The sequence below is a fragment of the Triticum urartu genome, chromosome 4 (genome assembly GCF_003073215.2).
Source record: "Triticum urartu cultivar G1812 chromosome 4, Tu2.1, whole genome shotgun sequence".
NCBI lineage: Eukaryota > Viridiplantae > Streptophyta > Magnoliopsida > Poales > Poaceae > Triticum > Triticum urartu.
In genome coordinates, this window is record NC_053025.1 from 217,628,466 (window position 1) to 217,700,554 (window position 72,089).

General features: G+C 45.2%; 2 protein-coding genes across 2 annotated transcripts; both read right to left on the minus strand.

Annotated features, from left to right (window-relative positions):
* Positions 1-9,973: 9,973 nt before the first annotated feature.
* On the minus strand, positions 9,974-11,100 carry LOC125554694. The gene has a single exon (XM_048718164.1). It carries the CDS (start codon positions 11,098-11,100, stop codon positions 10,132-10,134), a length of 969 nt encoding a protein of 322 aa, XP_048574121.1. The 3' UTR covers positions 9,974-10,131.
* Positions 11,101-14,436: 3,336 nt separating this feature from the next.
* Positions 14,437-41,082, minus strand: LOC125551332 (ankyrin-3-like). Its single transcript, XM_048714523.1, has 10 exons — positions 40,796-41,082; positions 40,523-40,699; positions 40,222-40,353; positions 39,622-39,764; positions 38,444-38,533; positions 38,158-38,280; positions 37,247-37,396; positions 35,954-36,040; positions 15,011-15,181; positions 14,437-14,864 (listed from the first exon to the last, which is right to left on the minus strand). The coding sequence occupies exons 1-10, from the start codon at positions 40,842-40,844 to the stop codon at positions 14,721-14,723; spliced, it is 1,266 nt and encodes a 421-aa protein (XP_048570480.1). The 5' UTR covers positions 40,845-41,082; the 3' UTR covers positions 14,437-14,720.
* Between the last annotated feature and the right edge of the window lie 31,007 nt (positions 41,083-72,089).

Here is a 72,089-nt window from a genome sequence, read left to right on the forward strand (position 1 = left end):
CACCAAATTTTGGCATTTGGTATCCTAAGAGGTCTTCTTTTGATCTTGTTGGCTATTCCGACTCGGATTATGCCGGAGACAAGGTTGATAGAAAGTCCACTTCGGGTACTTGTCAATTTCTTGGTAGATCTCTTGTGTCTTGGTCTTCCAAGAAACAAAACTCGGTATCCTTATCCACCGCCGAAGCGGAATACATTGCCGCTGGTTCATGTTGTGCTCAATTACTTTGGATGACCCAAACTCTTAAAGATTATGGGATTTATGTGAAACATGTTCCACTGCTTTGTGATAATGAAAGTGCTATCAAAATTGGTCATAATCTTGTACAACATTCTCGAACTAAGCATATTGAAGTTCGTCATCATTTCATTCAAGATCATGTTGCTAAGGGTGACATCAATCTTAAGCATGTTCGCACCGATAAGCAATTAGCGGATATATTCACTAAACTACTTGATGAGAAAGTGTTTTGCAGGTTGAGAGGAGAATTGAACATCATTGATGCTTCGAACTTGGAGTAGAAACTCCATTGGATACATGCAAGACATGAGCTTATGACTAATCCATGGTATATCTCTTATGATAACTATCTTATGTCTTGGATATATTTGCACCTTGCATGTTGTCTAACCCATGTAGGTGCTTGGTTGAATCTAATTCCATGATATTGCGACTCACTCACATCTTGAGCAATCTCTACATCACCAAGACTCTACACAATAGTGGTTGAAGACAAGGAAGCACAAAACCATTCAAACATATCCTTTGACAAATTCTATGTTAAGCTTCATGATTGTCATTTTTGGATACACAAGTGCTCTTCCTTGCAAGAACTAACCCATGTAGGTAGATGAACTCAAACTCCAAGTGGTGCTCCCAACTCTTGATGAGCTACATCAACCTTGAGCACCCACACAAGTTCAACTACATGAGCAAGAACCACACCACCACCCAAGGTATGTTATTCCATCTTAGAGAAGCTTTACTCCAAGACATGAGTCAAAGCAACTCAACAAGATGTGAATACATCAAGATGCTTAAACGAAAAATGGTAACCCCATTTTGAGCTTAAACGATGAGTATGACCTATGATCAAGTGTTCTCACTTGACTCCTAAGTCAATATACTCTAACATAGGTGACTATGTCACCGCCCAACTCTAGATGAAGCTCTCTTGTGTTCTTTCTTTGTGTTATTGCATTTGTCTCATGCATGTTTATTTTCTCTCTCCTTTTTCAAAAACAAAAAAAACTTCATCTAGATCTTTCAGTTTCTTCTCTTTTCTCTTTGTTTTTGTTCTGCATTTTCTGCACTTAATTCCTTGCAAATCCTTCAGGAAATTCATTGCAAATCTTTGTGAGATCCTACATGTCTAGTGAGCTGAGGTGACAAGTGTTTTTCTCTGTGTAAACTCGGTTTCACCGACTTGCAATTTTCGGTCCAACCGAATCTTTTCGGTACCACCGAAATGTGCCACTCGGTGCCACCGACTTTGCAATCAGAAAAATAGTTTGCCACTTGTTCTACATTTCTTCTAATCCAGCTCCACTCAATGAATCTTGTCCTCTACAAGCATCACAATTTTATCCTCTGCTTTGTGCTGAATCTCAAGGACCAAACCTATTCGACGGATTCCAGGAAAAACCTTCTTGGAAATTGATGTCAAAGGGGGAGAAAGAGATCACATCAAAGCTCAAGGGGGAGAGAAAGTCTCAAGGATCCCAGATGTTGTTAAGGGGGAGAGAGGGATTTCCCAGATGTTATTAAGGGGGAGAGAGAGATTTCCAGGGAGGGAAAATACTCAAGGATCCCAGATGCTTGATGTTCAAGAGGAGAGATGTCACATGTCTTTTTGGGGGAAAGACATGTATTTGCATTAAGTTCTATCCATTTGTATCTTTCAGCTCTGATTTTCTGTTCCCTATCTTCTCCCAATATCCCATGTAAGATTCAGGGGGAGAGACACCTAAGGGAAAGAAATCAGTCAAATTCATTGCATATCTTTATTCTTGGGGACATGTTGAATTCAATGTGGTACCTTGTACTCACTCTCTACATGTCATCCCAGTCTTGGTATTCTTGTGGTTTCTTTTGTTTGCTCTGGCTAGTGGATGTACCTATGTTATCTAACCTTGTTTGTGCAGGTTCATTCCATCCTAAGCCAACTCAAGACCACAAGGTAAGTATATGCATCAAAATCATGAGTATGAGGAGTTCTTGCTTATGTACATACTGTTTGCAAGAAGGACTCATGAGCATGAAGGTATTTTCCTTGATAATCTTTTGCTCTGATGCATATGGCCAAGATGCATGTAACACATTGCCTACTCTGTCATGGTTATGCTCTCACATGCCTCTATATTTCATATTTACATGAGTGCATACATGTAGGGGGAGCCTATGCTTGTTACATGTCCTTCCAAAGCTTTACTTGCTGTTCTTTATATCTTTATCTAAAGCTTTGATGTATGTTGCCATCAATTACCAAAAAGGGGGAGATTGAAAGCACAAGTGCTCCCTAGATTGAAAGCTTTGATGTATGTTTCTATCTAGCATGTTTCAGATAAGTTCAACAATGGAGTGGCATGGACTAAAGGTTGTGGGAACTCCTTCAAGATGCTAAGGACAAAGGATTGGCTAAAGCTTAAAGCTCAAGACTCTTCATTTTACATTTTAGTGATCCAAGATCACATTGAGTCCATAGGAAAATCCAATACTATAAAGGAGGGATGAGGTGTTGCTTAATGAGCCTCTTGCTTCATGTGCTTAATGATATGCTCCAAAATCCTCAGCTACTTTCCCACTTCCACATATGACCTAAACCCTAAGCCAAACTCGGTCCTGCCGATTCTTCCTATCCGGCGCCACCGAGTTTCACTTGTCATAAGCCACTGCCAAACCCTAATCAGTTCGGTCTCACCGATGGGATCTCGGTCTCACTGAGATGGGCTTGCAAACTCTCTGTTACCCATTGCAATATTCTTGGTCCCACCGAGATATGCAATCGGTCCCACCGAGTTTGCTTGGCCAAATCTCAGTTTCACTTATTACCCAAATCGGTCCCACCGAGTTTGAGTAATCGGTCAAACCGAGTTTTGGATTTACCCTAACCCTAGCACATCGGTCCCACCGAGTTGATACAGTCAGTCCCACCGAAATCTCTAACGGTCACTAGGTTTACCATTTCGGTCCGACCGAGTTTGTTGATTCGGTCCCACCGAGATTGGAAAACTGTGTGTAACGGTTGGATTTTGTGTGGAGGCTATATATACCCCTCCACCTCCTCTTATTCGTAGAGAGAGCCATCAGACTAAGCCTACACTTCCAGCATCCTATTTCTGAGAGAGACTACCTACCCAACCGTTACCCTTTGTGGGTTGAAGTCTCCATCAACCGTGGATGTAGGATAGCACCACCTATCCGAACCACGGGAAAAACATCCGTGTCTCCAATTGCGTTTGAATTCTCCAAACCCTTCCCTTTACATTCTTGCAAGTTGCATGCTTTACATTCCGCTGCTCATATACTCTTTGCATGCTTGCTTGATATGTATTGTGTATGTTGAAATTGTGCCTAAACTCCACTTAAACCGAAAAAGCTTAAAAATTGCAACTTTAGCATTAAGTGTCTAATCACCCCCGTCTAGACACATCTACTTCTAGATCCTACACAAACTGAGAAGACTCTTGAATTGCTTCGGATGGGTGAAAAGAATTCTCACAATCGAAAATAATTATGAGCGGATGGCAACAAGCTAGAATCACGAATCTCTGAGAGAACGGATAAGATATGGAGGTAAAACTCTTCTTCTGTCTTCAAAATCTCAGAGTTACGATGAGAGACACCACCATGAATTATTTAGACACTCCGGAAGAATCAAAAAGCGAAGAGGTTGAGCCAACTATCAAAAGAATTGTGAAAGATCTAGGAGAAGGCATTTGACTGATGACAATTCATTCTTACGTCAAACTTTGAAAGAATTTGAGGATAGCTCCGGAAAAATAAGAAGAGTCAGGTAAGATCCTGGAAAAAGACCCGTGGGTTAGGGCCCACTGAAAAGATACACCGTTGAAATGATTTAAAAGATAGATTGCGCCGGTTGAATTAAATGGCTAGAATGATATAACATCCTCAAAAGACCTTGAACAACTGCAGAGTTGAAACACGAATCTTCTGAGCTATCTTCGGCACTCCGGAACAAATGTAAAGTGGGAGGTGAATGATTAAGAGGTGCACCGGTAAGAGGTGGTATTTGAAACGAGGAAAGAATATAATCAACAAAGCTTGAATTGGTCCACCGGAGAAGAAAAGAGCAAATAATGATGAACTTGAGGCTCCGTTAGGATCATCATGAGAATCACCGGGTAAGAATATTGACGGAAAAGAATGGAGAGACTTCACATGAATAAAAGGATACTTGATTAAGAAATCTGAGTCCTTGAAGAAAAAGGGGTGGGTGGGTGGGAAAACAAAGGCAGCTTGGGACGAATGGAACAAACACCGTTGAGAAGAACTGATAATTGATCTTGCTGATATTGAAATGATCGGATCCACTTGAAGAGAGACACACCAGTTGAAAAGGATTGACATGACAATCTCGATTATCAATAAGGATTAGTATTCACATAGGAACATGAGAACACCGTTTAGAGAAGGTATGGAATCAACATTTGACTTCGAAGCAACTCGAATACCACAACTCAAAACAAAAACAAAAACAAAGGGTTGGCTTGCAGAATAAGCCGGAACAAACATATGATAGAGATTTCGTTCGAAGTTTTCGTGGTGGGGCCTACACGGGCTCGATCGTACAGCACCATCATGTACAAGGCAGTGCACAAGACATACGAAGCGTCCCCAAGTTGGCATAGCCAAGGACTCTTTAAGACACAACGAGACCACTGTAAAACCAACCGTGAATAGGCGGACCACTAGACGTCGAACCCTAATTTCAAATCATACATCTGTCGGAAAGAAATCCTAGGAGCTACTTGAATTCCCACTTATAAACTCCCGAAACTTTCCCAGTTATGCAATCAGGTGTTGGGGATACAGGGGAAGCATAATATCTCACCCAAAACTAGCAAATCCTACATCCAGCTGTATCCATCCTTCAACACATAACCAAGAAACCGTCAGAAATCGTTTACCTCAACCTTCGAAAAGCATCCGTTATACGAGTTATGGCAATACTCCCAACTCCCACCCCAGTACTGGGTGGCGTCGAGGTTATCTCACCAACAACTGCATAAAAGAGATTTTCAATGTCGGCGAAACTAAACTCTGGTATTCCAGAACTGCAACGATAAAATTGTGACGACAACACCTCGGAGCTCAACTCCCCGGGACACTGCCACAACCCCTAAATGTCAAGAGGCACCAAGAACAATGTTCTCGTCACAAATCGATCGGAACGATTCCAAGATACCCGCGTGATCCTAAATTTTTTTTAGTGAAATTTGAGAAGAGAAGAGTCAAAACTCTACGTCAGGATGCCTCACCAGGGCGACGAAGGGATTGAGGAGTAAAAAGAAGTCCTAACTCTCCGATATATATAATTCCTAGAAGACTCAAAACATTTCTAGACTCAATAACGCCAGCGATTCGATCAAGCAGGGGGCTCCTAAGGTCGGGGAAGGCTCTGATTACCAACTTGCGATGCCCTCGATGCGGCTATATCTCCCACGTGTCGAAGCACGACTTAGAGGCATAACCGCATTGAAAGCAATGTCGCGAGTGAGGTAATCTTCGCAAACAACCCATGTAATACAATAAGGGAAAAGATACATAGTTGGCTTACAATCGCCACTTCACACAAATACATGAATAAAGCATTACATCATCCAGATACAATCAAGGTCCGACTACGGAACCAAAATAAAAGAAGACTACCCCAAATGTTACACAGATCCCCGATCGACCCCAACTAGGCCCCACTACTAAACAACAAGAACGAAACAACACAAAGGACACGATCTTCATCGAGGCTCCTCCTTGAGCTTGGTTGCGTCATCTGCACGGTTCAACGGCACCTGCAAACTGGTTTTGGAAGTATCTGTGAGTCACGGGGACTCAGCAATCTCACACCCTCGCGATCAAGACTATTTAAGCTCATGGTAAGGTAAAAGGTGTGAGGTGGAGCTGTAGCAAGCGACTAGCATATATGGTGGCTAACATACGCAAAAGAGAGCGAGAAGAGAAGGCAAATCACGGTCGAGAAACTATGATCAAGAAGTGATCCTAGGACAACCTACGTCAAACATAACTCCAACATCGTGTTCACTTCCCGGACTCCGCCGGAAAGAGACCATCACGGTTACGCACGCGGTTGATGTATTTTAATTAAGATAAACTTCAGGTTTTTTACAACCGGACATTAACAAATTCCCATCTGCCCATAACTGCGGGCACGGCTTTCGAAAGTTCAAATCCCTGTAGGGGTGTCCCAACTTAGCCCATCACAAGCTCTCATGGTCAACGAAGGATATTCCTTCTAGCGGGAAGACCCGATCAGGCTCGGAATCCCCGTTACAAGACATTTCGACATTGGTAAAATAAGACCAGCAACACCGCCCGAATGTGCCGACAAATCCCGATAGGAGCTGCACATATCTCGTTCTCAGGGCACACTCAGATGAGCTCTCCATACAACTAAAACCAAACCTCGAGTTTCCCCGAGGGGGCGCTGCACAGGGCTCTAGTTTGGACCAACACTCAGAGGAGCATTGGCCCGGGGGGGTTAAAATAATGATGACCCTTGAGTCTGCAGAACCCAAGGGAAAGAAAAGGCTAGGTGGCGAATGGTAAAACCAATGTTGGGCATTGCTGGAGGAGTTTTATTCAAGGCGAACTGTCAAGGGGTTCCCATTATAACCCAACCGTGTATGGAACGCAAAATCCAGGAACATAACACCGATATGACGGAAACTAGGGCGGCAAGAGTGGAACAAAACACCAGGCATAAGGCCGAGCCTTCCACCCTTTACCAAGTGTATAGATGCATTAATTAAATAAGACATATTGTGATATCCCAACAAGTAAACAGGTTCCAACAAGGAACAACATCTCCATGTTCCAACAAGGAACAAACTTCAATCTTCACCTGCAACTAACAACGCTATAAGAGGGGCTGAGCAAAGCGGTAACATAGCCAAACAACGGTTTGCTAGGACAAGGTGGGTTAGAGGCTTGGTTCAACAATATAGGAGGCATGATAAGCAAGTGGTAGGTATCGCAGCATAGGCATAGCAAAAGAGCGAGCATCTAGCAAGCAAAGATAGAAGTGATTTCGAGGGTATGGTCATCTTGCCTGAAATCCCGCAAGGAAGAAGAACGAGTCCATGAAGAAGACAACCAGACGTAGTCGAACGGATCCTCACAAACGCGACGTTATCGGAACCAACCCGAAGAAGCAACACCGAAAAGAAGCACACAACATAGTAAATAACCAAAACCTGAACATGGCATGATGCACAACCAAGTATGATGCATGTCCGGTTTAATGAAGCATGGCATGGCAAAGTGCACAAGCAATCCTACAACTTAAGTGGAGCTCGATATGCAACTCCGTTGCATATTGACGAAACACCATGTGACTTATTTAGTTCTCTCCCATTTGTGTACCCAACAATATTAAATGTTGATTAACATGGCAAGAGGGTGAAGCAAAGTAAAACTACCTATCTAGTCAAGTTTAAATGAGGCCGGAAGCAACGAACAACAATTCCGGTAAATCCCCATATGCATATATTAGGTTTGGTACTGTTCTGCCCTAAACCATATTTTATAGTTGTTAAACATGCAAAGTGGTGCCACCATGTTAAACTAGGCATTTTTCTACCCCATTTACATATAAAGTTTGTTACAAACCGAGTTACGGTTAAATAGTTATGAATTAAATCATTTTAGCAAGTTATTTAAGCAAAGTTAAACAAACAGCATTATAAACATTTTGAACATGGATGGAAATGACATATTATGAAACTACACAAAATTCTAAGCAACTTTCATATATAAATCATTTTAATCCGGTGCATAGATGATGAGTTATTATATGCTTGAAACAGGAGGGTTTTTCTGTAAAAACTACTGACTCTGAAAAATAGGAAAAACGTTCTATGTAAAAAAACAGGATACGGGCCGGATCTGGTTGGCCCATCAGGTAATGAAAATGGAGGGCGCTGGGATGTGGGTGGCTCACCCATGGGCCTCGGCCCAGTCAGCGGGCTGCAGCAGACCGGCTGGGGCTGTGGGCCGCTGTCAACGGCGAAGGGGAGGGGACTGGGCCTAGGCGCGTGGCTGGAGAGGAGATCGACTCGCTCGGGCGGGTTGACGATGCGGTCAACGCGCGCGCAGTTGCCTGGCATTGCTCGATGCAGAAGGAAGCAGAGATCGCGGGGATGAATATGGCGAAGCAGGGACGTCGAAGGCTGATGGCGGCGCAGCTGCAGAAACCTGGGACGGTGGACGGCGGGAGGCAGCGAGGTTGGCCGGATCCGAACAGATCCGAGCGGGGCCGATCCATTCCCGGCGGTGGGAGACGACTCCGGTGCGGTGGAGCTCCAGCGGCGCAGCCGCAAAGCTTCAGGCAATCCTGGCATCGTCCCTGTGAGGGAGAGCTGGAGGAGCTCGGGCGTCAGGTGCGGGAGCAGAGGGGCCGAGGCGCCATGGCAGGGAAACGGCAGCAGCGGCGGGGGAGCTTGGCGGCATCCATGGCTGGCGGCGTTGTATGGTTCCTGCAGCGACACGGTAGAGAGAGGGAGCACGCGGTGAGAGAGAGAGGAGAGAAGGACGAGGAAGGAAGAGGCAGGGGCGCAGGTCCTGCTGCAGGTGGTCTCCGACGAGACCGGCCGGCGACAAGGGACTCGAGGAGCTCCTCTCCTTTGGGTTCGAGCGGGGCAGGGAGGAAGAAAACGCATCGGACAGGAGGCGGCGGCTGCGGGATGCCTCGGGCTCCTCTGGTTCGACGCGCAGCAGACGCGGGAGGCGAGACGAGGCTGGATTGGTGGATCAAGGGGAACCAGAGGCTGGCGCTAGTTGGGTGGATCAGATCTGGGAGGATCCCGAGAGGGGATTAGGTGGAGAGTTCGGCGGCGGGTGAAGGGACAAACCTCCTAATTTCTAGGGTTTGACCAAAAAGGACTAGGGGTGGGCGAATATATACACCACGGGTTAGGTTAGGGGCTATCTCGACCCTACGATCGTAATCGGATGATCGCGGATAAAATAGCTAGGGAGTCCAATTAACAAAATGGAGATATTTTGTAGATGTTTGGGGATGATCCGGATCCAACGGTGACGACTGCTCGGGTCGGGTCCGGGACAACTTTCGAACGCGCGCGCGAGGATTGGCCGCGGGCGGACGAGAGAGGTTAGGTAGGGTCTGACGGTGAGTAGTGGACTGTGCAGAAGGTCTCAGGCTGAGAGAAGAGAAGAGAGGCCCGACGACTGTTTCCGAAGACCGAAAACGTCCGACGTTAGACCGACTATATTGCCGCTATAGATTAACGGTTGGGCTATCCAACGAACTCCGAATGCGATGAAACTTGACAGGCGGTCTATCTACACTATAATAAGACCACACGCCAACTTTCAACCCAATCCGAGAACATTTTCCGGCCACTTATAAAATAATAATTCGGACGTGCCGCGGGCGCGTGCAAGTGTGTCTGGGCTCAGAACGGACAACGGATGGAACTGGGGGAACCCGGACGGATGCAAGTTTTGAAAACATAAAGATGCAATGCACATGATGACATGACAAGATGCAACACGCAAGCAAAAGACAAGGCAACAACAGCGAATAACTGAAGGACACCTGGCACATCGGTCTCGGGGCGTTACACGCCGGATCCATGGTGGCGAGGAGTCGTTGGCGATCGACGGCTTGCTTGCGCGTCTCCAGTGTGTGGGAAGAGGGGCGGTATGGCGACTGATACCACGTGTTAGGTACACACTAGTTCTTCTCCTCTCAACTATGGTAATCTGAATCAGGTAGCAGTACAACTGGGGAAGGAGATAAGAAGGGGATCAGGATTACAGAGAGATACACACACGCCGCCGCCGCCGCCGCCTGATCCTAGTCGGGATGCCCGCTCTCTACCTGTTACCTGCCTTATATCCTTCTGCAACCTAGTCTCCTGAGCTGAACATGTAGGAGATCCATTGGGGTCCAGTAAACTTGTGGCAAGGCCTCCTTTCCCTTCTGGGCCGGCTTGGTACCGTGGCTTCTCTCGGTCCAGGTGTAGCTGGGACGCTAACATAGTACTCCTGCCGGACGAGGACAGAGAGCAGGGGAAGGGTGAGGAGAATGAGCAGCGCGGTGGCCGACGCGGCGTAGGCAGCGTGCGAGAAGCCGCTCTGCTTCTGGACGACGATCATCACGAGTATGTAGGAGGCGAGGGCGACGGAAATGTAGAGGAAGCAGAAGAAAGCGCCATCCTCGTTTCGTCTAGGCGGCGGCGGCTTGACGCGAACGACGGGGAGGAAGACGACGGAGACGGCTGCGGGGAGCCATGCGATGAGCAGCAGGATGGACTTGGAGTCGTCCCCGCCGTAGATGGCGAGGTAGAGCTGCGTGAGGATGGCGCCGCTGAGGCCGACGTAGCCCTTGAGCAGGCCCAGCACGACCCCGCGGCCGCTCCCTGGAAAGCTCTTGACGCAGGTGATGAGCGCGCCGGTGCCGGCCAAGGACTGCGAGTTGGCCCCAGCGCAGACGTAGGCGCACATGAGCCAGAGCGGCGGGCGCGTCGTCCGGCCGGCGACGACGAGGTAGACCATGAGGTAGCCGGTGAGGTTCATGGCGGCGCCGACGGCGAGCACGGCCGAGGGTGGCGCGACCTCGTTCAGGAGGCCGGCGACGACGCCGACGTTGCTGCCGAGGTCCTTGAAGAAGGCGAGCGTGTTGAGCGTGCACTGGTCGTAGCCCAGCGACGACTTGAGCGCCGTGGAGTAGATGCCGAAGGCGTAGGTCGCCCCCGACGCGGACAGGATGAGCAGGCACGCGAGCGCCATGAACCACCGCCCTGCCACCACCTGTCGGGCGAACCGCAGTGTCACCACCTCCGACTCCGACACGCCCGCGCCACTGCCGTACACCATAACCATTAATTAATATTGGCGCGCGCCAAGAAGATCCTCCTCCGCACGTACGGTCGCAGTAGAGTTGGTGCGTATGATTCACATGAAATGTGTTGGTTTGGTTATGATGATTCGATGATTGATACTACTGGTAGTTTGTTTGGTTGCCCGCAAAAAAAAAGTAGTTTGTTTGGCCAGATTAATGAAATTTGAAGAGTGTACTGTACTACTAGTATGATAGTGCGATTTTCAAGCGATTTGATTACTATTGTTTTTGCCGACTTGGACAACGGCAATGATCAACTTGTAAGGATTAATCTTCTCTTCGTGGGAGGCCGGCAACAGACTGCACACATGATTTTCTTTTCATGCATAAACCCTTGTACGGATGAGACGAAAGGATGAAAAGTACAGTTCACAATAAAACAGTGTAACTCGAGACTACGACTCGCGGATTACACTGGTAGCACTGGTATCCATACCAAATCCGTTCACATGTCCGGTAATCTTCTAGGAGTATGCATGTAAGAGCATCTCCAACAGACGTCGCGCGCTAAATTTTTTTTACAACGTCAAAATAGTGTTTTAGCGCACCGGATGATCGAGTATTTCCCACAAATGCTCAAAAATATACTGTCTAGCTAGCAACAGTAGCAACTTCAACATGCGCCTAAAATTAACCATGCCCGTCCATACCTAGCTCGCCCCGCCGTGGTCGTGGCCGCGCTCCGCCTCGTCGTGGCCGTGCCGCCTGTGGCCGTGGGCGTGCTCCGCCTCGTCGTGGCCGTGGCCGCGCTCCTCCCAGCCCCGCCACTGCCGTGGACGTGGTCGCGCCCGCGCCCTCCCGCTCATGGCCGTGGCCGCGGCCCACCGCGCCCGCGCCCTCCCGCTCGTGGCCGTGGCCGCGACCCGCCGCACCCGCGTGGTGCCGCTCGCGGCCGTGGCCGCGGCCCGCCGCGCCCGCGCGCTGCCGCTCGTGGCTGTGGCCGTGGCCCGCGCCCCGCCCCGCCGCCATCGCGGCCGCGCCCGCGCCCTGCCGCCGTCGTGGTCGGGCCCATGCCTGCGCTCCTCCCCGTCCCGCCACCGCCGTGGCCGCGCCCGCGCGGTGCTGCTCGTGGCCGTGGCCCACGCCCCGCCCCGCCCCGCCGCCGTCATGGCCGGGCTCGCGTCTGCGCCCCTCCCGGCCCGCCGCCGCCGTGGCCTTAGCCGCGCCTGTGCTCCTCCCTGCCCCGCCGCCGCCGTGGTCGTGGCCGCGGTCCGCCCCGCCCGTGGCCGGCTGGCGAGCTGGCGCGCGCATACGAGGAGGCCAACGGCGGCTCCGGACGCACGGGACACTTTTCACGTGCGTGAGAAGTTCAGCGCGCTGGAGCTCAAGCGCTAAATATACGGCTTGCGATCCAATTTTGTCCGGCGCGCTGAACGCTTTTTTACAGGATGCTCTATTATACAGCGTCCGTTGGAGAGCTATTTTCAACTCCGGGCGGGCTAAACTTGCAATTTTTTGGGCGCTAATATTGGGCGTCTGTTGGAGATGCTCTAAGTAACGAGAGGCAAACACAGTACAAAAAAAGGCCCTCAAAAGGCGATCTGGCGAGGGCTCAGATGATAGATGGTCAGCAAGAACAATCGGAAAAGCTAACAGCATTTAGAGCATCTCCAACAGGCGCCGAACGCGCCGCACGCAAAAAACAGCTTATAGCGCGCGCCCATCGCCTGGTTTGGGCGGCGCGCAGCGCTGGCTCCAGCAGCCGCGCTAAAATGCAGCGCGCGCGCCGTTCCAGCAGCGCGCGCGACACTCGCACAAACAACATATGCATTCGAAAACAGAAGCAAAAAGATCAAAACAAACAAAAATAAATAGTTCAATTTCGTTTATTACAACTCAAACAAACAGTTTATCGTTCAATACAACAAATAGTGCAATTAAACACAACAAATAGTTCAACAATACAATAACGAACGCACAAATCATGATGCTCTTTGTCGTCCATTCCATGCCCACCACTCCTCATTGAGATTCTTCTGAAGATCATTATGCGCTGCGGGACGTCGAATGGCATAATAGGAACAAAACGGGCCACCCTTTCAGCCCTCCGTCGCACTCGCAAGGGATATCCCAAGAGTTCATACTGAGAGTAGTCTACATCTTGGCCACGCTCATTCTCGATGATCATGTTGTGCATGATCACACAAGCATGCATTATGTACCAAAGCATCTTGGCCACGCTCATTCTCGATGATCATGTTGCGACGTCTTCAGCGTTGGGAGATCTCAAATACTCCTCGCCAAACACTTGCACAATTCCGACTGTGAAGCGCTTGACACACATGATGGCTTGGCTCTCACCCATAGCCAAGTGATCATCAACTAGATCAGCCGGTATACCGTATGCCAACATACGCAAAGCGGCTGTCACCTTCTGAAAGATGCTATGCCCGAGCTCTCTGGCGGCATTCCTCCTTTGCTGAAAAAAGCGGTCATGGCTCGCTAGTTTCTCTGCAATGCGCCTGAACAACTCGGTGCTTATCCTAAACCGGCGACGAAAATATGACTCGGGGTATGTGGGATTCTCCGCAAAATAATGCCTGATCAATCTGTTGTGGGCATCGATCCTATCCCTCCAAATTTTCTGCCGACCCATAACCGAACCACCATGCTTTGGTTTCTTATTAATATGCATAGGTAGGATCATTGCAAGATCCTCCTCCTCTTCCATATCAAATTCTTCTTCGGAAGAATCATACGACGAACTCATCTACAATGTTGAATACTATGCTATAAATAAAAAACTACAATCAACATGCACGAAATTCATGGCTTTTGAGCAATACATACCTTCTAGGCGTTTTCTCGAACACCTTGCGGGCGCCGAGCGGCAGCGAGCGCGCGGGCGGGGCGGCCGGACTAGAGGGGGGCGGAGAAAGCGCGCGTGGGGCGGGGATAGGCCGGGGAAGCGCCGGAACGGTCGCCGGGTGGCGTGGTCGGCGGCGGCGGCGCGGCTGGATGGCGAGGTGGGAGGTGCGAGCGAGCGCGCGAGAGTCCAGCGCGCGGGAGCGGGCGCAACAAATAAACGGCGCACGATTGAGTTTCGGCCCGCGCGCTGGACTACGTATGTCGCGCGTGCTGTTTTCGCGCGCCCGCTGAAACAACTATTTCGATTGCGCGCGTTAAAACGAGGAATTTTGCAGCGCGGCACTAGTTTAACGCGTCTGTTGGAGATGCTCTTAGTTCAGTAAAACTGAAGCACTTCTGAGCCCTCTCACGCCCTTATAACAGTTTCGCGTCCCGGCCGGTCGTTTCTCGCAGCTAGCTCATGATGATTAGCAAGAGGACATCTAACAATTAACCTAACAATTCAGCCAAACTAAGACACCTCCGTTTCTTCAGTGAGTGGACCAAATCAAGTGCATGCGTACAAGTTTCTGGTAAGAGTATATATCTGGCATCTACTTCTATTTGCAGTAATCGCGGGTGCTGGTCCAGCTAGGCCAGCTAACCCCTTTTCTTTTTGCCACATATCTTCATGGACTCCAAGGCCTCCCTGCATATTTCAGTTCAGTTCCAACTCTAAGTAAGTTAAGTATGGTGTCTACGGGGCAGGCTGTTCTAACTGAAAGATCACCGCAACAAGGAAGAAACATCATTGACCATCCATGGTTATCACAGTAAGTATAAAATGTAGCCAACAGGAACAAAGAGGATACCGTAACCCGTCTTCCATCTCGACGTTCCCAGGCTCCAACTTAAGACCATCAAGAAATGCACCACATGCCTTTTCATAGTCCTGAAGACAAGGAGTTTGAATTGTACATACTACATCAAATACGATTCTGTTGCCACAGAAAATAACACAACTTGTGTACTTGTATCGAAACGGTTTTCCCACACAAACAAGACACACGACTCATCTAATAAAACATCGCATCTCACCTTCAGTAGCATCAGAGCAGTTCCTTCGCGGTGGCAGCCCTTGGCCCAGCCAGGTCGCATCATCCTGCAAGCTTGAGCGTCCTTCAGGGCCTGCGTCCCATAACCGAAGCGAATCCAGCATAGGCTACTGTTTGAGCGCAAGGTCGCATTAAAAGGGTCGAGCTCCATTGCCTGCAACAGCACACAACAAGCATCAGCACAGTTCTGCACAATGTTTAAGATTTGCCAGCAAGAAATCTGCCGTGCTGGATGAACCACTAAAACAATTTGAATTTTAATAATATATACGCATGCAGTAAATACAAGTCATCAATGACATGATTAGCTTCCATAAGCATGTGACAGGATATCTGCTCGATGGAAATGGCCCAGTAAGTGAAAACAACTTTACCAGCTCGGTCCCTTCAGCTGGTCGTAATGGGAGTATCATAGGTAGTATCATGCATACCAACTAGGCAAATTTGATGAGGTGGCATAGAATTAAATGAAGAAAGAGGGGGTTGAGTATCATATCATGATACCGTATCATATTAAATGTTGTGCTACTATGTGTCATGCATGGCAATAAATAAAATCATCTATGATACTAACATATGATACTATGCATTACGGATGTAATATCATACACTAGTATCATATGCATGATACTAGTCTATGATACTTGTCATTACGACCAGCCTTCGACACCAGCTCCGCTCTGCTCCGCCTGTGGCCACCTCGGCCACGGCACCTGAGCTCTGTCCCCTGGTCCGCCGCCGGCCTGGCTGCCACTATGGCGCTCGCCGCCCCGCCTTCGCCCTCCTCTCCAGGTTCCCCGCGCAGCCACGGATCCCCTAGCTCTGAGGCACGCATCTGCCTCTCGGACAGCGGATCTGAGGATGAGGGCTCGCCCTCCGTCCAGCGGTCATACGCGGAGGTCGCTGCACGAAGCCCCACGACTGCGGGCACCACGGCGGTCCATGCCTCCGAGTCTCCGGCTGCGGCAGCGCCTAAGGTTATTACCTCCGGACCACCGGTTGCGCCTACCCCTGTGGTCATTACCCCTGGACAACCTGGGCCGGCCTTCAATGCCGACGAGGCTGGGCATGGGTGGCAGCTGGTCTCCAGGAGACGGGCTCAGGTGGAGCCTCCACCTCGCACCACTTCCACTACTCCTTTAAGGGAGACCTCAGGGGCCGTTGCTTCCGGTGCCTTGAAACAGTTCACCACTCTGGTAGTTGCCACAACCGTTTGCGTTGCATCCATTGCGCCCGGGCTGGTCACCGCCGCAAGGACTTCCATTTCAAGCACCTACCGCGCAACCCCCTCCCGCCACTTCCTGGCGCGCGCCGCACCGCCGCCACGCCTACGCACCACGCTCCGCCACCCCTCCGCTTCTCAGGCCGCCCGTCCGCGACCGCCTAGTCTTCCCAGGGCCCAACCCCACTCCAACCGCCGCCCTCCCCTCCATGGCCTCCGCATCCGGTGTGAACCCCGCGTCGCGGCCTGGCGATGCAGACCGCCGCCCGCTCAGCGCCACGGTGCTACTCGACTTCACCCAGGAGATGGCAGACCGAGAGATCCAGCTCCGGGCCACGGCGCTCATCATCTCTGTGGCTGCGGAGGGAATGTACCTGGCCAAGGTCAAGGAGGGCGTCCTGGTAGAGTTCCCGGACATGCCGCCCGCAGGGATCTCCGTCTCCTTCTTCTTTGACTCCTTCATCGCCCGATTCGCCGACCCGCGGTGGCGCGACATCGTCTTTGACTGTGGCGTCTTCCACGACAACCAAGGTTCGCCGTACCTGGTCAAGGACTGGTCCCGTCGCACCCGCTCCGAGCTCAAGACGTTGCGCTACCGGGCACGACTCTTCCTCGAGGGCGTGCCGCTGCAGTCCTGGTCGCTGCAGCACGTCGCCAAGATGCTCCCCATGGTGCGGATCGACGCCACGCCATCGAGGTAGAGTCTCTCCACGAAATCGAGACCTCATTCTACGTCCTCTATGCCTGGGTGGAAACGCCGGACAAGCTTCCCCGGTGGGTGGAGCTGGGCACCCACGAGCCCCGCCACAACATCGACCCGCTGGACCACCTCGCCCTCCCATCGGGCTTCGTCCAGACGTCCGACGCCTCCTCGCCGCTCCCGCTATGCCCACGCGTTCAGGCCGGCCTCGTCCTCGAGCACCTCGATGAGCTGGAGGAGTTCGCCGTCATCGGAGGGCCGCAGGGACCTGGCACGAGAAGGGAGGGGGACCGCATCGACATTCGGCCGCTGCCCTGGGCACGAACTACATCGACGGCTCCCGCTCGGCGTCGGTGCCATCAGGCCGCCCCTCAGTGTTCCACCGCATGTCCAGCCAAGTTGCGCCATACCATGGCGACGTGTCGCCCTCATCAACGACAACCAGGTCTGTGGCTTCCTCCAGGGCGTGGAGCGCATGCCGTCCTTGCCGGCGTCGGCCGGAGCCGAGCCACCGAACCCTAACGCTGATGTGTGCATCAGATCCACGGATGCCAATCATGCCGCGGAACCCGACGTGCATGTGCATGCGGCAGCGGGCCAGTCGCTGGTGGACGCGCTCACGGGCACTGTCGCAACCGCGGCACTGGGCCCTCCCTCAATCGTTCGGGGCAATGCAGAAGCGCCTTCCGTTGGGGCGCAGGGAGAAACATCCCCTCCTCGTGCTTCGCCTGGGGGGACGCAAACCAGGGCTGCCACAGGATAGACGGACCTGGCCAGCGAGGAGATGGCCATCGCAGAGATGGAGCCAGAGCCGGTGTTGGTGACTAGGACCACCCTGCCGCCCATTGCTTTGGGTGAGTTGACCCATGTAGCTGCTGTTGGGGAACGTAGTAATTTCAAAAAAATTCCTACGCACACGCAAGATCATGGTGATGCATAGCAACGAGAGGGGAGAGTGTGATCTACGTACCCTCGTAGACCGACAGCGGAAGCGTTATGACAACGCGGTTGATGTAGTCGTACGTCTTCACGGCCCGACCGATCAAGCACCGAAACTACGACACCTCCGAGTTCTAGCACACGTTCAGCTCGATGACGGTCCCCGAACTCCGATCCAGCAAAGTGTCGGGGAAGAGTTCCGTCAGCACGACGGCGTGGTGACGATCTTGATGCTTAACTGTCGCAGGGCTTCGCCTAAGCACCACTACAATATTATCAAGGATTATGGTGGAAGGGGGCACCGCACACGGCTAAGAAAATGATCACGTGGATCAACTTGTGTGTCTAGGGGTGCCCCCTGCCCCCGTATATAAAGGAGCAAGGGGAGGAGGCCGGCCGGCCCTATGGCGCGCCAAGGAGGAGTCCTCCTCCTAGTAGGAGTAGGACTCCTACTAGGAGGGGGAAGGAAGTGGGGAGGGAGAAGGAAAGGGGGGCGCCGCCCCCCTCTCCTAGTCCAATTCGGACCAGGGGGAGGAGGCACGCGGCCCACCCTGGCTGCCCTTCTCTCTCTCCACTAAGGCCCATATGGCCCATTACTTCTCCCGGGGGGGGGGGGTTCCGGTAACCCTCCGGCTCTCCGGTTTTCTCCGAAATCACCTGGAACACTTCCGGTGTCTGAATATAGCCGTCTAATATATCAATCTTTATGTCTCGACCATTTCGAGACTCCTCGTCATGTCCGTGATCGCATCCGGGACTCCGAACTAACTTCAGTACATCAAAAACCATAAACTCATAATATAACTTTCATCGAAACCTTAAGCGTGCGGACCCTACGGGTTCAAGAACAATGTAGACATGACCGAGACACGTCTCCGGTCAATAACCAATAGCGGAACCTGGATGCTCATATATGACTCCTACATATTCTACGAAGATCTTTATCGGTCAGACCGCATAACAACATACGCTGTTCCCTTTGTCATCGGTATATTACTTGCTCGAGATTCGATCGTCGGTATCTCAATACCTAGTTCAATCTCGTTACCGGCAAGTCTCTTTACTCGTTTCGTAATACATCATCTCGCAACTAACTCATTAGTTGCAATGCTTGCAAGGCTTATGTGATGTGCATTACCGAGAGGGCCCAGAGATACCTCTCCGACAAACGGAGTGACAAATCCTAATCTCGAAATACGCCAACCCAACATGTACCTTTGGAGACACCTGTAGAGCACCTTTATAATCACCCAGTTACGTTGTGACGTTTGGTAGCACACAAAGTGTTCCTCCGGCAAACAGGAGTTGCATAATCTCATAGTTATAGGAACATGTATAAGTCATGAAGAAAGCAATAGCAACATACTAAACGATCGGGTGCTAAGCTAATGGAATGGGTCATGTCAATCACATCATTCTTCTAATGATGTGATCCCGTTAATCAAATAACAACTCTTTTGTTCATGGTTAGGAAACATAACCATCTTCGATTAACGAGCTAGTCAAGTAGAGGCATACTAGTGACACTCTATTTGTCTATGTATTCACACATTTATTATGTTTCCGGTTAATACAATTCTAGCATGAGTAATAAACATTTATCATGATATAAGGAAATAAATAATAACTTTATTATTGCCTCTAGGCATATTTCCTTCAGTCTCCCACTTGCACTAGAGTCAATAATCTAGTTCACACTGCCATGTGATTCAACACTAATAGTTCACATCAACATGTGATTAACACCCATAGTTCACATTGTCATGTGACCTATACCCAAAGGGTTTACTAGAGTCAGTAATCTAGTTCACATCGTTTATGTGATTAACACCCAAAGAGTACTAAGGTGTGATCATGTTTTGCTTGTGAGATAATTTTAGTCAACAGGTCTGTCACATATAGATCCGTAAGTATTTTGCGAATTCTATGTTTACAATGCTCTGCACGGAGCTACTCTAGCTAATTACTCCCACTTTCAATATGTATCTAGATCGAGATTTAGAGTCATCCAGATCTGTGTCAAAACTTGCATCGACGTAACTTTTTACGACGAACCTTTTTGTCACCTTCATAATTAAGAAATATTTCCTTATTCCACTAAGGATAATTTTGACCGCTGTCCAGTGATCTACTCTTAGATCACTATTATACTCCCTTGCTTAACACAGTGTAGGGTATACAATAGATCTGGTACACAGCATGGCATACTTTATAGAACCTACGGCTGAGGCATAGGGAATGACTTTCATTCTCTTTCTATCTTCTGCCGTGGTCGGGCTTTGAGTCTTACTCAATTTCACACCTTGTAACACAGCCAAGAACTCTTTCTTTGACCGTTCCAATTTTTGAACTACTTCAAAATATTGTCAAGGTATGTGCTCATTGAAAAAAACTTATCAAGCGTCTTGATCTATCTCTATAGATCTTGATGCTTAATATGTAAGCAGCTTCACCGAGGTCTTTCTTTAAAAAAAATTCTTTCAAAACACTCCTTTATGCTTTGCAGAATAATTCTACATTATTTCCGATCAACAATATGTCATTCACATATACTTATCAGAAATGTTGTAGTGCTCCCACTCACTTTCTTGTAAATACAGGCTTCACTGCAAGTCTGTATAAAGCTATATGCTTTGATCATCTCATCAAAGCGTATATTCCAACTCCGAGATGCTTGCACCAGTCCATAGATGGATCGCTGGAGCTTGCACATTTTGTTAGCACCTTTAGGATTGACAAAACCTTCTGGTTGTATCATATACAACTCTTCTTTAATAAATCCATTAAGGAATGCAGTTTTGTTTATCCATTTGCCAGATTTCATAAAATGCGGCAATTGCTAACATGATTCGGACAGACTTAAGCATAGATACGAGTGAGAAACTCTCATCGTAGTCAACACCTTGAACTTGTCGAAAACCTTCTGCGACAATTCTAGCTTTGTAGATTGTAACACTACTATCAGCGTCCATCTTCCTCTTGAAAATCCATTTAATCTCAATGGCTTGCCGGACAACGGGCAAGTCAACCAAAGTCCATACTTTGTTATCATACATGGATCCTATCTCAGATTTCATGGCCTCAAGCCATTTTGTGGAATCTGGGCTCATCATCGCTTCCTCATAGTTCGTAGGTTCGTCATGGTCAAGTAGAATGACCTCCAGAACAGGATTACCGTACCACTCTAGTGCGGATCTCACTCTGGTTTACCTACGAGATTCGGTAGTAACTTGATCTGAAGTTACATGATATCATCATTAGCTTCCTCACTAATTGGTGTAGTAGTCACAGAACAGATTTCTGTGATGAACTACTTTCCAATAAGGGAGCAGGTACAGTTACCTCATCAAGTTCTACTTTCCTCCCACTCACTTCTTTCGAGAGAAACTCCTTCTCTAGAAAGTTTCCGAATTTAGCAAAAAAAGTCTTGCCTTCGGATCTGTGATAGAAGGTGTATCCAATAGTTTCCTTTGGATATCCTATGAAGACACATTTCTCCGATTTGGGTTCGAGCTTATCAGGTTGAAGCTTTTTCACATAAGCATCGCAACCCCAAACTTTCAGAAATGACAACTTTGGTTTCTTGCCAAACCATAGTTCATAAGGCGTCGTCTCAACGGATTTTGTGGTGCCCTATTTAACGTGAATGCGGCCGTCTCTGAGCATAACCCCAAAACGATAGCGGTAAATCAGTAAGAGACATCATAGATCGCACCATATCTAATAAAGTACAGTTATGACGTTCGGACACACCATTACATGTGTTCCAGGTGGCGTGCATAGTGAAACTATTTCACATTGTTTTAACTGAAGACCAAACTTGTAACTCAAATATTTTACCTCTGCGATCATATCGTAGAAACTTTTATTTTCTTGTGACAATGATTTTCCACTTCACTCTGAAATTCTTTGAACTGTTCAAATGTTTCAGACTTATGTTTCATCAAGTAGATATCCCCATATCTGCTCAAATTATCTGTGAAGATCAGAAAAAATGATACTTGTCGCGAGCCTTCAATATTATCGGACCACATACATCAGTATTGTATGATTTCCACAAATCTGTTGCTCGCTCCATTGTTCCAGAGAACGGAGTTTTAGTCATCTTGCCCATAAGGCATGGTTCGCAAGCATCAAGTGATTCATAATCAAGTGATTCCAAAATCCCATCAGCATGGAGTTTCTTTATGCGCTTTACACCAATATGACCTAAACGGCAGTGCCACAAATAAGTTGCACTATCATTATTAACTTTGCATCTTTTGGTTTCAATATTATGATTATGTGTATCACTACGATCGAGATCCAACGAACTATTTTCATTGGGTGTGTAACCATATAAGGTTTTATTCATGTAAACAGAACAACAATTTATTCTCTTACTTAAATGAATAACCGTATTACAATAAACATGATCAAATCATATTCATGCTCAACGCAAACACCAAATAACACTTATTTAGGTTCAACACTAATCCCGAAAGTATAGGGAGTGTGCGATGATGATCATATCAATCTTGGAACCACTTCCAACACACATCGTCACTTCACCCTTAACTAGTCTCTGTTTATTCTGCAACTCCCGTTTCGAGTTACTAATCTTAGCAACTGAACTAGTATCAAATACTGAGGGGTTGCTATAAACACTAGTAAAGTACACATCAATAACATGTATATCAAATATACTTATGTTCACTTTGCCATCCTTCTTATCGCCAATCACTTGGGGTAGTTCCGCTTCCAGTGACCAGTCCCTTTGCAGTAGAAGCACTTAGTCTCAGGCTTAGGACCAGACTTGGGCTTCTTCACTTGAGCAGCAACTTGCTTGCTGTTCTTCTTGAAGTTCCCTTCTTCTCTGCCCTTTTCTTGAAACTAGTGGTCTTGTCTACCATCAACACTTGATGCTCTTTCTTGATTTCTACCTTCATCGATTTCATCATCATGAAAAGCTCGGGAATCATTTTATCATCCCTTGCATACTATAGTTCATCACGAAGTTCTACTAACTTGGTGATGGTGACTAGAGAATTCTGTCAATCACTATCTTATCTGGAAGATTAACTCCCACTTGATTCAAGAGATTGTCGTATCCAGACAATCTGAACACATGCTCACTGTTTGAGCTATTCTCCTCCATCTTTTAGCTATAGAACTTGTTGGAGACTTCATATCTCTCAACTCGGGTATTTGCTTGAAATATTAACTTCAACTCCTGAAACATCTCATATGTTCCATGACGTTCAAAATGTCTTTGAAGTCCCGATTCTAAGCTGTTAAGTATGGTGCACTAAACTATCAAGTAGTCATCATATTGAGCTAGCCAAACGTTCATAACGTCTGCATCTGCTCCTGCAATAGGTCTGTCACCTAGCGGTGCATCAAGGACATAATTCTTCTGTGCAGCAATGAGGATAAACCTCAGATCACGGATCCAATCCGCATCATTGCTACTAACAATCTTTCAACACAATTTTCTCTAGGAACATATCAAAATAAACATAGGGAAGCAACAACGCGAGCTATTGATCTACAACATGATTTGCCAAATACTACCAGGACTAAGTTCATGATAAATTAAAGTTCAATTAATCATATTACTTAAGAACTCCCACTTAGAAAGACATCCCTCTAATCTTCTAAGTGATCACGTGATCCAAATCAACTAAACCATGTCCGATCATCACGTGAGATGGAGTAGTTTCAATGGTAAACATCACTATGTTGATCATATCTACTATATGATTCACGCTTCGACCTTTCGGTCTCCGTGTTCCGAGGCCATATCTGTATATGCTTGGCTCGTCAAGTATAACCTGAGTATTTCGCATGTGCAACTGTTTTGCACCCGTTGTATTTGAACGTAGAGCCTATCACACCCGATCATCCACGGTGTCTCAGCACGAAGAACTTTCGCAACGGTGCATACTCAGGGAGAACACTTCTTGATAATTAGTGAGAGATCATCTTAAAATGCTACCGTCAATCAAAGCAAGATAAGATGCATAAAAGATAAACATCACATGCAATCAATATAAGTGATATGATATGGCCATTATCATCTTGTGCTTGTGATCTCCATCTTCGAAGCACCGTCGTGATCACCATGTCACCGGCGCGACACCTTGATCACCATCGTAGCATGTTGTCGTCTCGCCAATCTTATGCTTCCACGACTATCGCTACCGCTTAGTGATAAAGTAAAGCATTACAGCGCAATTGCATTGCATACAATAAAGCGACAACCATATGGCTACTGCCAGTTGCCGATAACTTGGTTACAAAACATGATCATCTCATACAGTAAAATTTAGCATCATGTCTTGACCATATCACATCACAACATGCTCTGCAAAAACAAGTTAGACGTCCTCTACTTTGTTGTTGCAAGTTTTACGTGGCTGCTACGGGCTTAAGTAAGAACCAATCTTACCTACGCATCAAAACCACAACGATAGTTTGTCAAGTTGGTGCTGTTTTAACCTTCGCAAGGACCGGGCGTAGCCACACTCGGTTCAACTAAAGTTGAAGAAACTGTCACCCGCTAGCCACCTTTGTGCAAAGCACGTCGGGAGAACCGGTCTCGCGTAAGCGTACGCGTAATGTCGGTCCGGGCCACTTCGTCCAACAATACCGCCGAACCAAAGTATGACATGCTGGTAAGCAGTATGACTTATATCGCCCACAACTCACTTGTGTTCTACTCGTGCATATAACATCAACACATAAAACCTAGGCTCTGATACCACTGTTGGGGAACGTAGTAATTTAAAAAAATTTCCTACGCACACGCAAGATCATGGTGATGCATAGCAACGAGAGGGGAGAGTGTGATCTACGTACCCTTGTAGACCGACAGCGGAAGCGTTATGACAACACGGTTGATGTAGTCGTACGTCTTCACGGCCCGACGATCAAGCACCGAAACTACGGCACCTCCGAGTTCTAGCACACGTTCAGCTCGATGACGTCCCCGGACTCCGATCCAGCAAAGTGTCGGGGAAGAGTTCCGTCAGCACGACGGTGTGGTGACGATCTTGATGCTTAACTGTCGCAGGGCTTTCGCCTAAGCACCACTACAATATTATCGAGGATTATGGTGGAAGGGGGCACCGTACACGGCTAAGAAACGATCACGTGGATCAACTTGTGTATCTAGGGGTGCCCCCTGCCCCCGTATATAAAGGAGCAAGGGAGGAGGCCGGCCGGCCCTATGGCGCGCCAAGGAGGAGTCCTCCTAGTGGAGCTGGGCACCCACAAGCCCCGCCACAACATCGACCCGCTGGACCACCTCGCCCTCCCATCGGGCTTCGTCCAGACGTCCGACGCCTCCTCGCCGCTCCCGCTATGCCCACGCGTTCAGGCCGGCCTCGTCCTCGAGCACCTCGATGAGCTGGAGGAGTTCGCCGTCACCGGAGGGCCGCAGGGACCTGGCACGAGAAGGGAGGGGGACCGCATCGACATTCGGCCGCTGTCCTGGGCACGAACTACATCGACGGCTCCCGCTCGGCGTCGGTGCCATCAGGCCGCCCCTCAGTGTTCCACCGCATGTCCAGCCAAGTTGCGCCATACCATGGCGACGTGTCGCCCTCATCAACGACAACCAGGTCTGTGGCTTCCTCCAGGGCGTGGAGCGCATGCCGTCCTTGCCGGCGTCGGCCGGAGCCGAGCCACCGAACCCTAACGCTGATGTGTGCATCAGATCCACGGATGCCAATCATGCCGCGGAACCCGACGTGCATGTGCATGCGGCAGCGGGCCAGTCGCTGGTGGACGCGCTCACGGGCACTGTCGCAACCGCGGCACTGGGCCCTCCCTCAATCGTTCGGGGCAATGCAGAAGCGCCTTCCGTTGGGGCGCAGGGAGAAACATCCCCTCCTCGTGCTTCGCCTGGGGGGACGCAAACCAGGGCTGCCACAGGATAGACGGACCTGGCCAGCGAGGAGATGGCCATCGCAGAGATGGAGCCAGAGCCGGTGTTGGTGACTAGGACCACCCTGCCGCCCATTGCTTTGGGTGAGTTGACCCATGTAGCTGCTGTTGGGGAACGTAGTATTTTCAAAAATTCCTACGCACACGCAAGATCATGGTGATGCATAGCAACGAGAGGGGAGAGTGTGATCTTACCCTTGTAGACCCAGCAGCGTTAAACGCGGTTTGTTCGTACGTCTTCACGGCCCGACCGATCGCACCGAAACTACGGCACCTCCGAATTTTAGCACACGTTCAGCTCGATGACGATCCCCGGACTCCGATCCAGCAAAGTGTCGGGGAAGAGTTCCGTCAGCACGACGGTGTGGTGACGATCTTGATGCTCTACAGCAGCAGGGCTTCGCCTAAACACCGCTACAATATTATCGAGGACTATGGTGGAAGGGGGCACCGCACGCGGCTAAGAATATGATCACGTGGATCAACTTGTGTTTCTCTGGGGTGTCCCTGCCTCCGTATATAAAGGCTCAAGGGGAGGAGGCGGCCGGCCCCTATGGCGCGCCAGGAGGAGTCCTCCTCCTAGTAGGAGTAGGACTCCTACTAGGAGGTGGAATAGGATTCACGGAGGGGGGAAAAGAGAGAGGGGGGCCGGCCCCCTCTCCTTGTCCTATTCGGACCAAGGGAGGGGAGGGGCGCGTGGCCCATCTTGGGCTGCCCCTTCTCTTTTCCACTAAGGCCCACTTAGGCCCATATAGCTCCCGGGGGGGTTCCGGTAACCTCCTGGTACTCCGGTAAAATCCCGATTTCACCAGGAACACTTCCAATATCCAAACATAGGCTTCCAATATATCAATCTTTATGTCTCGACCATTTCGAGACTCCTCGTCATGTCCGTGATCACATCCGGGACTCCGAACAACCTTCGGTACATCAAAATGTATAAACTCATAATATAACTGTCATCGAACCTTAAGCGTGCGGACCCTACGGGTTCGAGAACAATGTAGACATGACCGAGACACGTCTCCGGTCAATAACCAATAGCGGAACCTGGATGCTCATATTGGCTCCCTACATATTCTACGAAGATCTTTATCGGTCAGACCGCATAACAACATACGTTGTCCCTTTGTCATCGGTATGTTACTTGCTCGAGATTCGATCGTCGGTATCTCATACCTAGTTCAATCTCGTTACCGGCAAGTCTCTTTACTCGTTTCCGTAATACATCATCTCGCAACTAACTCATTAGTTGCAATGCTTGCAAGGCTTATGTGATGTGCATTACCGAGAGGGCCAGAGATACCTCTCCGACAATCGGAGTGACAAATCCTAATCTCGAAATACGCCAACCCAACATTTACCTTTGGAGACACCTGTAGAGCTCCTTTATAATCACCCAGTTACGTTGTGACGTTTGGTAGCACACAAAGTGTTCCTCCGGCAAACGGGAGTTGCATAATCTCATAGTCATAGGAACATGTATAAGTCATGAAGAAAGCAATAGCAACATACTAAACGATCGGGTGCTAATCTAATGGAATGGTCATGTCAATCACATCATTCTTCTAATGATGTGATCCCGTTAATCAAATGACAACTCTTTTGTTCATGGTTAGGAAACATAACCATCTTCGATTAACGAGCTAGTCAAGTAGAGGCATACTAGTGACACTCTGTTTGTCTATGTATTCACACATGTATATGTTTCCGGTTAATACAATTCTAGCATGAATAATAAACATTTATCATGATATAAGAAATAAATAATAACTTTATTATTGCCTCTAGGGCATATTTTCCTTCGCTGCTTCCAAGGCCCATCGGTGGGCCAATGAGGATCCCCCTCCAAGCCCCCAGCCTGCCCTCCCCTCTGGCGATGGGCCAGCCACGACAGACCAACGCCTCGCCTCCAAGACCTGAGCTAGTGGGGCCATTGACCGTGGTGGATCAGCTCATCGCGGACGTCACGGCTGACGCTACCCCTGCCATCCTTCCAAGGCCGCTAGCAAGCACGGCCAGGGCCCCCCGCCGACGTCGCTCCCCTGTCGCGAACCCGCGTCGTAGCGGCCGGCTCGCCTCCAAGACGATGTCAACCCTCGACGCTGTAGCTCGGGCCCAACAGCTGATCCTGCAGAAGCTTGGGATCGACCACAATGGCCGGGAGGCCATTCTGCGCTACGAGATCGCATTCGAGAGGCCTCTCACTCAGATGCAGGTTGAGGCGCTGTCAGCACTTGAAGCTGCTCCCGGGATCAAGACCACGGCACTGCACGGCAGTGGGACCGCGCGCGGCTCCGCCTAGGCGCTGGATTGTGTATTGCCGCATCGACAGATTAGTTTCCCATGGATAGCTGCCCAATGTTGATTTGGAATGTACGAGGACTGAATTCGGCTATGAGAAGAGGAGTAGTTAGGAGACTAGTGCAACAATTCAATGTATCTTTCATTTGCTTGCAAGAATCGAAGCTCTCTGTTGTCACTAGTGCAATCGTCATGGAGTGTTGTGGTGACGCCTTCACAAATTTCTGTTTTCAACCTGCTGACGGCACGTGGGGGAATAATAATGGCCTGGAAGGATGGGGAGATTCAGGTCACATCAACGACCTGCAGCACCAACTTCGTGACCGCCCGATGCACACACACAAAGACGGGGAAGAGCTGGCAGATCATTGGGGTCTAGGGACTGCAGGCGGACGAGGAGAAGATGAATTTCCTCACAGACTTGCACACTTGCATCTCGAGCAACCAGTGTCCGCTGATATGTGCAGGTGACTTCAATCTTATCTGCTCGGCGGTAGACAAATCAAACAACAGGATTAACAAAAGACTAATGAACGCCTTCCGGAGTTTCATCTCGGACATGGAACTCAAAGACCTGTACCTCCACCGCCGCACCTATACTTGGACAAATGAGCAGCAAAGGGCAACGCTAGTTAAATTGGATAGGGTGCTGTTCAATGACACGTGGCACGATCTTTTCCCCTCCTGCTTGCTACAAGGGATGTCATCCGCCGTCAGTGACCATTGCCCGCTACTGCTCACTTGCGCCACCGATTTCAAGCATTGCAGACGATTCAGATTTGAAAACTTCTGGACGCGGATGGACGGGTTTGAGGAAGTGGTGGCCACAGCTTGGCAGTAGCCAGTTGCATCGCCCGATGCGTTTGTTGTCCTGCACACAAAACTGAGCAGAGTGGCCGGAGCCCTAAAGAGCTGGCATGATCGGTCTACAGACCAGATGAACCGCGCAATGGATGTTGCCAACGAGATCATTTTTCGATTGGACAAGGCGAGAGATTCAAGAGAACTAACACCACTAGAGCACATGTTGCGGAACAATCTGAAGATGAGACTGCTGGGACACAGTGCTCTGCAGCGATCAATTTGGAGACAGAGATCCACTGTCAGAGGAATGAAAGAAGGAGACGCCTGCACAAATTTTTTTCAGATGAAGGCCACAACAAGAAGGAGGAAAAATGCCATCCCCTCAATTCAGCATCACGCCCAGTTCTTCTCGGGACAGGAAGATAAGATGGATATTGCTTGGGAGTTCTTCTCGAAACTGCTCGGACAGCCGGCTCCTACTAGGAAGCAACTGAACTTTGAGGCACTAGGATACACCCCGGACACGCAGCTGCTTGCACAACTGGATGATCCGTTCTCTGAAGAAGAGGTACTCGCAGCGATCGATGACACAAAAACTGACAGAGCCCCAGGACCTGACGGCTTCACGGGGCTTTTTTTCCAAAGTTGCTGGCAAGTAATCAAAGATGACCTGATGCGGGCACTTAACAAATTTTGGAATCAGAACATGTCAAATCTACAGGCATTAAACACGGCGGTCATGATCTTGATCCCGAAGAAGGAGGGGGCCACTAGCCTAACTGATTTTAGACCAATAAGCTTGATCCACAGCATCGCAAAACTAATTGCAAAAATTCTGTCTCGCAGGCAGCAACCGGTGATGAATCAGCTTGTCTCGCCTTGCCAAAGTGCTTTCATCCGGAAGAGATCGATACTTGACAATTTTATGTATGTTCATGCAATGATTAGAACCCTGAAGGCTAGAAGAACTCTTGCACTGCTTCTGAAGATTGACATCGCAAAAGCCTTCGACAGCCTCTCTTGGGAATTTCTCTTCGAGCTACTTTCTGCTAGGGGTTTTGGCATCAGATGGACGAACTGGATTTCAGGGTTGCTCGCAACATCATCCACCAGGCTGAACATTAGTGGCGATCTATCGGAGATGATCAAACACCGCTGCGGGCTTCGACAGGGAGACCCCCTCTCCCCGCTACTCTTCGTGATCGCAATGGATACTCTGGAATCCCTCTTTAAGACCGCTTGCAGATACAGAGTGTTTGCCAGCATTGGTCGGATAAACATGCCTTTCCGAGTGTCGATCTATGCCGACGACGTCATTGCCTTCATCAACCCATCTAACTCTGAGATGCACGCGACAGTACGCCTCCTCGAAGCGTTTCAAGAGGTCTCGGGCCTGAAGGCGAATTGGGACAAGAGCGCGGCCACGCCCATTCGCTGCGAGGCGATCGCCGTGGAGGCCGCCATCGAAGGTACCAACTGCTCCTCCAAGGTGTTCCCAATTATCTACCTTGGGCTGCCCCTCTCGGACGGTCGCCTACGAAGAGAAGACCTGCAGCCAGTCCTGGACAGTCTGGCCAAGCGACTCAAAGGATGGAAGGCCAAGCTTATCGCGTTGCCGGGCCGGATCGAGCTTGTCCGAACTACACTCACCGCCATGGCCATCTACAGGTTGATGGCGATTGCACCACCGGCTCGGTTCATAAGATTGGTAGACCGGCTGCGGCGCGGATTCCTCTGGGCAGCAGATGAGATGGCACCGGCAGGCAGGTGCTTAGTGCGGTGGAAGGAGGTTTGCCGGCCATGGGAGTTTGGGGCCTCGGGGTCCACGACCTCAAGATGCAAGGTGCTGCACTGAGGGCAAGATGGCAATGGAGCAAATGGACTGACGACACGCGCCCCTTGCAGGATTTGATCATGGCCAGTGACCCACCGGCGGAGGGCGTCTTCCGGGCTGCCACGGAGATCACAATCGGAGACGGGCGCAAGACAAATTTCTGGAGATCACACTGGGCTCAGGGCTGCCGGCCAGCAGACAGATGGCCAAACCTCTTTGGACACTGCAATGGCCGCCGTCTTTCACTCAGAGACGCAATCAGCAACGGCAAGTGGCTAAATTATGTCAAGGCCAACCCACCTCCGGTGGTGCTGCACAAGCTCTGTGAGCTGTGGGAAGTGACAAGGAACATAAATTTCACTGACGGCCTGCCAGACAACATTAGATGGAAGTGGACGACCTCGGGAGAGTACTCGGCGGCGTCTGCGTACAGGATGCAGTTCCAGGGATCAATCCCAACCAATGACAAGTCGCTGATCTGGAGCGCAAAGGCTGGCCCAAGAGCAAAGGCGTTTTCTTGGCTCCTCCTGAGAGGGAAGTGCCTCACGGCAGATAACCTGGCGAAGAGACAGATTCCACACGACCCGCTATGCCCACTCTGCCATAACGAGCCGGAAACAGCACGGCACCTGATCTCGGGCTGCACCTTCTCGAAGCAGGTTTGGGCATCAACGGCAGCCTTGCTTGGCCCTCCTTTTGCTGCAATTGACATGAACACGAATGTACGCCTCAGAGACAGGTTCAGGAGACAGATCAGCTCCCTCCCGAGACGCAACAGACCAACATGGCATGCCACTTGCCTCCTCGTCTCCTGGTGCCTCTGGAAAGAGCGCAACGCACGAGTCTTCGAAGGGAAAGCCTGCGATGTGAACCAACTGGTTAACAGGATATCTGACGAGGCGAGGTGTTGGCTGTTCGCTGGACTGACGCCGATGAGCAAATTTTTCGAGCCGCCATGAATTGCCTCACCAGCCGGTTGTAACTAGACATGGTGGCCGGCGCCATGCACTGGCAGTACGTGTGAACTAGGTGTAGAGCTTACGTCTGTAACCATCTGTATGGGTTTTCAACCTCTTTCTTCATCAAGTGGAGTCATAAGAAGTTTGGAAATGTGAGTAAAGAGATTGAAAAATCAAGGTCCAGGCTTGAGGAGCTTATGCATATGAATGCAGACCGCGGCGAGATACGCAAGGAGTCTGATCATCTAGAGGAATTGTTGTACAGAGAGGAGATGTTATGGAGACAGAGATCTCGCATTGATTGGCTTAAAGAGGGAGACAGCAATACCCAATTTTTTCATAGGCGAGCTGTGTGGAGAGCTAGAAAAAATAAAACAAAAAGGCTTGTGGATAGCTCCGGGGTGGTGCATACAGATCAGAATGTTATGGAAGGTATGGCCCTGGACTATTTTCAAAACCTCTTTACAGCTGATGCCTCTCTAAATGCAGATAATGTGGTGCCCTTGTTTGCTCGAGCTATCACTGATGAGATGAATGAACGACTTTGCTCTACCTTCACTGATAAGGAGATAGGTGATGCTATGTTTCAGATTGGGCCTCTAAAGGCACCGGGTCCGGACGGTTTTCCAGCTCGATTTTTCCAGAAACACTGGGCTATTATGAAGGAGGATGTTATCTCAGTTGTGCGGTTATTTTTTGAGTCGGGACACATGCCAGAGGGGGTGAATATGACAACCATAGTGCTGATTCCAAAGATTGATGAACCAAGTAAGTTGTCAGATTTCCGTCCCATAAGCCTATGCAACGTGATTTATAAGGTGATTGCAAAGTGTCTGGTCAACAGGTTGAGGCCCCTGCTTGGTGAGCTAATTTCACCAGAGCAGAGTGCGTTTGTCCCGGGTAGACTCATTATAGATAATGCGTTCATTACTTTCGAGTGTACTCATTTTATTCGGCATGAGAAAAACCCGGACAAATTTTTTTGTGCCTATAAGCTGGACTTGTCCAAGGCGTATGACCGGGTGGATTGGATTTTCCTGGAGCGAGTGATGCAACAGTTGGGTTTCGATCATCGATGGGTGAAATGGATAATGTCATGTGTCACCTCGGTGAGATACACTATCAAAATTAATGGAGCCTGCTCGGATTCATTTGCACCGTCGCGAGGGCTACGGCAGGGAGATACTTTATCACCATTCTTATTTTTGTTTATTGCGGACGGCCTAGCAGCACTGCTTAAGGAGAAGGCGAGGGAGTCTCATATTACGCCTCTGAAAGTGTGCCCGCGGGCACCAGGGATTTCCCATCTCCTTTTTGCGGACGATACTCTCCTATTTTTTCGTGCTACAGAACGAAAAGCATTGCAGGTTAAAGGGGTTCTGGATATGTTTGCTAGTGCAACAGGGCAACTTATTAATCCACAGAAGTGCTCAATTTTGTTTGGGGAACACTGCCGACATGGAGATAAAGAAGATGTGATCCGTGTCCTTGATGTTCAGAATGTTAGCTTCGAGGAGAAATATTTAGGCCTCCCCACACTTATGGGGCGCATGTCCAAGGGACGGTTCCAGAACATCCAACAGAAGTTTACTAAGAGATTTGTTACATGGTGCGAGTCAATGGCGCAGAGTGGAAAAGAAGTTCTTATCAAATCCATTGCTCAAGCCCTGCCAACTTATTTGATGAGTGTATTCAGGCTTCCAGTATCAACATGCGATGACCTCATGCGGATGGTTCGGAATTTTTGGTGGGGAGCAGAAAAGGGAAGACGGAAAACGCACTGGCGAGCATGGGAGAAATTGATTCAACCCAAGTCACACGGTGGAATGGGATTCAGGGAGTTCCGTCTGTTCAATCAAGCTTTGCTAGCACGTCAGGCATGGCGTATTCTGAATTTCCCGGACAGTCTATGCTCTCAAGTATTGAAGGCCAAGTACTTTCCATCAGGTAATCTTGAGGACACGGTGTTCCCTAGTAGTACTTCACCAACGTGGCAATCGATAGTGCATGGACTGAAACTTATAAAGTGTGGTGTCATCTGGAGAGTTGGCAACGGACAGTCCATACGTATATGGAGAGATCGATGGATACCAATTTATGGTAAACCAATCACGAAACAGGGACGCTGCAGGTTGAGGCGAGTTTCTGAGCTTCTGGATGAGAGAGGTGGTTGGCACCTTGACCTCCTCCATCAATATTTTTTACCTGCGGATATTAATCAGATAATCAAAATTCACACTTCGCCTCGGCTTGGTGCGGATGTCCTGGCATGGGAACCCGAACGGAATGGTATTTTCTCTGTCCGGAGCGCGTATCGGTTGGCTCTCGATGATCGTCTTCGTCAATCTTCAGTTGCGGCGAGCAAGGCACCGGACGGGCGACGAGCCGTCTGGGCTTTATTATGGAGGTGCCCTGCTTCTCCGAAGGTGCGTGTGTTTGCTTGGCATGTGGCTACTGATTGTTTACCCACTTGGACTAATAAGCACCGTCGTAAACTTGAAGTCTCTAATCTGTGCCCATTGTGTGCTACCGAACCGGAGGACATATTTCATGCCTATGTAGGTGCCCACTAGCAGTCGAGCTGTGGCGAGCAATGGCAAAACAATGGGATATTCCAGACGTCCGGAGGCTAGTGAACACAGGGACGGATTGGCTCCTCCAGGTGTTGGCGGAGCTGTCAGAGGAAGGGCGCTTGTGTACGCTGATGACACTATGGAGATGCTGGCATGTGCGCAACGAGATCGTCCACAACAAACGTCCGCCACCCATCAAGGTGTCGATCCGGTTTCTCTCCAGTTATATTACCTCACTGCTAGTCGTACAAGCCAGCCCTCATGCTGATCATGTCAAAGGTAAAATGGGAGCCGGTCAACTAAGTAAGAACAGCCCGTTATTACATGTGCGCTGGGAGCGGAAGAAGCTTGCGTGGGAGCCTCCGCCAGCGGGCTGGGTGGCGTTGAGCATTGATGGTTCTTTTTCGGAAGTGGACAACACAACAGGAGCTGGCATGGTGCTTAGAGATGAACGTGGTGCAATTATATACTCCTCCTGCCATGAGTTACAACACTGTGCAATGCCGTTGCAATCTGAATTAGCAGCTTGTGTGGAAGGCGTCTCCTTAGCCATCCAGTGGTCATCTTTGCCAATCGTTATCCAATCAGATTGCTCAGAGCTTATTAAGATGACCACTGATCAGAGAGACAACAGATCAACATATATGATGATGGTCCAGGAGATTAAATCGTTACTTCGTCAGGATAATAGGGAGTTCATATTCAAGCATGTTAGGCGGGAACAAAATGTTGTTAGCCACTTTTTAGCAAACTATGGTAGAATACAGAAGTGCACTGCAGTGTGGCTTCGGTCAGGACCGGACGAGGTACCTAACCTATGTAATGCAGACTTGGCCGTCGTTTGATGAATGAATTCTCTTTTTCCTTGCAAAAAAAAACCTCTTTCTTCATCAATGAGAATCAGCATCTAGCTGTTTTCCGTCAAAAAGGATATCCGCTCACCCATGCCATGCATACGTTAGGTATACTCCCTCCGTTCGTAAATATAAGTCTTTTTAAACATTTCAAATGGACAACAACATACGGATGTATGTAGACATATTTTAGAGTGTAGATTCATTCATTTTGCTCCGTATGTAGTCACTTGTTGGAATCTCTAGAAAGACTTATATTTGGGAACGGAGGGAGTATTATATATCTCCTCTCCCTATCAGATCGGTCTTTTGGGATAGTTGGTTGATAGGTATATATCTTAACATAAACCAACTCCGAAACAATTCTATTATTCTTCCTGGACTTCATTGTGGTATCAACTTCTTCCTTCATGCCCAGCCGCTAGTATTGGTCTCATGTGTCCAGTGTCAAATTCTATTTCCCCTACACGTATGTGCTGCTGTGTGGCCTATGTCCACAATGATGAATTGAATTTACATGCAATGTATGATCTGTTCTACCACTGATCCAACTGCGTCATCAATAAAAAAAATGCATCCTAAGAGATTACAAAAATAACAACGTGACAGGAAGGGCTTAGAGGAGCAATCTCTAACTAGTTCACAGCATTAGCACATCTGCAAAGCGCACAGAGAGCATAGTTTCCATCACACATGCCATTCCATGGAAGGAACAGAAAAACAAAACTAAAATGCACTATAGTCTTTCAACTTGTCCTAAGCAGTCAATGAGTCCATAAACTAGAACAAGCAAGATGCAAGAATGTACCTCTCCATAAATTCTTGCTGCAATAAGATGTTTCCCATTCTTGAATGCCTCATGTGCTTTAGATTTTGCACTAGCAAGCATAGTTTTCTGAAACATTGAGAGCAGTCAAATGAAATAAAGATTCAGTATCACATGTAATCCCTTCCCACATGCTCAGTAGAAAAAAAAATCTCCTGAATATACTCAATAGTTCTATCACTTGCGAAATGGCCATGAATATTTTTACTCGAATGCAGTATCACATGTAATCCCTTCCCACATGCTCAGTAGAAAAAATAATAATCTCCTCATACTCAATAGTTCTATCTCTTGCGAAATGGCCATGAATATTTTTACTCAAATGTTGAACCTCCTGTCTCCCAGATAAAATAATATTAAAAGTCAGTGTCAGCAGTTGAAGAATTGTTTGATTCATTTCATTTCCACATGTTTCTACTGGCCTAACTATCAATATCACTGATAGAACTCGGTAGTCTCTTTTGTTTCAGATATACATATCACTGATTGTGGTCTTTGGAGTGAGGTATTAAACAACATTACTGATTACCGCATCTTCCATCCACTACAGAATCCACAACAAAAACAATGAAGCCTTTACTCCAAAGCAAGTTGGGATATGCTAAGGCTACCGCTACAGAAATCCCACAAGACCACAATCTCATCATTAAAAACTAATATTTTCACTTGGCCAATTCCCTGTACTTTATTATAATTTAGAATCTTAAATGCACATCTCGACCCAAATTGGGCCAAAATCAACACTGGGGTTAATCCTGGCTAGGTTCATACTTACAAAAATTTAAACTTCACAAGAGTTCAAAACACCTAGGCATGATAATAAACCACAATCCATGTTGCATGCCACAGAATTAACACGTAAAAGATTAAAGTGTGATGTGCCATCAAAAAGTCACATGATAAGGAATATCGAGTTGACCAGTTTAACAGAACAGGTAAGTTAAATACATTTAGAATCATTTCAACTAAATCTTATTGCTCCGAAATGAGTTGGCATGCAATACATGTGACACATTTTTGCTTACCGGCTCATAGCTAACCCATTGCAGCAAGACAACTGGCATACTTGAAATTCACGATCAATCTAATTCTCAGCCACTAATCATAATTCATTACATACAGAAGGGCCAGTCAAGTGCACGGTTTCAAGCTGTTTTTTCAAGTTAAGACAATGAATTGAAGAAACCCCAAATTCAGGAAATCTCACAGCCAGCAATCAAGCATGCACACTCAAACCATTAATATAAATATGGTAGTGATGTTTTATAATTATACCTTTGATGAGGGCACTGATTTTACATTACCAATGATTCCATCAACACTCCAGTCACGTACTTTAGGAATACGAGAAGTGACGGGAAATAGAATTTTGACATGTTCACGCATACCAGAACGTGCAGCAATTTCTATAGGAGTGTGCCCATACTGCCAAGACAACAAGCAAGATTAACTTCACTTGATATTTGACAAAATAAACTGCCGAAGCGGCCGAGAGCATGCAAGGTATGTAGACAACCATTGAGCAGACATGGTATAAACTTAAATACATTCTAGAGATTAGGATAAATCTGGCGCTTAGTTAACATGATCTGTCAAGAACAACATTTATACTAATACCAAATTGTTACATTATATACTATCCCAAGTTCCCAACAATTTCCAGGATGAATAAGATAAGAAGTAACTCCTGCTGATTTTGCAATCGCACCTTCATTTTTTTCTCAAACTGATGACGGTAACTTATATATTTCATCCAACAATCCAATGTTCTTTGTAAGTTCGAAATTGGTCAAAGTTGGAACTCCAAGGTAAGTTCTTCCTACTTACTCCCTCCGTCCCATAATGTAAGAAGCTTTTTGACGCTAGTGTAGTGTTGAAAAACATCTTACATTATGGGACGGAGGGAGTAGTAGATAGCCTAGAGCCATTACATGCTTCTCCAAATAATCAAACAGAATAAAGTCTTGAATTTAAAATGTAGCTTCGCTGTTATGGTAAATCTAAATGGACCAAAAATGCACAAAATAGAATTCATCAAGACATTTGTTTTAAAGTTTACAAACTGAAGATGAAAAACCAGTAATATGTTTAGCAATGACCTGCTAAACGAACCGTGTATTAGAATATGTCCTGCTAAGTTTGGACGAGAGCATCCATGTAGCAGTAAGGTAAAAAAAAGAGCTTACACTGTCAATATCATTAGCATCTGCACCAGCCAGAACTAAGCACTTAATGATGTCAGTCGAGCCAGCAAGGGCAGCAATTATTAAGGGTGTATCTTTACCAATACCATCCACATCAGCACCAGCCTAACAAAAGATGACAGGTTATATACTTCACAAGAACAAACATACAAATTGCAATTCATCATTGTCATAACCATTTTAGGAAAATTACAGAAACTAAGTAATATAACCCTTTCTTTTCACATTAGCACAGTAACCTGTAAGTTGATGTGAGAAGATGACATACCTCAAGCAGGAGCTTCACACATTTTAGTGAGCACGCGGCAGTAGCAATAACAAGAGCTGTAGAATCAGTACCACTCAAAGCTATCTTATGCTGTTGGGAGATGCAGAAATTAGAAATTCCATATAACTACAGTCAGCATAAAATTTAAATAAGGGCTGAAGAACTACAGCTGAATCTGTATATATATTAAAAAAATGTCATTGTGAGTAAATTAACATAATTAGCATGTACAAACATCGCAAATTAAATGAATTAGCCTCTCATGTTATCTATTTTTTGAGGAAAATGGAAGTTGTATTGCCGATGCATTTCAGAAGAGAAGCAAGTATAGTTGAGTTACAGAGAAAGGGATCATGGCTCCCAGTGGCCCTCAAAACAAACTTAAAATTACAGCTAATCAGACTCTGGATCAGGCTCGTTTTCCCCAAATGTGCTCCAGGAGATACGCGAGTGAGCCAACAGCATGTCCTGCTTGATTACTCCAAGCACATGATCCTCAGAGGAGACAATATTCTAAGTTATTTATGAAAAGGTGATATTAATCCTATTAATCCGTCTGGGAGAAGTACCTCTGACCATTCCCCAAAAATTCAAACGAAAGAAAGGAAGATCAAAAGAATGAGTCTCCAGCTCAGTAAAGTCAATGGCCAGACAAACGACAAAGGTCGAACTTAAAAGTCAAGCATGTTAAACTTCAACTTGCCAGGCTATGTCAAGCAAGAACAGTAGAAACTAAAAGCACTGTGTACATTTTATAGTTGGATTATGTGTATGCTGGAGAAACAGAGAGCATGTTACACTCAAGTCTCTGGACTCCACCTGGACACTGGTGGGACCATTGCAATAAAACAAGACAATTCAGCACTGAAAAGGAGACTACAGGTCGATGTGTATATTCGAGAAACTGAATTGGACAAAGAGCAGCAATTTCACTCATGTTACCAAGACAAGATACTATATATTGAGACTATGTTTGAAAACTGGAGCAGGTGAGATTAAATTAGAAGGAATGAAAACTGAAAAATACAGGTGTAACACACAAGAGCCAGTGACATGAAATAAATACAGATAGGAAAAAGTTGCTGGATAGGGCAACAAATGAAATAACTATTACTGTGGACTTAACCATTCTAAGGAAACTAGTTTGTAAAAAAGGAAAATATGAGAGTGGCGCTTACATCTGCATGGTGATCCAACAAAACCTTCACAATAATATCATCATGCCCATTATTAGCAGCAACATGCAGTGCTGTCCCACCATGACTTAGTCCATCAGGGTTAGCTCCTTTTGAGAGTAAGAGCTCTACTATGTCAACGTATCCTGGATACAAAGTAGAAAAATGCAAGATATTGTATATCACTATTCAACTATAGATACTTTGTTGTAACTCCTTGGTTGTAATTTAGAAGGCATAAATCAAGGCCACGAAATACATAGTCAATAGCTGGAATTGATGGAGTGCACAGAATTCAGACGCAACTGCAAGTTTAAACTTTTGAGACTTGGCTAAACTAAATTGACAATAGCATTGAAACATAAAAGGCCAGCTAGTTCTGTTCTGCATAATGTGATGTGTATAGGGGGGAAAGGAAGGACTTTTTACATATAGTGTATACCTATACGCCCTTCAACTATAAAGAATACCCAATCAGAAAAAATTACTGGATGTCTCACTGATATATGGCTCCTCACACAAACGCAGTACACATGGAGATGAAGAAGAGTTAGGAAAGATGAGTATGTGTAGTAGATACTTATGCGTAGAGATCCATGCTACCTTGATTGGTGGCAAAATGGAGAGGCGTATAGCCCTCGCTGTTGAGCTTCTCTGTATCAGCACCATGGTCGAGAAAGTAACACACCAAGTACGCATTCTGACGGCTAATCGCACAGGTCAAAGGTGTTTCGCCTGTCAGGGACAACAGAGCAGAGAAGCTTAGCAGAAACAAAATCAGCCCATCCAAGGAAACACCTACCTGGATGAACGAGAGCTACTCTCTAATCGACGAAAGCTACTCCCTACTTATTACGGAAAGGAAAGGAAAGGAAAGGAAAGGGCTTGAAGGAAGGCGACGCACCCATCGGGCCTACATCATCGACATCCAGCCGGATGTCCTCGACCAGGTAGCGGCACACGGGCAGGCTCCCGCCTAGGGCCGCCATGTGCAGTAAGCCTATGCATATGCCGTCCCTCACTGCCCCCAGCTTCTCGGCGAGGCGACGGCCTTCCGCCCCCCTCCCAGCACCCTCGCCGCCTACGTAGTAAAACGGATCGGCGCCAAAATCAGCACGGAAACAGACAAGAACCGGAAAATGGAGAAAAAGAATCGCCGGCGTATGGAGGTGCCTACTCTTGACGAGGCGGAGGTCGCCGTCGAAGGCTGCCTTGAGGAAGCCCATGTCGAAGGTAGGGTCGGCGGAGAATGGGTTGGGTTTCCAGAAGGAAGGCCGTCGCCGTCCAAGGCGGCAGGGGGTATGATAGGCGTCTGCGGCGCCATGGCGACTGGGTTGGTGGTAGGTAGGGTTTTAGCTAGACCGGAGCTGGAAACGGGGGAAGAGAGGAGGAAGACGGCGTGGGCGGGAAAGGAGGGAGTGGAGTGGAGGCCGGGAGGACGACGCGTGCGACCAAGAGGGTAGAAAACTAGAAATGGAAGGCGAGCGAATTCCCCTGTAGCAGCACCGGTAGAAAACTAGAAATGGAAGCCAAATAACTAGTGTTGTCTTTTCTTTTCTTTTTTTTTTCTTTTTTAGACAAATCTGCTTCTATTAAGTCGTCACAATGTTTACAAAGATGAAGAGAAAATCACCGGGTTGACCTAACCAAATATAATGGTCAACCCTTAAATGTAAAGCATGTGTCGCTGGATTGTGAGCCTCGAAATTCAAGCTCCTAAGCTCGTGAACAAAATTACACATGATAAAAACCCTAGAGTGCTCATGTATAATAGCTCCATAATTGGCTGAGCTTTGTTGCTTGATATCATCAATCACCATCTTGTAGCCGGATGCAATATGAATCTTTTGTAAATTTAGGTCTTTGACGAGAGCTAAGGCCTCTGGAATGGCCAACACTTCTAGTGTTCCAGGATGCTTAATGCCCATAAAAATAATCACCACAGCTCCCAAAGTAGCCACCATTATGGTCACGTCACACCGCTGCAACAACACCAAAATCCGAACTTCTCGCTACATATGCATCAGGCGAAGAGAGCCATTGTGTCGGTCTTGAGGATGGCATACATGTGATGATCACCCTCGAAGTGTCGAGAATCTGAAGATTTGTTTGAAAAGCTACTATAAAATAATGTGTCCAGAGGAGGCTATGAAAAATGTCCCTATAGATGGCTTTCCTCCTTGCTCCCCGGACTGCCCATAGAGTAAGCACCATGCGAATAAAATCGTTGTGGGACAATGTTTCATGCATAGTAAAAACCAAGCTCTTTATATTAGCAGCCTGGTTTTGGCATATTTGTTCTACCAGCCCGTTCTCAAATAAATTCCAAACGCTTCTTGCCATTGAGCAATCCATCAAAGCATGTCTCTAAGAATCCTCTGCTCTGCATAAAACGTAGGTGACCTAGGTGGACATATTTCTGTGTTAAACAAGATCCGTCGTTTTGCAAGACTCCACAAAAAGATACCCGCCCCTTCGCTGCTCCTCCACGCCACCAAAGACCAAGGCCATCTCGGTCCCCTACCACGACAAAGCACGCTGCTGGTGGTGATAGCCCACAAGTATAAGAGATCGCAATAGTTTTCGAGGGTAGAGTATTCAACCCTAATTTATTGATTCGACACAAGGGAAGCCAAATAATATTTGCAAGTAGTAGCAGTTGAGTTGTCAATTCAACTACACCTGGAAAACTAAATATCTACAACAGAGTGATCAGTAGCACAATAATATGATAGTTTTATAGCAGTGATAACAGTAGCAATAGCAACGGTAGCAATAACGGTAGCCGTTTTATAGTGATTGTAACAGCAGCAACAGCGAATGTAACTTAACAAAGATCAATATGCGAAAGTGTACGCATTGGATCAGTGATGGATAATTATGTTGGATGACATTCATCATGTAACAGTCATAACCTAGGGCGACACATAACTAGCTCCAATTCATCAATGTAATATAGACATGTATTTCGTATATAGTCATACGTGCTTATAATAAGAACTTGCACAACATTTTTTGTCCTACCCTCCCATGGCAGCGGGGCTCATAAGGAAATATAAGGGATATTAAGGCCTCCTTTTAATAAAGAATCCGAACAAAGTATTAGCACATAGTGAATACATGAACTCCTCGAATTACGGTAATCACCGTAAAGAATCCTAATTATTGTCACTTTGGGACATGCGGACCATAACACGTAATAGGTGCATACAACTTGCAAGATAGGATCAAGAACACAAATATATTCGTGAAAATATAAAGGGTTCAGATATAAAATCATGACACTCGGGCCCTAGTGACAAGCATTAAGCATAGCAAAGTCATAGAAACATCAATCTCAGAACATAGTGGATACTAGGGATCAAGCCCTAACAAAACTAACTCGATTAAATGATAAATCTCATCCAACAATCACCATCTAGCAAGGTGATGAGCATCATGAAATTGGTGATGGAGGATGATGGATGATGACGACGGGTGTCGAATCCCCCTCTTCGCAGTCCCGAACGGACTCCAGATTAGCCCTCCCGATGAAGAACAGGAGGTGGCGGCAGCTCCGTATCGTAAAACATGATGATTCCTTCTCTCTAATATTTTTCTGGACGAATAGGTACTTATGGAGTTGGAGTTAGGGTTGCGGGAGCTGCCAGGGGCCCACAAGCATGCTAGGCGTGCCATAGGGGTGGGCTCGCCCCTGGGCTTGTAGCGCCCTGGTGGCCCCCCTCTGGTATTTCTCTTCACCAGTATTTTTTATATATTCTGAGAATATTCTCCATAAATTTTCAGCTCAATCCGAGAACTTTTATTTCTGCACAAAAACAACACCATGGCAATTCTGTTAAAAACAGCATTAGTCCAGGTTAGTTCCATTCAAATCATGCAAATTAAAGTCCAAAACAAGAGCAAAAGTGTTTGGAATAGTAGATACGTTTGGAACACATCAACTCCCTCAAGCTTAACTCATTGCTTGTCCTCAAGCAATTCAGTTGACAAACTGAAAGTGATAAAGAAAAATGTTTACAAACACTTTTTGTTCTTGTTGTTGTGAGCATGCCTAACTAATGTTCAAATTTTCAGCAAGGATTATGAACCAACCATGTTCATGATAACATTTAGGTCTCACATTTACTCATACCAATGACACAACCAACTAGCGAGCAATAATAAGATATCTCAGATGCCAACAATTTGTCAAAAAATCATGATATAATATGATAACATGGTATCTCGCTGGCCCTTTCTAAGACCGCAAAACATAAATGCAGAGCACCTTTGAAGTTCAAGAAACGACAAAACATTGTAATTCATGGTAAAAGAGATCCAGTCATGTCACACTCAACATTAACTATACTCAATGGATAAGAATGACAATAGTGCTCTCTAACTGGTGCTTAAATGCGACGGTGATGACTCAAAAATATTCGTAAAATAACATAAACGTAAATGGATAGGCCCTTCGCAGAGGGAAGCAGAGATTTGCAGAGGTGCCAGAACTCAAAGCTTAAAACAGAGATGGATATAATTTTGGGAGGTATGCCTTTCCTATCAAGGTCACGATCGAGAGTTCTCAATATCTTCCATGCTAAACACATTAGCAGCGGTTCCCAAGTACAAATGTAAAGTTTACTCCCCCTCAGCCAACAAACACAAGCCATGACTAGCCGAATCCTTGGGTTCCCTCCATACCAACAACTTTCTCGGGGAGTTTGTTTCATTATTTTGCGATTTGTTCATGGGACTGGGCATCCCGAATACCAGCCCCTCTCGTGTAAGGACAAGTGAATAAACACTTATCGTGAGAATAATCCGCTTAGCATGGAAGATAGTGACCACCCCTGTCGCTCCATGAGCGGTACGGGCACACAAAACAAATGCTTATTTGAATGTTTGGTGGCACATGCAAATTTACTTGGAACGGCAGGGTAATACTACATATAGGTATATATAGTGGACTCGTCTGGAACAACTTTGGGTTTAAGGATTTGGATGCACAAGCAGTGTTCCCGCTTAGTACAGGCGAATGCTAGCAAATAGATTGAGAAGCGACCAACCAGAGAGCGAATACGGTCATAAGCATGCATTCAGAATAAGTAACATCGAATACGGGCGTGAGTAGGATATCAAACACGATGAACATAAATATCGTGGAGGCTACGTTGGTTCTGAATCAACTACATGCGTGAACATGTGCCAAGTCAAGCCACTCGAATCATTCAGAGGGAGATACCATACTATCATACTACATCATAATCATTTTAATGCATGTTGACACTCAAGATAAATCATTTTCCACTCCTAGCTATTTAAGCATGACGTGAGCAACTATAATCTCTAATTATCATCACAAACATGTTTACTCATAATAATCTGAATCAATAACGATGAGCCAAACATATTTACAAAAACAAAAGCAAGAGGAGTTCATACCAGCTTTCCTTCACCTCAGCCACTTCATCAAATCATCGTCATTATTGTCTTTCACTTGCACAACCGAATGATATGAAAATAATAATAGTGCAAGTGTGTCGTGGACTAAGTTGGAATCTGCAAACATTTTATTAAAGGAGAAGACAAGGTAATATGGACTCTTTGTTAGATCAACCATAATGCATATGAGAGCCACTCAACAATTTCATCGTGGTCTTCTCCTTACGACAACTCAAAACAAAAAAAAATTCAGAGAAACACACTGAAATGTTTTTGGTGTTTTTTTAAGAAAGCAAATTAACAAGGGAAGAAAACGAAAATGGGAATAACTACTTACACGGGAAAGCTCCCAACAAATAAAAAAAGAATGAGAAATCTTTTGGGGTTTTATTTTCAATACTACAAACTACTAAACAAGAAAGAAAAACCGAAAAGAAATGAGAAATGTTTTTGGATTTTCAAAGTTTTTCAAACACACAAGAAGAGAGCGGAAATAAAACTAACATGGAAATACAATGAAAAAGGATGAACACCAACAACTGGAATGAATGTGTGGCACATGAATGTAATGTCGGTGAGAAATACGCACTCCCCAAGCTTAGGCTTTTGTCCTAAGTTGGTCTATGGCCCTTGATAGCCTAGGTAATGCCCATAATCGTAGTTAGGGTTGTACTAAAGTGCAGCTGCCACAGCTTGGCGAGTTTCCTCGTTAAGGCGAGCGGTCTCCTTCGCTCCCTCGTAACTCCTTTGCATCCTCCTCAAGTATGTAATGTCTACGTTTTTCTTGCAAGTTGAAGAAGGCAGAAGCAGGCAAAGTAATATGGAATACACGACGCTTGTTAAAGATTAGTTGGTACCGAAATGATGGGTCATTCCTCTCAATAAACTGGTGATGCTCCATAGCCTCATAATGAAGGAAACTAGGTGATAGCAATATATCATTTTATCTGATGGGTACGCCAAGGTGAGCAGCTAAATAAGTGGCGTAAACTCCACCAAAGAAACCACCAACTGAGGCATTATTATGTAAACTATTGGGGAGCACAGTATTTCAAAAAAATTACCTACGATCACGCAAGATCTATCTAGGAGATGCATAGCAATGAGAGGGGAGAGTGTTGATTTCTCCCTGACTATAACGCCAGAAAACTCCTGTCTGCTAGGACTATGTCGGTATTTCCCCAAAGAGGAAGGGATGATGTACACAGCGAAGGTAGGTATTTCCCCCAATGATGAAACCAAGGTTATCGAACTAGTAGAAGAACCAAGCAACGCAACGTAAACAACACCTGCACACAAATAACAACACCTCGCAACCCGACGTGTTAAAGGGGTTGTCAATCCCTTTCAGGTAACGATGCCAGAAATTGGTAGCAGATTAAAATAAAAGGTCGTAAATAAAATAAAGTGCAGCAAAGTATTTTTGTACTTTTGGTTTAATAGATCTGAATAAAAATGCAAAGGAAAAGTAGATCGCAAGCAAATATATGAGAAAGAAGACCTGTTGGCCGTAGGTTTCACTAGTGGCTTCTCTAGAAAGATAGCAAACGGTGGGTAAACAAATTACTATTGGGCAATTGATAGAACTTCAAATACTCATGACGATATCCAGGCAATGATCATTACATAGGCATCACGTCCAAGATTAGTAGACCGACTCCTGCCTGCATCTACTACTATTACTCCACACATCGACCGCTATCCAGCATGCATCTAGTGTATTAAGTTCATGGAGAAACAGAGTAATGCAATAAGAACGATGACACGATGTAGACAAGATCTATCTATGTAGAGATAGACCACATCGTTTTATCCTTAGTAGCAACGATACATACGTGTTGGTTCCCCTTCTGTCATTGGGATCAAGCACCTTAAGATCGAACCCACTACCGGGCACATCTTCCCATTGCAAGATAAATAGATCAAGTTGGCCAAACAAAACCCAAATATCAGAGAAGAAATACGAGGCTATAAGAGATCATGCATAAAAGAGATCAAAGAAACTCAAATACTTTCATGGATATAAAAAGATAGATCTGATCATAAACTCAAAGTTCATCGATCCCAACAAACACACCGCAAAAGAGTTACATCATATGGATCTCCAAGAGACCATTGTATTGAGGATCAAGAGAGAGAGAGATGAAGCCATCTAGCTACTAACTACGGACCCGAAGGTCTACAAAGAACTACTCCCGCATCATTGGAGAGGCACCAATGGAGGTGGTGAACCCCATCCGAGATGGTGTCTAGATTGGATCTGGTGGTTTTGGACTCTGCGGCGTCTGGATGAATACTTCATCGATGCCTCTAGGGTTTCTGGAATATTGGGGTATTTATAGAGCAAAGAGGCGGTCCGGGGGGCACCCGAGGTGGGCACAACCCACCAGGGCGCGCCTGGGCCTCCTAGCGCGCCCTGGTGGGTTGTCCCCTCCTCGGGACTCCCCCCAGGTGCAACCAGGGCCCAACATGTTCCTTCTGGTCCATACAAAATCTCCATAAAGTTTCGTGGCATTTGGACTCCGTCTGGTATTGATTTTCTGCGATGTAAAAAACACGGAAAAAACAAGAACTGGCACTTGGCACTATGTCAATAGGTTAGTACCCAAAATGATATAAAATGACTATAAAATGATTATAAAACATCCAAGATTGATAAAATAACAACATGGAACAATAAAAAATTATACTCCATCCATTCCTTAATATTTGTCTTTTTAGAGGTTTCAAATGGACTACCACATACAAATGTATATAGAGATATTTTAGAGTGTAGATTCACTCATTTTGCTACGTATGTAGTCACTTGTTGAAATCTCTAGAAAGACAAATATTTAGGAACGGAGGGATTAGATACGTTGGAGACGTATCAGCATCCCCAAGCTTAACTCCTACTCGTCCTCGAGTAGGTAAGTGATAAAAATAGAATTTTTGATGTGGAGTGCTGTTTAACATGTCATATCATATTGTTTTATTTATATCATGGACATTTGGACTTTTTATGTGATTCAAAGCAATTGTCTAGTTTTGACATAATAATTTAGATACTCAAGCATATCAACAAGCAACCATGTCTTTAAAAATATCAACGCTAAGATAAGTTATCCCTAGCCCATCATGCTCAAACATTGATCCATTCATGAAACACACTCGAATATTAGCTACACCCAATACTTAAGTATGATCATATTGCCTCCTAGTTGGTGCTTTTTATAAGAGAAGATGGAGAATAAAAATAAAAATTGCATAAAGTAAAAGAAGGGCCCTTCGCAGAGGGAAGTAGGGATTTGTAGATGTGCGAGAGCTCAAAGCGAAAAACATAGAGATAAAAACATTTTGAGAGGTGTATCCATCCGACCAACGAAAACGACTTAGAGTTCCCAATACTTTCCATGCATAGATATATCATAGGTGGTTCCCAAACAGAAAAAAAGTTTATTCCTTTTCCCACCATAACTTTCACTTTCCATGGCTAACCGTATCCACGGGTGCCCTCCATACCAACACTTTCCAAGGAATTTATTATTTGAGAACATAAATTAAATTCATTTTTTGGCATTTCGGGACTGGGCATCCCTAAGACCTTTTCCTTAATCTCGTGCAATGACAAGTGAATAAACACTCATCTTGAGAATAACACATCTAGCATGGAAAATATTAGCCGCCCCACCCCTCAACGCTCCGCGAGCGAAACAAACACACCAAAGAGAAGTTTATTTTGCGATTTGATCATGGGACTGGGCATCCCGAATACCAACCCCTCTTGTGTAAGGACAAGTGAATAAACACTTATCGTGAGAATAATCCGCTTAGCATGGAAGATAGTGACTGCCCCTATTGCTCCATGAGCGGTACGTGCACACAAAACAAATGCTTATTTGAATGTTTGGTGGCATATGCAAATTTACTTGGAACGGCAGGGTAATACTGCATATAGGTATATATAGTGGACTCGTCTGGAACAACTTTGGGTTTAAGGATTTGGATGCACAAGCAGTGTTCCCGCTTAGTACCGGCGAATGCTAGCAAATAGATTGAGAAGCGACCAACCAGAGAGCGAATACGGTCATAAGCATGCATTGAGAATAAGTAACATCGAATACAAGCATGAGTAGGATATCATACACCATGAACATAAATATCATGGAGGCTATGTTGGCTCGGAATCAACTACATGCGTGAACATGTGCCAAGTCAAGCCACTCGAATCATTCAGAGGGAGATACCACACTATCATACTACATCATAACCATTTTAATACATGTTGACACTCAAGATAAATCATTTTCCACTCCTAGCTATTTAAGCACGACGTGAGCAACTATAATCTCTAATTATCATCACAAACATGTTTACTCATAATAATCTGAATCAATAACGATGAGCCAAACATATTTACAAAAACAAACGCAAGAGGAGTTCATACCATCTTTCCTTCATCTCAACCACTTCGTCAAATCATCGTCATTATTGCCTTTCACTTGCACAACCGAATGATATGAAAATAATAATAGTGCAAGTGTGTTGTGGACTAAGTTGGAATCTGCAAACATTTTATTCAAAGGAGAAGATAAGGTAATATGGGCTCTTTGTTAGATCAACCATAATGCATATGAGAGCCACTCAACAATTTCATCATGGTCTTCTCCTTACAACAACTCAAAACAAAAAAAGAATTTTAGAGAAACACACTGAAATGTTTTTGGAGTTTTTTTAAGAAAGAAAATTAACAAGGGAAGAAAACGAAAATGAGAATAACTACTTACATGGGAAAGCTCCCAACAAATAAAAGAAGAACTAGAAATATTTTGGGGTTTTATTTTCAATACTACAAACTACTAAACAAGAAATAAAAACCGAAAAGAAACGAGAAATATTTTTGGATTTTCAAAGTTTTTCAAACACACAAGAAGAGAGCGGAAATAAAACTAACATGGAAATACAATGAAAAAGGATGAACACCGACAACTGGAATGAATGTGTGGTACATGAATGTAATGTCGGTGAGAAATACACACTCCCCAAGCTTAGGCTTTTGTCCTAAGTTGGTCTATGGCCCTTGATAGCCTAGGTAATGCCCATAATCGTAGTTAGGGTTGTACTAAAGTGCAGCTGCCACAGCTTGGCGAGCTGCCTCGTTAAGGCAAGCGGTATCCTTCGCTCCCTTGTACTCCTCTGCATCCTCCTCAAGTATGTAATGTCTACGTTTTTCTTGCAAGTTGAAGAAGGCAGAAGCAGGCAATGTAATATGGAATACACGATGCTTGTTAAAGATTAGTTGGTACCGAACTGATGGGTCATTCCTCTCAATAAACTTGTGATGCTCCATAGCCTCGTAATCAAGGAAACTAGGAGATAGCAATATATCATTTTATCTGATGGGTATGCTACCACTTAAGCACTTCGTTGGTTTTCCCTTGAAGAGGAAATGGTGATGCATCAAAGTAGCGTAAGTATTTCCCTCTATTTTGAGAACCAAGGTATCAATCTAGTAGGAGACTACACGCAAGTCACCTCGCACCTACACAAACAAATAAGAACCTTGCAACCAACGCGACAAAGCGGTTGTCAATCCCTTCACGGCCTCTTGCAAAAGTGAGATCTGATAGAGATAATAAGATAAATATTTTTGGTATTTTTATGATGTAGATTGAAAGTAAAGATTGCAAAGTAAAATAGATTGGAAACTTATATGATGAGAAAATAGACCCGGTGGCCATAGGTTTAACTAGTGGCTTCTCTCAAGATAGCATAAGTATTACGGTGGGTAAACAAATTACTGTCGAGCAATTGATAGAAAAGTGCATAATTATGAGAATATCTAGGCATGATCATGCATATAGGCATCACGTCCGTGACAAGTAGACTGAAACAATTCTGCATCTACTACTATTACTCCACACATCGACCGCTATCCAGCATGCATCTAGAGTATTAAGTTCATAAGAACAGAGTAACGCATTAGGCAAGATGACATGATGTAGAGGGATAAACTCAAGCAATATGATATAAACCCCATCTTTTTATCCTCGATGGCAACAATACAATATGTGCCTTGCTTCCCCTGCTGTCACCGAGAAAGGACACCGCAAGATTGAACCCAAAGCTAAGCACTTCTCCCATTGCAAGAAAGATCAATCTAGTAGGCCAAACCAAACTGATAATTCGAAGAGACTTGCAAAGATAACAAATCATACATAAAAGATTTCAGAGAAGAATCAAATATTGGTCATAGATAATCTTGATCATAAACCCACAATTCATCGGATCTCGAAAAACACACCGCAAAAAGAACTACATCGAATAGATCTCCAAGAAGATCGAGGAGAACTTTGTATTGAGATCCAAAGAGAGAGAAAAAGCCATATAACTAATAACGATGGACCCAAAGGTCTGTGGTAAACTACTCACACATCATCGGAGAGGCTATGGTGTTGATGTAGAAGCCCTCCGTGATCGATTCCCCCTTCGGCGGAGCTCCGGAAAAGGCCCCAAGATGGGATCTCTTGGGTACAGAAGGTTGCGGCGGTGGAAATAGGGTTTCGTGGTGCTCCTGGATGTTTCCGGGGTATATGGGTATATATATAGGAGGAAGAAGTGCGTTGGTGGAGCTGCGAGGGGCCCATGAGTGTGGGGGGTGCGCCCCCCTGCCTCGTGGCCTCCTTGCTTCTTTCTTGACGGCCACTCCAAGTCTCCTGGATTACGTTTGTTCCAAAAATAACTCTCCCGAAGGTTTCATTCCGTTTTGATTGCGTTTGATATTCCTTTTCTGCGGAACACTGAAATAGGCAAAAAATAGCAATTTGCACTGAGCCTTTGGTTAGTAGGTTAGTCCCAAAAATAATATAAAAAGGTAAATTAAAGCCCATTAAACATCCAAAACAGATAATATAATAGCATGGAACAATCAAAAATTATATATATATTGGAGACGTATCAAGCATCCCCAAGCTTAATTCCTGCTCATCCTCGAGTAGGTAAATGATAAAAACAGAATTTTTGATGTGGAATGCTACCTAGCATAATTCTCACTGTAATTTTCTTTATTGTGGCATGAATGTTCAGATCCGAAAGATTCAAGACAAAAGTTTAATATTGACATAAAAATAATAATACTTCAAGCATACTAATAAAGCAATCATGTCTTCTCGAAATAACATGGCCAAAGAAAGTTATCCCTGCAAAACCATATAGTCTGGGTGTGCTCTATCTTCACCACACAAAATATTTAAATCATGGACAACCCCGATGACAAGCCAAGCAATTGTTTCAAACTTTTGATGTTCTCAAACTTTTTCAATCTTCACGCAATACATGAGTGTGAGCCATGGATATAGCACTATAGGTGGAATAGAATTGTGGTTGTGGAGAAGACAAAAAGGAGAAGATAGTCTCACATCAACTAGGCGTATCAACGGGCTATGGAGATGCCCATCATTGGAATATACAAGCCAAGTTCTATAATGTAAAATTCCCACTAGTATATGAAAGTGACAACATAGGAGACTCTCTATCATGAAGATCATGGTGCTACTTTGAAGCACAAGTGTGGTAAAAAGGATAGTAGCATTGTCCCTTCTCTCTTTTTCTCTCATTTTTTTTGTTTTTTGGGCCTTCTCCTTTTTTATGGCCTCTTTTTTTCGTCCGGAGTCTCATCCCGACTTGTGGGGGAATCATAGTCTCCATCATCCTTTCCTCACATGGGACAATGCTCTAATGATGATCATCACACTTTTATTTACCTACAACTCAAGAATTACAACTCGATACTTAGAACAAAATATGACTCTATGTGAATGCCTCCGGTAGTGTACCGAGATGTGCAATGACTCATGAGTGACATGTATGAAAGAATTATGAAGGTGGCTTTGCCACAAATACGATGTCAACTACATGATCATGCAAAGCAATATTACAATGATGAAGCGTTTCATAATAAACGGAACGGTGGTAAGTTGCATGGCAATATATCTCGGAATGGCTATGGAAATGCCATAATAGGTAGGTATGGTGGCTGTTTTGAGAAAAGTATATGGTGGGTTTATGGTACCGACGAAATTTGTGTGGTACTAGAGATGCTAGCAATGGTGGAAGGGTGAGAGTGCGTATAATCCATGGACTCAACATTAGTCATGAAGAACTCACATACTTATTGCAAAAATCTATTAGTTATCGAAACAAAGTACTACACGCATGCTCCTAGGGGGATAGATTGGTAGGAAAAGACCAACGCTCGTCCCCAACCGCCACTCATAAGGAAGACAATCAATGAATAAATCATACTCCGACTTCATCACATAACGGTTCACCATACGTGCATGCTACGGGAATCACAAACTTTAACACAAGTATTTCTCAAATTCACAACTACTCAACTAGCATGACTCTAATATCACCATCTTCATATCTCAAAACAATCATTAAGTATCAAACTTCTCATAGTATTCAATGCACTTTTTATGATAGTTTTTATTATACCCATCTTGGATGCCTATCATATTAGGACTAATTTTATAGCCAAAGCAAATTATAAAGGAAATATGCCCTAGAGGCAATAATAAAGTTATTATTTATTTCCTTATATCATGATAAAAGTTTATTATTCATGCTAGACTTGTATTAACCGGAAACATAATACATGTGTGAATACACAGACAAATAGAGTGTCACTAGTATGTCTCTACTAGACTAGCTTGTTAATCAAAGATGGTTATGTTTCCTAACCATGGACAAAGAGTTGTCATTTGATTAACAGGATCACATCATTAGTTGAATGATCTGATTGACATGACCCATTCCATTAGCTTAGCACCCGATCGTTTAGTATGTTGCTATTGCTTTCTTCATGACTTATACATGTTCCTATGACTATGAGATTATGCAACTCCCATTTACCAGAGGAACACTTTGTGTGCTACCAAACGTCACAACGTAACTGGGTGATTATAAAGGAGCTCTACAGGTGTCTCCAAAGGTACATGTTGGGTTGGCGTATTTCGAGATTAGGATTTGTCACTCCGATTGTCGGAGAGGTATCTCTGGGCCCTCTCGGTAATGCACATCACTTAAGCCTTGCAAGCATTGCAACTAATGAGTTAGTTGCGGGATGATGTATTACAGAACGAGTAAAGTGACTTGCCGGTAACGAGATTGAACTAGGTATGGGATACCGACGATCGAATCTCGGGCAAGTAACATACCGATGACAAAGGGAACAACGTATGTTGTTATGCGGTCTGACCGATAAAAGATCTTCGTAGAATATGTAGGAGCCAATATGAGCATCCAGGTTCCGCTATTGGTTATTGACCGGAGACATGTCTCGGTCATGTCTACATTGTTCTTGAACCCGTAGGGTCCGCACGCTTAAGGTTACGATGACAGTTATATTATGAGTTTATACATTTTGATGTACCGAAGGTTGTTCGGAGTCCCGGATGTGATCACGGACATGACGAGGAGTCTCGAAATGGTCGAGACATAAAGATTGATATATTGGAAGCCTATGTTTGGATATCGGAAGTGTTCCGGGTGAAATCGGGATTTTACCGAAGTACCGGGAGGTTACCGGAACCCCCCCGGGAGCTATATGGGCCTAAGTGGGCCTTAGTGGAAAAGAGAAGGGGCAGCCCAAGATGGGCCGCGCGCCCCTCCCCTCCATTGGTCCGAATAGGACAAGGAGAGGGAGAGAGGGCCGCCCCCCCTCTCTCTTTTCCCCCCTCCGCGAATCCTATTCCAACTAGGATTGGGGGGGAATCCTACTCCCAGAGGGAGTAGGACTCCTCCTGGCGCCCTCTCCTAGGCCGGCCGCACCCCCCCTTGAGCCTTTATATACGGAGGCAGGGGCACCCCAGAGAACACAAGTTGATCCACGTGATCAATTCTTAGCCGTGTGCGGTGCCCCCTTCCACCATAGTCCTCGATAATATTGTAGCGGTGCTTAGGCGAAGCCCTGCGACGGTAGTACATCAAGATCGTCACCACGCCGTCGTGCTGACGGAACTCTTCCCCGACACTTTGCTGGATCGGAGTCCGGGGATCGTCATCGAGCTGAACGTGTGCTAGAACTCGGAGGTGCCGTAGTTTCGGTGCTTGATCGGTCGGGCCGTGGAGACGTACGACTACATCAACCAAACGCTTCCGTTGTCGATCTACAAGGGTACGTAGATCACACTCTCCCCTCTCTCATACTCTCCCCTCTCGTTGCTATGCATCATCATGATCTTGCGTGAGCGTAGGAATTTTTTTGAAATTACTACGAAACCCATCAGTGGCATCCGAGCCTAGGTTTTATATGTTGATGTTATATGCATGAGTAGAACACAAGTGAGTTGTGGGCGATATAAGTCATACTGCTTACCAGCATGTCATACTTTGGTTCGGCGGTATTGTTGGACGAAGCGGCCCCGACCGACATTACACGTACGCTTACGCGAGACCGGTTCTCCCGACGTGCTTTGCCCATAGGTGGCTTGCGGGTGACAGTTTCTCCAACTTTAGTTGAACTGAGTGTGGCTACGCCCGGTCCTTGCGAAGGTTAAAACAGCACCAACTTGACAAACTATCGTTGTGGTTTTTGATGCGTAGGTAAGATTGGTTCTTGCTTAAAGCCCGTAGCCGCCACGTAAAACATGCAACAACAAAGTAGAGGACGTCTAACTTGTTTTTGCAGGGCATGTTGTGATGTGATATGGTCAAGACATGATGCTAAATTTTATTGTATGAGATGATCATGTTTTGTAACCGAGTTATCGGCAACTGGCAGGAGCCATATGGTTGTCGCTTTATTGTATGCAATGCAATCGCGCTGTAATGCTTTACTTTATCACTAAGCGGTAGCGATAGTCGTGGAAGCATAAGATTGGCGAGACGACAACGATGCTACGATGGAGATCAAGGTGTCGCGCCGGTGACGATGGTGATCATGACGGTGCTTCGGAGATGGAGATCACAAGCACAAGATGATGATGGCCATATCATATCACTTATATTGATTGCATGTGATGTTTATCTTTTATGCATCTTATCTTGCTTTGATTGACGGTAGCATTATAAGATGATCTCTCACTAAATTATCAAGAAGTGTTCTCCCTGAGTATGCACCGTTGCGAAAGTTCTTCGTGCTGAGACACCACGTGATGATCGGGTGTGATAGGCTCTATGTTCAAATACAACGGGTGCAAAACAGTTGCACATGCGGAATACTCAGGTTATACTTGACGAGCCAAGCATATACAGATATGGCCTCGGAACACGGAGACCGAAAGGTCGAGCGTGAATCATATAGTAGATATGATCAACATAGTGATGTTCACCAATGAAACTACTCCATCTCACGTGATGATCGGACATGGTTTAGTTGATTTGGATCATGTAATCACTTAGAGGATTAGAGGGATATCTATCTAAGTGGGAGTTCTTTAAGCTATATGATTAATTGAACCTAAATTTATCATGAAATTAGTACCTGATAGTATCTTGCTTGTTTATGTATGATTGTAGATAAATGGCCCGTGATGTTGTTCCGTTGAATTTTAATGCGTTCCTTGAGAAAGCAAAGTTGAAAGATGATGGTAGCAATTACACGGACTGGGTCCGTAACTTGAGGATTATCCTCATTGCTGCACAGAAGAATTACGTCCTGGAAGCACCGCTGGGTGCCAGGCCTGCTGCTGGAGCAACACCAGATGTTGTGAACGTCTGGCAGAGCAAAGCTGATGACTACTCAATAGTTCAGTGTGCCATGCTTTACGGCTTAGAACTGGGAGTTCAACGACGTTTTGAACGTCATGGAGAATATGAGATGTTCCAGGAGTTGAAGTTAATATTTCAAGCAAATGCCCGGATTGAGAGATATGAAGTCTCCAATAAGTTCTATAGCTGCAAGATGGAGGAGAACAGTTCTGTCAGTGAGCATATACTCAAAATGTCTGGGTATAATAATCACTTGATTCAAATGGGAGTTAATCTTCCAGATGATTGCGTCATTGACAGAATTCTCCAATCACTGCCACCAAGCTACAAGAGCTTCATGATGAACTATAATATGCAAGGGATGAATAAGACTATTCCCGAGCTCTTCGCAATGCTGAAAGCTGCGGAGGTAGAAATCAAAAAGGAGCATCAAGTGTTGATGGTCAACAAGACCACTAGTTTCAAGAAAAAAGGGCAAAGGGAAGAAGAAGGGGAACTTCAAGAAGAACAGCAAGCAAGTTGCTACTCAAGAGAAGAAACCCCAAGTCTGGACCTAAGCCTGAAACTGAGTGCTTCTACTGCAAGCAGACTGGTCACTGGAAGCGGAACTGCCCCAAGTATTTGGCGGATAAGAAGGATGGCAAGGTGAACAAAGGTATATGTGATATACATGTTATTGATGTGTACCTTACTAATGCTCGCAGTAGTACCTGGGTATTTGATACTGGTTCTGTTGCTAATATTTGCAACTCGAAATAGGTACTACGGATTAAGCGGAGATTGGCTAAGGACGAGGTGACGATGCGCGTGGGAAATGGTTCCAATGTCGATGTGATCGTCGTAGGCACGCTACCTCTACATCTACCTTCGGGATTAATATTAGACCTAAATAATTGTTATTTGGTGCCAGCGTTAAGCATGAACATTATATCTGGATCTTGTTTGATGCGAGACGGTTATTCATTTAAATCAGAGGATAATGGTTGTTCTATTTATATGAGTAATATCTTTTATGGTCATGCACCCTTGAAGAGTGGTCTATTCTTATTGAATCTCGATAGTAGTAACACACATATTGATAATGTTGAAACCAAAAGATGCAGAGTTGATAATGATAGTGCAACTTATTTGTGGCACCGCCGTTTAGGTCATATCGGTGTAAAGCGCATGAAGAAACTCCATACTGATGGACTTTTGGAACCACTTGATTATGAATCACTTGGTACTTGCGAACCGTGCCTCATGGGCAAGATGACTAAAACACCGTTCTCCGGTACTATGGAGAGAGCATTTGTTGGAAATCATACATACAGATGTATGTGGTCCGATGAATATTGAGGCTCGTGGCGGATATCGTTATTTTCTCACCTTCACAGATGACTTAAGCAGATATGGGTATATCTACTTAATGAAACATAAGTCTGAGACATTTGAAAAGTTCAAAGAATTTCAGAGTGAAGTTGAAAATCATCGTAACAAGAAAATAAAGTTTCTACGATCTGATCGTGGAGGAGAATATTTGAGTTATGAGTTTGGTGTACATTTGAAACAATGTGGAATAGTTTCGCAACTCACGCCACCCGGAACACCATAGCGTAATGGTGTGTTCGAACGTCGTAATCATACTTTACTAGATATGGTGTGATCTATGATGTCTCTTACTGATTTACCGCTATCGTTTTGGGGTTATGCTTTGGAGACGGCCGCATTCACATTAAATAGGGCACCATCAAAATCCGTTGAGACGACGCCTTATGAACTATGGTTTGGCAAGAAACCAAAGTTGTCGTTTCTGAAAGTTTGGGGCTGCGATGCTTATGTGAAAAAGCTTCAAGCTGATAAGCTCGAACCCAAATCGGAGAAATGTGTCTTCATAGGATATCCAAAGGAGACTATTGGATACACCTTCTATCACAGATCCGAAGGCAAGACTTTTGTTGCTAAGTTCGGAAACTTTCTAGAGAAGGAGTTTCTCTCAAAAGAAGTGAGTGGGAGGAAAGTAGAACTTGACGAGGTAACTGTACCTGCTCCCTTATTGGAAAGTAGTGCATCACAGAAAACTGTTTCTGTGACACCTACACCAATTAGTGGGGAAGCTAATGATGATGATCATGAAACTTCAGAACAAGATACTACTGAACCTCGTAGATCAACCAGAGTAAGATCCGCACCAGAGTGGTACGGTAATCCTGTTCTGGAAGTCATGCTACTAGATCATGATGAACCTATGAACTATGAAGAAGCGATGGTGAGCCCAGATTCCGCAAAATGGCTTGAAGCCATGAAATCTGAGATGGGATCCATGTATGAGAACAAAGTATGGACTTTGGTTGACTTGCCCAATGATCGGCAAGCAATTGAGAATAAATGGATCTTCAAGAAGAAGACTGACGCCGACGGTAATATTACTGTCTACAAAGCTCGACTTGTCGCAAAAGGGTTTCGGCAAGTTCAAGGGATTGACTACGATGAGACCTTCTCACCCGTAGCGATGCTTAAGTCTGTCCGAATCATGTTAGCAATTGCCGCATTTTATGATTATGAAATTTGGCAAATGGATGTCAAAACTGCATTCCTGAATGGATTTCTGGAAGAAGAGTTGTATATGATGCAACCGGAAGGTTTTGTCGATCCAAATGGAGCTAACAAAGTGTGCAAGCTCCAGCGATCCATTTATGGACTGGTGCAAGCCTCTCGGAGTTGGAATAAACGCTTTGATAGTGTGATTAAATCATTTGGTTTTATACAGACTTTTAGAGAAGCCTGTATTTACAAGAAAGTGAGTGGGAGCTCTGTAGCATTTCTGATATTATATGTGGATGACATATTACTGATCGGAAATGATATAGAATTTCTGGATAGCATAAAGGGATACTTGAATAAGAGATTTTCAATGAAAGACCTCGGTGAAGCTGCTTACATATTAGGCATAAAGATCTATAGAGATAGATCAAGACGTTTAATTGGACTTTCACAAAGCACATACCTTGACAAGATTTTGAAGAAGTTCAAAATGGATCAAGCAAAGAAAGGATTCTTGCCTGTGTTACAAGGTGTGAAGTTGAGTCGGACTCAATGCCCGACCACTGCAGAAGATAGAGAGAAGATGAAAGATGTTCCCTATGCTTCAGCCATAGGCTCTATCATGTATGCAATGCTGTGTACCAGACCTGATGTGTGCCTTGCTGTAAGTCTAGCAGGGAGGTACCAAAGTAATCCAGGAGTGGATCACTGGACAGCGGTCAAGAACATCCTGAAGTACCTGAAAAGGACTAAGGATATGTTTCTCGTATATGGAGGTGACAAAGAGCTCATCGTAAACGGTTACGTTGATGCAAGCTTTGACACTGATCCGGACGATTCTAAATCGCAAACCGGATATGTGTTTACATTAAACAGTGGAGCTGTCAGTTGGTGCAGTTCTAAACAAAGCGTCGTGGCGGGATCTACGTGTGAAGCGAAATACATAGCTGCTTCGGAAGCAGCAAATGAAGGAGTCTGGATGAAGGAGTTCATATCCGATCTAGGTGTCGTACCTAGTGCATCGGGTTCAATGAAAATCTTTTGTGACAATACTGGTGCAATTGCCTTGGCGAAGGAATCCAGATTTCACAAGAGAACCAAGCACATCAAGAGACGCTTCAATTCCATCCGGGATCTAGTCCAGGTGGGAGACATAGAGATTTGCAAGATACATACGGATCTGAATGTTGCAGACCCGTTGACTAAGCCTCTTCCACGAGCAAAACATGATCAGCACCAAGGCTCCATGGGTGTTAGAATCATTACTGTGTAATCTAGATTATTGACTCTAGTGCAAGTGGGAGACTGAAAGAAATATGCCCTAGAGGCAATAATAAAGTTATTATTTATTTCCTTATATCATGATAAAAGTTTATTATTCATGCTAGAATTGTATTAACCGGAAACATAATACATGTGTGAATACATAGACAAACAGAGTGTCACTAGTATGCCTCTACTAGACTAGCTTGTTAATCAAAGATGGTTATGTTTCCTAACCATGGACAAAGAGTTGTCATTTGATTAACAGGATCACATCATTAGTTGAATGATCTGATTGACATGACCCATTCCATTAGCTTAGCACCCGATCATTTAGTATGTTGCTATTGCTTTCTTCATGACTTATACATGTTCCTATGACTATGAGATTATGCAACTCCCATTTACCAGAGGAACACTTTGTGTGCTACCAAACGTCACAACATAACTGGGTGATTATAAAGGAGCTCTATAGGTGTCTCCAAAGGTACATGTTGGGTTGGCGTATTTCGAGATTAGGATTTGTCACTCTGATTGTCGGAGAGGTATCTCTGGGCCCTCTCGATAATGCACATCACTTAAGCCTTGCAAGCATTGCAACTAATGAGTTAGTTGCGGGATGATGTATTACAGAACGAGTAAAGAGACTTGCCGGTAACGAGATTGAACTAGGTATGGGATACCGACGATCGAATATCGGGCAAGTAACATACCGATGACAAAGGGAACAACGTATGTTGTTATGCGGTCTGACCGATAAAAGATCTTCGTAGAATATGTAGGAGCCAATATGAGCATCCAGGTTCCGCTATTGGTTATTGACCGGAGACGTGTCTCGGTCATGTCTACATTGTTCTCGAACCCGTAGGGTCCGCACGCTTAAGGTTACGATGACAGTTATATTATGAGTTTATACATTTTGATGTACCGAAGGTTGTTCGGAGTCCCGGATGTGATCACGGACATGACGAGGAGTCTCGAAATGGTCGAGACATAAAGATTGATATATTGGAAGCCTATGTTTGGATATTGGAAGTGTTCCTGGTGAAATCGGGATTTTACCGGAGTACCAGGAGGTTACCGGAACCCCCCCGGGAGCTATATGGGCCTAAGTGGGCCTTAGTGGAAAAGAGAAGGGGCAGCCCAAGATGGGCCACGCGCCCCTCCCCTCCCTTGGTCCGAATAGGACAAGGAGAGGGGGCCGGCCCCCCTCTCTCTTTTCCCCCCTCCGTGAATCCTATTCCAACTAGGATTGGGGGGGGAATCCTACTCCCAGAGGGAGTAGGACTCCTCCTGGCGCGCCTCTCCTAGGCCGGCCGCACCCCCCCTTGAGCCTTTATATACGGAGGCAGGGACACCCCAGAGAAACACAAGTTGATCCAGTGATCATATTCTTAGCCGCGTGCGGTGCCCCCTTCCACCATAGTCCTCGATAATATTGTAGCGGTGTTTAGGCGAAGCCCTGCTGCTGTAGAGCATCAAGATCGTCACCACACCGTCGTGCTGACGGAACTCTTCCCCGACACTTTGCTGGATCGGAGTCCGGGGATCGTCATCGAGCTGAACGTGTGCTAGAACTCGGAGGTGCCGTAGTTTCGGTGCTTGATCGGTCGGGCCGTGAAGACGTACGACTACATCAACCAAACGCTTCCGTTGTCGATCTACAAGGGTACGTAGATCATACTCTCCCCTCTCGTTGCTATGCATCATCATGATCTTGCGTGAGCGTAGGAATTTTTTTGAAATTACTACGAAACCCATCAAATTACCATGCTGTTCTATAGGGCTCTCAAAATGATATAAGTTAAGCATGAGAGATCAATAATTTCTATAAAATAAAACCACCACCGTGCTCTTAAAAAGGTATAAGTGAAGCACTAGAGCAAAATTTATCTAGCTCAAAAGATATAAGTGAAGCACATAGAGTATTCTAATAATTATGATTCATGTGTGTCTCTCCAAAAGGTGTGTACAGCAAGGATGATTTTGGTAAAATAAAAAGCAAAGACTCAGATCATACAAGACGCTCCGAGCAAAACACATATCATGTGGTGAATAAAAATATAGCATCAAGTAAAGTTACCGATGGACGAAGACGAAAGAGGGGATGCCTTCCGGGGCATCCCCAAGCTTAGGCCTTTGGTTGTCCTTGAATTTTACCTTGGGGTGCCTTGGGCATCCCCAAGCTTAGGCTCTTTCCACTCCTTATTCCATAGTCCATCAAATCTTTACCCAAAACTTGAAAACTTCACACCACAAAACTCAACAGAAAATCTCATGAGCTCCGTTAGTATAAGAAAACAAACCACCACTTAAGGTACTGTAATGAACTCGTTATTTATTTATATTGGTGTTAAACCTACTGTATTCCAACTTCTCTATGGTTCATACCCCCCGATATTAGCCATAGATTCATCAAAATAAGCAAACAACACACGAAAAACAGAATCTATCAAAAACAGAACAATCTGTAGTAATCTGTAGGTTTCGAATACTTCTGTAACCCCAAAAATCCTGAAATAAATTGGTGGACGTGAGTAATTTGTCTATTAATCATCTTAAAAAAGAATCAACCTAATTGCACTCTCCAGTAAAATCTGGCAGCAAATCTCGTGAGCGCTAAAGTTTCTGTTTTTTACAGCAGGATCGCAAAAACTTCCCCCAAGTCTTCCCAAAGGTTCTACTTGGCACAAACACTAATTAAAAGCATAAAACCACATATAAACAGAATCTAGATGAATTATTTATTACTAAACAGAACCAGAAAGCAAGAAATAAAATTAAAATTGGGTTGTCTCCCAACAAGCGCTATCGTTAAACGCCCCTAGCTAGGCATAAAAACAAGAATAGATCTTGGTATTGTCATCTTTGATATGCAATCCATAAGTGGCTCTCATAATAGATTCATAAGGTAATTTAACTTTCTTTCTAGGAAAGTATTCCATGCATTTCCTTAACGGAAATTGGAATCTAATATTTCCTTCTTTCATGTCAATAATTGCACCAATCGTTCTAAGGAAAGGTCTACCAAGAATAATAGGACATGTAGGATTGCAATCAATATCAAGAACAACGAAATCTACGGGCACATAATTCCTATTTTCAACAATAATAACATAATTAATCCTTCCCATAGGTTTCTTAATAGTGGAATCCGCGAGGTACAAATTTAAAGAACAATCATCAAATTCACGGAAACCTAACACATCACACAAAGTTTTTGGAATCGTGGAAACACTAGCACCCAAATCACATAAAGCATAGCATTCATGATCTCTAATCTTAATTTTAATAGTAGGTTCCCACTCATCATGAAGTTTTCTAGGGATAGAAACTTCTAATTCAAGCTTTTCTTCGTAAGATTGCATTAAAGCATCAACAATATGCTTGGTAAAAGCTTTATTTTGACTATAAGCATGTGGAGAATTTAGCATGGATTGCAACAAGGAAATACAATCTATCAAAGAGCAATTATCATAATTAAATCCCTTGAAATCCAAAATAGTGGGTTTATTGCCATGTAAAGTTTTGACCTCTTCAATCCCACTTCTATTAATTTTTGCATCAAGATATAAAAGCTCCGAATCATTGGGACGCCTTTTAACTAAAGTTGACTTATCTCGAGTCCCATAATTATCAAGATTCATACAAAGATTTAATAGGATAAACATCAATCACTTTTAGATATTCATCCTTATTATCATCAAAACTAGAAGAGCACGCTTTTATAAAGTAATCTTTTTTAGCACGCATCCTAGCGGTTCTTTCTTTGCACTCATCAATGGAAATTCTCATGGCTTTGAGAGACTCATTGATATCATGATTTGGTGGAATAGATCTAAGTTTCAAAGAATCAACATCAAGAGAAATTCTATCCACGTTCCTAGCCAACTCGTCAATCTTAGACAATTTTTCTTCAATCAAAGCATTGAAACTCTTTTGCGAACTAATAAATTCTTTAATAATAGATTCAAAATATGAGGGCATCTTATTATAATTTCCATAAGAATTGTTGTAGGAATTACCATAATTATTAGAGGAATTACTAGGATACGGCCTAGGATTAAAGTTTCCTCTATACGCGCTGTTACCAAAACTGTTCCTACCAACAAAATTCACATCCATAGATTCATTATTATTCTCAATCAACGTAGACAAAGGCATATCATTAGGATCAACAGGAGCACTCTTATTAGCAAACAACTTCATAAGTTCATCCATCTTTCCACTCAAAACATTAATTTCTTCTATCGCATGAACCTTTTTACTAGTAGATCTTTCGGTGTGCCATTGAGAATAATTAACCATAATATTATCTAGGAGTTTGGTAGCTTCTCCTAAAGTGATTTCCATAAAAGTTCCTCCCGCGGCTGAATCTAAAAGATTTCTAGAAGCAAAATTCAATCCGGCATAAAATTTTTGTATGATCATCCATAAATTCAAACCATGAGTAAGGCAATTGCGAATCATTAATTTCATCCTCTCCCAAGATTGTGCAACATGCTCATGATCTAGTTGCTTCAAATTCATAATATGGTTTCTAAGAGAGATGATCTTAACGGGAGGAAAATACTTAGATATAAAAGCATCTTTGCACTTATTCCAAGAATCAATACTATTTCTAGGCAAAGAAGAAAACCAAGTTTTAGCACATCTCTAAGAGAAAATGGAAATAGCTTCAATTTTACAATATCATTATCCACGTCCTTCTTCTTTTGCATGTCACACAAATCAACAAAGTTGTTTAGATGGGTAGCGGCATCTTCACTAGGAAGGCGAGCAAATTGATCTTTCATGACAAGATTCAGCAAGGCAGTATTAATTTCACAAGATTCAGCATCGGTAAGGGGAGCAATCGGAGTGCTAATAAAATCATTATTGTTGGTATTGGAAAAATCACACAATTTAGTATTGTCCTAAGCCATTGTGACAAACAATCCAACACACAAGCACATAAGAAGTGAGCGAAAAAGAGGCGAACAGAAAAAGGGGGCGAATGGAAAAGAGGGCGAATAAAACGGCAAGGGTGAAGTGGGGGAGAGGAAAACGAGAGGAAAATGGCAAATAATGCAATGCGAGGGATAAGAGTTTGTGTTGGGTACTTGGTATGTCTTGACTTGTGCGTAGATCTCCCCGGCAACGGCACCAAAAATCCTTCTTGCTACCTCTTAAGCACTGCGTTGGTTTTCCCTTGAAGAGGAAGGGGTGATGCAGCAAAGTAGCGTAAGTATTTCCCTCAGTTTTTGAGAACCAAGGTATCAATCCAGTAGGAGACTACACGCAAGTCACCTCACACCTATACAAACAAATAAGAACCTTGCAACCAACGCAATAAAGGGGTTGTCAATCCCTTCACAGCCACTTGCAAAAGTGAGATCTGATAGAGATAATAAGATAAATATTTTTGGTATTTCTATGATATAGATTGAAAGTAAAGATTGCAAAGTAAAATAGATTGGAAACTTATATGATGAGAAAATAGACCCGGGGGCCATTGGTTTCACTAGTGGCTTCTCTCAAGATAGCATAAGTATTGTGGTGGGTAAACAAATTACTGTCGAGCAATTGATAGAAAAAGTGCATAATTATGAGAATATCTAGGCATGATAATGTATATAGGCATCACGTCCGTGACAAGTAGACCGAAACGATTCTGCATCTACTACTATTACTCCACACATCGACCGCTATCTAGCATGCATCTAGAGTATTAAGTTCATAAGAACAGAGTAACACATTAGGCAAGATGACATGATGTAGAGGGATAAACTCAAGCAATATGATATAAACCCCATCTTTTTATCCTCGATGGCAACAATAAAATACGTGCCTTGCTGCCCCTGCTGTCATTGGGAAAGGACACCGCAAGATTGAACCCAAAGCTAAGCACTTTTCCCATTGCAAGAAAGATCAATCTAGTAGGCCAAACCAAACTGATATTCGAAGAGGCTTACAAAGATAACAAATCATACATAAAAGATTTCAGAGAAGAATCAAATATTGTTCAAAATGTAATCTTTATCATAAACCCACAATTCATCGGATCTCGACAAACACACCGCAAAAAGAATTACATCGAATAGATCTCCAAGAAGATCGAGGAGAACTTCGTATTGAGATCCAAAGAGAGAGAAGAAGCCATCTAGCTAATAACTATGGACCCGAAGGTCTGTGGTAAACTACTCACACATCATCGGAGAGGCTATGGTGTTGATGTAGAAGCCCTCCATGATCAATTCCCCCTCCGGCGGAGCTCCTGAAAAGGCCCCAAGATGGGATCTCTTGGGTACAAAAGGTTGCGGCGGTGGAAATAGGGTTTTTTGGTGCTCCTGGATGTTTTTGGGGTATATGGGTATATATAGGAGGAAGAAGTACGTAGGTGGAGCTGCGAGGGGCCCAGGAGGGTGGGGGGGGGGGGGCGCCTGCCCCCCTGGGCGTGCCCCTGCCTCGTGGCCTCCTCGCTTCTTTCTTGACGACCACTCCAAGTCTCCTGGATCACGTTTGTTCCAAAAATAACTCTCGCGAAGGTTTCATTCCATTTTGATTCCGTTTGATATTCCTTTTCTGCAAAACACTGAAATAGGCAAAAAAACAGCAATTTGCACCGGGCCTTAGGTTAGTAGGTTAGTCCCAAAAATAACATAAAAAGGTGAATTAAAGACCATTAAACATCCAAAACAGATAATATAATAGCATGGAACAATAAAAAGTTATAGATACGTTGGAGACGTATCAGGGTACGCCAAGGTGAGCAGCTAAATGAGTGGCGTAAACTCCACCAAAGAAATCACCAAATGAGGCATTATCATGTAAACTATTGGGGAACACAGTATTTCAAAAAAATTACCTACGATCACGCAAGATCTATCTAGGAGATGCATATCAACGAGAGGGGAGAGTGTTGATTGCTCCATGACTATAATGCAAGAAAACTCCTGTCTGCTAGGACTACGTCGGTATTTCCCCAAAGAGGAAGGGATGATGTAGCACAGCGAAGGTAGGTATTTCCCTCAGTGATGAAACCAAGGTTATCGAACCAGTAGGAGAACCAAGCAACACAAGGTAAACAACACCTGCACACAAATAACAACACCTCGCAACCCGACGTGTTAAAGGGGTTGTCAATCCCTTTCGGGTAACGAAGCCAAAAATTGGTAGTAGATTGAAATAATAGATCGTAAATAAAATAAAGTGCAGCAAAGTATTTTTGTATTTTTGGTTTCATAGATCTGAATAAAAATGCAAAGGAAAAGTAGATCACAAGCAAATATATGAGAAAGAAGACCCAGAGCCGTAGGTTTCACTAGTGGCTTCTCTCGAGAAAGATAGCAAATGGTGGGTAAACAAATTACTGTTGGGAAATTGATAGAACTTCAAATACTCATGATGATATGCAGGCAATGATCATTACGTAGGCATCATGTCCAAGATTAGTAGACCGACTCCTGCCTGCATCTACTACTATTACTCCAAACATCGACCGCTATCCAGCATGCATCTAGTGTACTAAGTTCATGGAGAAATGGAGTAATGTAATAAGAATGATGACATGATGTAGACAAGATCTATCTATGTAGAGATAGACCCCATCGTTTTATCCTTAGTAGCAACGATACATACGTGTCGGTTCCCCTTCTGTCACCGGGATCAAGCACCGTAAGATCGAACCCACTACCGGGCACCTCTTCCCATTGCAAGATAAATAGATCAAGTTGGCCAAACAAAACCGAAATATCAGAGAAGAAACACGAGGCTATAAGAGATCATGCATAAAACAGATCAAAGAAACTCAAATACTTTCATGGATATATAAAGATAGATCTGATCATAAACTCAAAGTTCATTGATCCTAACAAACAAACCGCAAAAGAGTTACATCATATGGATCTCCAAGAGACCATTGTATTGAGGATCAAGAGAGAGAGATGAAGCCATCTAGCTACTAACTACGGATCCGAAGGTCTACAAAGAACTACTCATGCATCATCTGAGAGGCACCAATGGAGGTGGTGAACCCCATCCGAGATGGTGTCTAGATTGGATCTGGTGGTTCTGGACTCTGCGGCAGCTGGATAAATATTTCCTCGACGCCTCTAGGGTTTCAGGAATATTACGGTATTTATAGAGCAAAGAGGCGGTCCGGGGGGCACCCGAGGTTGGCACAACCCACCAGGGCGCGCCTGGGCCTCCTAGCGCGCCCTGGTGGGTTGTCCCCTCCTCGGGACTCCCCCCAGGTGCAACCAGGGCCCAACATGTTCCTTCTGGTCCATACAAAATCTCCGTAAAGTTTCGTGGCATTTGGACTCCGTCTGATATTGATTTTCTGCGATGTAAAAAGCACGGAAAAAACAAGAACTGGCACTTGGCACTATGTCAATAGGTTAGTACCCAAAATGATATAAAATGACTATAAAATGATTATAAAACATCCAAGATTGATAAAATAACAATATGGAACAATAAAAAAATTATACTCCATCTGTTCCTTAATATTTGTCTTTTTAGAGGTTTCAAATGGACTACCACATACAAATGTATATAGAGATATTTTAGAGTGTAGATTCACTCATTTTGCTACGTATGTAGTCACTTGTTGAAATCTCTAGAAAGACAAATATTTAGGAACGGAGGGATTAGATACGTTGGAGACGTATCAGCATCCCCAAGCTTAACTCCTACTCGTCTCGAGTAGGTAAGTGATAAAAATAGAATTTTTGATGTGGAGTGCTGTTTAACATGTCATATCATATTCCTTTTATTTATATCATGGACATTTGGACTTTTTATGTGATTCAAAGCAATTGTCTAGTTTTGACATAATAATTTAGATACTCAAGCATATCAACAAGCAACCATGTCTTTAAAAATATCAACGCTAAGATAAGTTATCCCTAGCCCATCATGCTCAAACATTGATCCATTCATGAAACACACTCGAATATTAGCTACACCCAATACTTAAGTACGATCATATTGCCTCCTAGTTGGTGCTTTTTATAAGAGAAGATGGAGACTCAAAATAAGAATTGCATAAAGTAAAAGAAGGGCCCTTCGCAGAGGGAAGTAGGGATTTGTAGATGTGCCAGAGCTCAAAGCGAAAAACATAGAGATAAAAACATTTTGAGAGGTGTATCCATCCGACCAACGAAAACGACTTAGAGTTCCCAATACTTTCCATGCATAGATATATCATAGGTGGTTCCCAAACAGAAAAAAATGTTTATTCCTTTTTCCACCATAACTTTCACTTTCCATGGCTAATCGTATCCACGGGTGCCCTCCATACCAACACTTTCCAAGGAATTTATTATTTGACAACATAAATTAAATTCATTTTTTGGCATTTCGGGACTGGGCTTCCCTAAGACCTTTTCCTTACTCTAGGGTTTCTGGAATATTACGGTATTTATAGAGCAAAGAGGCGGTCCGGGGGGCACCCGAGGTTGGCACAACCCACCAGGGCGCGCCTAGGCCTCCTAGCGCCCCCTGGTGGGTTGTCCCCTCCTCGGGACTCCCCCCCAGGTGCAACCAGGGCCCAACATGTTCCTTCCGGTCCATAAAAAATCTCCGTAAAGTTTCGTGGCATTTGGACTCCGTCCGATATTGATTTACTGCGATGTAAAAAACACGGAAAAAACAAGAACCGACACTTGGCACTATGTCAATAGGTTAGTACCCAAAATGATGTAAAATGACTATAAAACGATTATAAAACATCCAAGATTGATAAAATAACAGCATGGAACAATAAAAAATTATACTCCATCCGTTCCTTAATATTTGTGTTTTTAGAGGTTTCAATTGGACTGTAACGCCCCGAGACCGTTGCGCGAGGTGTCTTCCAGTTATTCGCTGTTGTTGCCTTGTCATTTGTTTGCGTGTCATGCATTTCATATCATGTCATCATGTGCATCGCATTTGCATACGTGTTCGTCTCATTCATCTGAGTATTTTCCCCGTTGTCCGTTTCGCAATCCGACACTCCTATGTCCTCCGGCGCCCTCCTTTTGCCTCTTTTGTGAGCTGGTGTTAAACTTTCTCGGAATGGGCCGAGATTTTCCAAGCGGCCTTGGTACCCCACCAGTAAACCGCCTGTCAAGTTTTGTGCCATTTGGAGTTCGTTTGATACTCCAACGGTTAACCGGGGAACCGTAAAGGCCTCGTGTGTGTTGCAGCCCAACACCCCACCAAAGCGGCCCAATAACCCATCCAAACCCCCTCCATCCTCTCGGTCATTCGATCATGATCGCGTGGCCGAAAATCACTCCTCATTTGGACACTCCAAACTCCCTCTACCTATATAAAGGTCTTCTCCGTGCAAATCGCAGTCCAAACCCTAGCGTCTTCCTCCTCACACCGCCGGACATGTCCAACCGCGCCGGACACGTCCCTTCGGCCAATCCGGTCGCGCCATGTCGTCGCGCCGCCGCCCGCAGCCTATCCGGAGCCGCCATGTCGCCTCAGCCTCCTCCCCACCGCGCCGCGGCCCATGGAGCCCATGGCCGGCCCGCGCCGGGCCGCGCCGGGCCTGACCGCCCATCCACCGCCGCCGCCCGGGCCCTCGCGCCTCGCCCGTGAGCGCTCGCCGGAGCGCTTCGTCGCCGGCGTGCACCACCACCGCCCGCTCCGGCCGCCACCGCCGCCCAGCGCCGCCACCTCCACTTCGTCGTGCGCGCCGCTGCCTCCCGCTTCCTTGCCGAGACCCGCCGCCCTTCGCGCGCCCCGCGCCGAGCTCGCTAGCCCCCAGGACCTCGCCGCCGCCGCCATGGATCTCCAGCGAGCCCCGCTGCCCGGAGTCCGTCGTCCATGTGGCCGCCGCAGGGCCCTCCGGCCGGATCCGGTCGGGAGGTGACCGGATCTGTCTTCCCACGCCGTCCACGACCTCCTCCGGTGCTTCCCCGACCTTCTCCGGCCATCTCCGGCGAGGCTCCGGCGAGATCCGCCGCTGTTGACTTTTTCCCCCGCGAGGTCAAAAATTCTTCTAAGTCCCTAAGTCTGTGACATTTTGTGCCCCTGTTCATCGCATCATAACTCCTCATACGTAGATCCGTTTTGCATGCATGATATATCAAAATGTTCATCATGATGTCCTCTTCATTTTGTTCCATTGCACCATGCTTGTTTGAGTCCATCTTGATGCCCAAATTGTTGATGCAAGATTGCTTCATAATGTTAGTTCCTGTTACTTAGCAGATATTGAGCATTTGTCATTTTGCCATGATTATTGTGTGCTGCATATGAACTTGAGCCCTACATGTGTTTTGGGATATGCCATGCCATCTTTATAGGGGTGTATGCCATGTATTTTTGTGATCAATGTGGTGACTATCATAAGCATGCAAAGTAGCTCTCGTGATGTTGCTGATTTCAGGGACTTAGATTTTCACTAAGTCATTTCCCTACTGTTATTTTAATGCCATGTATTCATGTTTCTACAGAGAGATCCATGCTTCTTTTGAGTATGTTTAGTAAGGATGATTTGGGCATATGGTTATGCTCTATCCATCCGTGGCCCTGTTTGCATTTATGGAGTACCTAGCATGACTCAATCTTGTTCTACTTTT

Coding starts and splice junctions, on each gene's coding strand:
- LOC125551332 (XM_048714523.1), bottom strand. CDS start 40,844: ATGGGCTTCCTCAAGGCAGCCTTCGACGGCGACCTCCGCCTCGTCAAG. Junction 40,354..40,522: donor CGATGATGTAGGCCCGATGG/GTGCGTCGCCTT, acceptor TGTCCCTGACAG/GCGAAACACCTTTGACCTGT. Junction 15,182..35,953: donor CAGCAAGAATTTATGGAGAG/GTACATTCTTGC, acceptor GTGCTGTTGCAG/GCAATGGAGCTCGACCCTTT.
- LOC125554694 (XM_048718164.1), bottom strand. CDS start 11,100: ATGGTGTACGGCAGTGGCGCGGGCGTGTCGGAGTCGGAGGTGGTGACA.